At 35.8% G+C, this 70,968-nt stretch overlaps 1 protein-coding gene across 3 annotated transcripts; it reads left to right on the top strand.

Moving 5' to 3' along the window:
• Positions 1 to 19,803: 19,803 nt before the first annotated feature.
• On the top strand, positions 19,804 to 66,686 carry LOC143227044 (acidic amino acid decarboxylase GADL1-like). Of its 3 annotated transcripts, none has more exons than XM_076458591.1 (6): positions 19,804 to 19,956; positions 37,583 to 37,737; positions 45,908 to 46,001; positions 61,464 to 61,554; positions 63,148 to 63,257; positions 66,397 to 66,686. In XM_076458591.1, the coding sequence occupies exons 2-6, from the start codon at positions 37,612 to 37,614 to the stop codon at positions 66,585 to 66,587; spliced, it is 612 nt and encodes a 203-aa protein (XP_076314706.1). In that variant the 5' UTR covers positions 19,804 to 19,956; positions 37,583 to 37,611; the 3' UTR covers positions 66,588 to 66,686. The 3 variants fall into 3 exon arrangements, with proteins under 3 accessions (XP_076314706.1, XP_076314705.1, XP_076314704.1); XM_076458590.1 differs by lacking the exon at positions 19,804 to 19,956 and adding an exon at positions 26,767 to 26,915; XM_076458589.1 differs by lacking the exon at positions 19,804 to 19,956 and having other exon boundaries at positions 37,388 to 37,737; positions 66,397 to 66,683.
• Positions 66,687 to 70,968: the final 4,282 nt, after the last annotated feature.

Below are 70,968 nucleotides of genomic sequence, written 5' to 3'. Positions count from 1 at the left end.
TGTTTTTTTTAAGTTGAAAAACACTGAACTAGTTTTGAATAAAATTCAATGGTTCTGAATTGATAGCAAAACAATCAAAAATAGATAATCATAAATCAAAGCTACCTTTAATTGAGGATATATCTTTCTAATCATTGGCAGGTTAAGAGCATTTAGTGCTTTTGGTCGATTTAAAGTGATGACTCCTTTGTTTCCAATCTTCTCCAAAATAACTCGTCTGTAACTGATGTACTGAGTTTTTCTACAGAGAAAAACTTATTACAAAACACGTATATTCAAATCCAAAATAAATTATACATATTAAGCCTTAAACCAAAAATAATAATAAGATCATCAAAATATCAAAGTTATAAGTGAGTAACAGTTACAGAAACTGTTACAGATTTTATAAGTAAAATATATAACTACATATTTTTATGTACCAAGTGGTACTTGATTTTATGTTCTATTTTAGTCAAACTACACATATCAAGATTGAACCTCAATGTTGATTTTTACAAATTTAAGAAGTCAAAAATACTACAACTACTTTTTGGATATAAGTTGGTTTCAGATTATATCAGCTGCAATACTGCTTGGTATTTTACAAATACTAAACTATTGGTAGCTGTATGCTGTGTTTGTCCATTATGTTAACAAAACAACAGATAATAACAGTCTTTCAGACATATACATAAAAATAATGAATGGAGTGAACAAAGAAAAAAAAACTTGTCGCTATTTTTCTTAAATGCTCTCTTTAACATAAAACTCAAAACTATTGATTGAAATATTCTAAGAAAATAAGATGGTACATCATAAATAACATTTGATGATTAAAAATAAATTTTCAGGTATGTAGTCTGCTAATACAGAGGTAAATTTACAGAAAATTGACATAATTTAAGTCTTCAAATACTTATAAAATGTATTAAAATCTCTTCCATAAGTATTTATAAATCACCAGATACCAGCAATATTAAGAGTAAAAATCAATAACGTAAAAATGGGTCAACTATTCCACTATTTTAATCAGTAATACACAATGTTTTTGTGCTATCCCATGTAAGGGTACTCATGTTACATGTAGACATTAGTGTCACTCATATTTGTTGTCAGCTTCATGTATTTTGGTAGCACTACCTCATTCAATTGATAACTTATCCATGGCATTAAGACAGCAAAACTAAAATGTAACCAAAACCGAACCACTCATCCAAGTGGATAAACTAGATGATTCATCAGAATTCCTCTGCTCAATCTCATCAAGAACGGTCGAAGTCATTTCCTGGAAACAACTTTGTAAAATTATTTCAATGTTTGTTAAATAAAAAAAAGCATGCTTTTATACAAAGAAATGTTCTTGTGAATTAAAAAGATAAACCAAATTAATCAACAACGCATTCATGATGTAACAGGCTGGTCTGCTTTTCACGCTTAAAATGCTGAAAAATAACAGCAGGTATTTATATATTAAATCCATATCATTCCAAGCACATTATATGTGTACACAACTTTAATATATTAAACATAGCTGAAACTGCATGAAACAAATAATAAATTAGAAAAAAACATAACACAACTATGGTATGGTATAAATGATGAACAAAGAAAAACTCAAAACATGTGAAAATATATTTATGTGTTTGTTTTTAAAAGGGGGAGGTGTAATTACCTTGCATATGAGTAAAAGCACTCACTTGCTTAATAATAAACTATTATCTTGTTCATATAACTACAGTATAATCTTCCAGGCTGAAAGCAAACAATAAATACAAGGGATCGACTGCTTTAACGTGTGTGTGTTATGACAGCATTGATTACCTCCATGAATTATGCAAGAAGTCTAAATAATTTCAATACCAGTTGTGCTATTAATTATCAGAAGTTGGAGAGGTTTCAACAGCAATAACTATTCAATAATATCAGTCTTATGCAGCAAAAAATAACTTTTCTTTGCCATTTAGTTTACAGTTTCATTTTCAAAGACAGGAATGAGAAAACACTACAGTTGTTACCAGTGGAAAAAAACAAAGTGTTTGTAATTAAAATATCCACTTCATAAATGAATTATAATGAAATTGTTAAAGGTAGCTAATAACTACAAAAAGGAAAATTATCAGCCTGATATAACAGGAACTGGTATGAAAAAATGCACATTATAATATCTGTTTTATTGACCTTATAGTGAAAAACAGTGAGAACACCAAACTTGTCAAATTAACTCAAATTTTATAACTGAAAAAAAAAATATCAGACTGAATTTTTTAGCCCCTGCACTAATTATAAAATTGTAAACATATTTAAAACTTTTGGTAAAAAACAAACAAATGGCAAGAGATGCTAGAGTAAAACCAATGAGTTACATGTAATTTAAGTGTTTCCAATGAAAATTAGAATTCTCAGTAAAAGTTAATCCATAACGATTTGCATGATTTGAAAGAGCAAAAAGAAACTAAAGAAAGAAACATATACAAAGTATTAGCAAAATAAGTAGAAGGAAATAAAAGCCATATACTATGGGAATGTTTCTCTCCTCTTTATCATGTGAAAATTAACTGTATTTGAGCAACACATTGAAAGTTTACAATGTTATTGACTGTGATCAACTAATCAAGAAGTGACAAGCAGAAACCCTATAAAAATACAGGAAGCAATACTATTCCCAACAGTAGCAGTGTGATCTCATCATACTCCCTGGGATAAAAATATCCTATGACGAGCAAGAAGAAATAAAAATTTTGGTTAGTCATGAACATTCCATGCAAAACATTTTGGGCAAGACTCCATAATTCAGTAGGATCTGTATACACAAGTTTGAAAGGGGATGTGGAAATGACACTGTTAATAAAAGAAGTGGTCAAAGAAGGAAACAAACTCTCCAGAACTGATGTGTAGTACCTCAGTGGCAAACAACAGACAAATACAGATCATGATAAAGACCATACTGTAATTACAGGTATGAATGTTACCTTGAGAACAAAACATACATTCAAAATATTCTTACTGAATATGTAACTATTGAAAAACCACAACTGAGAAGAAGTAACCAAATGGTTGAAATGGATATTGGATCAGAATTTCACAACAGATGGATAAGTAAAACTGGAGACATTTATTTTTTGCAGATGAATTAAAGTTCAAATTGATTATTTAATGGCAAAAGAAGACAGTATTAATGTACAACATTTAAAAAATGAAGTATGGTAGGAAATTCATACAAGTTTGAGACTTAATATCTGCCAGCACAGCGAAGTTTTACACAAAACTACCCATGGCCTGTCTCCTGATAAGTAAAGGCAGATTCTAATCCACCACATCTCTACCTTAGGAATACAATTTCTCAGGTAGAGATTTATCTTCAAGCAAATCAATGATCCTAATCACTTGGCACATGTGGACAAACAATATCGTGAAGGTAAAAAAAGTCAATGGGACACTCACAACCACAGCTTGACCTGCAAGAAATTCCAGTAAGAACATTCTTGAGACTATACATGTTTATATAAAAGCTGCAAATGTCAAAAGGTGACTTAACAGCATGGCTATCTTACATGTAGTGATATTTAAAATAGTATGTGATAATCATAAAAAATATTCGTATAATTTTCAACTTATTTCATTTGTATTTTCTGTTATAATGTTTAATACCATCAAGAAACTCCCAATCTATTTGCAATTAGTCATTGTTTGTCACATTCCACATATATTGCTTGTGTGCTTCTAGAATCATTTCTCTTACAGTATATATGTATGTTAATGCTGTAATGATTTCCAGATGTACCAACGCATTGGAGTATTTTACCCTATAGTACATACTTTTTTGATCATTGTATCATAAGAGTCAATGATGCACAGTTCAGTCAGTACCAACTGTCCATGGAGGATGAGTACCTGTCTATCAGCATACTTGCTAGATGTATATGGATAAACCTTAACCCATCAAAACAATGGCCAGTGATGCATAGCTTTGATTGGCATACCAGCTGTGTTCAGTTCTGCATTAAGCTGTCATTTCTCAAGTTGTTTCTTGGAAGTTAGCCCAATCAATATTCTGAATATGCTTATAATTTTAACATCAACTTTGTTGTACCCTAATCCACCCACCAACGATAACTGATTGCACTGTAGATTGCTTCCATACTCAAAATTCAACTGATATTACATCATACTCAAGTAGTAACTTAGGTAACGATACACACCATTAAAGCACTACTATATACATACACACATAAATTCATTATAATTTTAAGAGAAGGAAATTTCAAATACATTTGGAATTAAAAAGAAAAGACATCTCAAGTTCTGAAATGAAAAATATACTTGTAGCTTTTTAAAAAAAATTACTCCATTTTTTGAAATCAAACAGTAACTCTTCAGATAACAAATGGAAAAGAAATGAGCAATAACAAATACCAAGACAACAAGGCTTAAGACACTTAAAAAACAGCAACAACAAACAAAACAATTACTTTTTTTTTTACCTTCTACAAGTGACCATTATAAACAAACAATGTCTGATGGAAACATATCCTGGTAGGAAAAGGAAAAATATTAATTTGATTAAAAACCTTTATCTGACAAAAAACAACAAACAAATAAACAAACAAACTGGCATTATCATTAAATCCATGCTTGTTCAACAAAATAAAAAATAAAATATATGTCTACCTTTTGAGCACTTTTAGAATCATACTACTTTGCAAGGAAGCAACAGATGGTGAACTCTATGTCCTGTGATTCTTATTAGATACCACTCTCAAGAGAAAGACTGGCTGGAGTACTACGGAAGGGGTTTGCTCTATAGATAAGATACTAACAGTAATGTCAAAGTAAACAAATCTATCCTGTTCTCTTCACCAATCTTGAGTTCAATCCAAAAACTGTTAATACAAATTACACAATGAATCAAAACAATGAAAATGTGTAGCTGGTTAAAAAATTAAACTATGGAATATTGAACTAATTACTGTTTTACTTTATAATTATAAAACATCTTTAATTCACTTCACCCTTACTACTTTTAATATAATTTATGAACAGTGAAAGATGTACAAGAACTCTAATTCTAAACATATAAAATTAACAGATGTTACTGCACTTTATATTAGTTTAATGCTCCATTTTACAGTCCTAATTCTCAGTTTTGTTATTACGTTCTTATTATTAGTTATTATATTACTCGTCAGTATCAGTAACGTTACTTTTCCCTCTTATAAGTAGGGCTTCTCTTATTAATACCCTAATAGTATTATTCGTAGTTCTCGTATAGACTGTTAAGCCTGAACTAAGTTAATGTTTGTGAATTTCTCAGTTTCCAAATTTTCATTTGATATATTTAGTTTAAACAACTACGATAGCAAACATTACACTTGAATGTTGATTATGAAGACCACTCCAATTGGAAATACCAGTTGATACTGTAGTATAGGCCTAAAACTTAAGATTTTCCGAGTCTTGGCACATGCTTACTCAGTCGCATATTGAAAAGGATTACAAGCCTAATTTACTATAATTTTCAAATCGTTGTACCTGAAGTTTTCACAAAAGTACACGTTCAATTACAAAAATGGAATTTTTTGTTACTATACATGGTATTATAAACGTATTTATCTCAATTCAAACATACAAAACATAGTGTGGCAATAAGAAGTTAATTTTAAATAATAAATAGTAGCAGTTGTACTAAATTAGTGATACCATTTTGGATCTGAAGCATCACTAGTACACCCGTTCCAGACACAATATAACAATCCTGTCTACCATTATAGACAATTAATAATATATATCTATATATATACATATAAACCAACACACATCCAAATATCTGTCTGTGAGTATATAATACGCTTTACGTCAGCGTATCACAAACTTTCTCGTTTCACGGCGTCCCTAGGCAAAAAGAAAAACCCAACAGTTCCGTTTATTATGTAGTTAGGTCCAAAAGCTTAATACTTAATAAGTATTTATGTCCTAACACCTTAGTAGCCGTTTGAAAGAACACACGTAAATTGAAAGTAAAAACAATATTTTTATTTCATTTTTAAATGATCACAATTACTAATTAGATATGTGCACCTGTTGGGCACTGTACAGCTTCTCACACCTTGGAATCAGATTGGACACCGCCACCATCATTTCCTGTTTCACACTGAGTTTCGCGCGGTACTTGCTTTTTATCACAGCAACCTCCGAAAACCCAGCTTCGTAGAGATATTACGTCACAAATGGAATTAGGATTTGCTGAGCTTTAGCACTTAGCAGCGGATATTCATCTTTTACTGATATCCAAAACTCAGTTTGTTCCTTGCTACTAAACTTTGTTTTTAAAGTCTTGTGACAAGACAGCTCAATAAGATTTTCTTCTTCTGCAGAGGTAAATTTAGATGGGACCTTAGCTCTGAATGTGTCTTGAATCCATGCAAACTTCTCCATATCTTCTGGAAAGTAATTTTCAAACCAGTCACTGAACTATGTCAGGTGCTCCTCAGAAACCGATTTTAGTTCGTGAGTCAAATAAACTTCATCGGATGTAACAAACTGATGCAACAGGGTGAAACAGTCTTTGTCACCACCTTCATTCATTTTTCTTCTCCATAATAGTAAGTTTTTATGAAGGCTGAAACCTTCTCTGCAAATTTCAGAATGTGCATGTTGCTTCCTTGCAGAGAGAGATCCATGGACTTCAGTTTAACGAAGAGAGTGCACAGATATGCTAACTTTGACAAAAAAAAAAAAAAAGCAGTATCCAAGAAGCTTTTAGCACATTCATATTCTTCTTTTTCGAGATAAGAGTATAATTCCTGTCGTAATTGGAACATACGGAGCAATATATTCCCACGGGAGAGCCATCGCGAGCTACAGTAGTACAACAAAAATGTGTGCTCAGACCCCATATCCTCACACAGTTAAAAAACAAACAAACTCGCCTTCTGTGGCCGCGTTTTTATAAAGTTTATTACGTTTAACGCACTTTCCAGGATTAGGTTCAATGGAGGACTCAGGTGCTTTAATGCAATGGCTTCTCTGTGGATTATGCAGTGGGTTCACAGTGCATCAAGAGCTTTGCTTCGTATGAGTGTCTGCAATCCTCCATAACAGCCGAACATGAAGCGACCACCACCGGTACAAACACCAATGCACTTTGTCCAGTCTAAGTTGTTTTCACACATAAAAGTATTAAGGATTTCAAATAAGTATCGAGCCTTTGTACTTGCAGTGATAATTTTAGAAAAGATAAGGTTTTCCACAATTTTGTCACCATCCACCGTGTGTAGCAAATCAAATGAGCATCCTTGTTACTACCTGTTGCCTCATCCAGCTGTAACCTAACTTCCTCCCTTTCATTTTTTCAATTAGCTGATCGTTGAGATCTTCGACCATGTGTTGGATTCTATAACTGATAGTATTGTTGGATAAAGGCACCTTTGAAAACAGTCTTCCCGCAGATTCACCAGCCATAAAATTCACCATGTCCATTGCAGTTCTTCTGCAATGGTGTGAGGCTTTTCACATTTCGCGACTCTACATGTCACCTTGTAGGATGCTAGCAAAGCATTGCTTTGTATTGATATTTGTTTCAAAAAATGTACCTTTCTGTTATTTCAATTTTTTAAAAAACTTTTTGGTAAAATAATCACAGGATTTGCTACTCTTGTTAGGATGACTGGTCTCTAAGTAGCGTTTTAGTTTAGTTGGAAGCATGTACTCTGGACCTAAAACTTTTAGACATAATGCACAGTGTGGACACTCTTCATGATTGACATCTATCAAAGTAAAACCAAAATCTAGATAACTATCATCATATTTCCGATATTTACGTTTCTTCACAACTTTTCCACTGGTCTGTGCTTCGCCATCATTTTCTTCACTCCCACACGTCTTATTAATGTTAAAAAAATTTCACTTTTATGCACAAGGAATAAAAATCAACAAAATAATTAAATAAACTTCGCTCGACCTCGCAGATACTTGATCACAACACCCTTCAGTTATTTCGATTACTGACGGACCCGGAGAGTTGACAGGTATTTATATATAAAATCTAAGAAACGAAAAAAGTTCGAGAAGTTAATGGCGTAGCCGAAAGTACAAGTAAACAAAAACATATCAAACATTCGCGAACAACATCAAAAGGAATGCAGCGCTATCTAATATTGATATTCGCTTCGCTTCTTCTTTGTGGGTATTTAGTTAGTTAGTTAGTTATCACCTTTAGATTCCATCTAGGAACATAGGGCCGCAATCGCTTGCGGATTCTTCAACAAGTATTTAAGTGAGTAGGTTGTTAGCTTGTGGGTATTTGGGTATGTTTAATTTTTAAATACCCAAGAGGGTCAGGTGCACAAGACCTCTTCCTCCATCCCGAGCTTTCAAAATATTGATATCGCTGTGTTTCCCTCGAAATTTTGAAATATCTCGCGGCACCCTGGGACGCAGCGGTGCACAGTTTGAGAACCATTGGTTTTAAGCTGTTTTAGTGAAAAGCTAGGCAAGTACCACAGGAAATCGAAACCCGGATTTTGGCATTGTAACCTGTAAATTTGCGGCTGAATTACCGGTTGACATACCATATGCGAGATATAAAGTTTCTATAAAGGTTTATTTTATTTTAGTAACATCAAGTCTCTGCTATGGCAGATTTCATAAAGCTTTGTTTGCCTGTTTTTGAATTTGGCGCAAAGCTACACAAGGGCTATCTGCGCTAGCCGTCCCTAATTTAGCGGTGTAAAACTAGAGGGAAGGCAGCTAGTCATCACCACCCACTGTCAACTCTTGGGCTGCTGTTTTACCAACGAACAGTGGGATTGAAAGTAACATTATAAAGCCCTCATGGCTGAAAGGGCGAGATGTTTGGTTTGACGGGGATTCGAACTTACGACCCTCAGATTACAACTCGAGCACCTTAACAGCCTGGCTATGCCAGGCCGTCCTTTCTCTAACGCCGTCATTGTGTAAAAATAATAATTTTGAGTATTGTTTAGTACAATTTTACAAATTTTACAGATAAACAAATTCATCAATAACTCTTCATCTATTCTAGTAACTGATATTTTTCTTACTAATTATCTTTAATGGCGTAGTGTCCCTTCTTCCAAATTTTTTTTATTTCAATAATTCTAAATCTTTGAATAAACATTTCATTAAACATATTCAAAATATCTTTGTATTTATTGGAAACCAGTACAATAATCAAAAGTAAGCGCGAAAATTTTAGTCAAATAAAAATTAAAAGGGTTTTCATTTACCACTGTTTGTTTATTTTAGTGCAAAGTCAACTTGGTCTATGTACGACGTCCATCGCGCAGAATCGAACCCAAGAAAAGGAAATCAAGTAATTAAACTAACAACTAAGTAGCCTAATAATTAGTGTGAAAAATCTAAGATAGCTAATTTTATGTTATAACTACGATCATTTTCGGAGAATTATACCACTGTTAGATTTCAAGAAAATAACGTTTTAGAAGGTTGAATCAGACATTCCTCCTCGTTTCGTCATCAGTACTTTTGTCCAACTGCAAAAGACAAACAAACAACACAACAAGAACTTCTCAGCTGCAGCACTCGACGAACAGTTGTATTTAATGAAAGGAAAACTGACTTTAAGACTGTGCCTGAAAATGTGATATTAAGGGCAGACTCGACAAGAGTTTTATATAGAAAAACACCAACTATATGAGCACTTTTGTGTCCAGTACTTTTTGCTCCCTTTGTTTGGAGGCATATGAAATAATCGTCTTCATCTTTTGTTTCTGTCACGCTGTATTCATAAGGCGAATTTGTACCATATTGCGCTGTGTGTTCTTTCATCTTTTGGCCCGGCATGGCCAGGTAGGTTAAGGCATTCGACTCGTAACCTGAGGGTTGCGGGTTCGAATTCCCGTCGCACCAAACATGCTCGCCCTTTCAACCGTAGGGGCGTTATAATGTGACGGCCAATCCCACTATTCGTTGGTAAAAGAGTAGCCCCAGAGTTGGCGATGGGTGGTGATGACTAACTGCCTTCCCTCTAGTCTCACACTGCTAAATGAGGGATGGCTAGCGCAGATAGTTCTCGGGTAGCTTTGCGCGAAATTCAGAAAAAAAACCAAACAAATATTTTTCATCTTTTTTATCATTTTTCGTCGAACGCTTTTCTTCCGATTTTTTGGAAGCCGGGGAAGTTTGAAATTAGGACGAAAACTCACCAAAAGAAACGAAACTTCATCATTAAAAACGTTGTCAAATCTAGTTTCTATGTTTTGAATTTATATGTCAACCAGAGCTTTACAAGCATGAAATAATTTATTGTTCAAAACACCTAAGGTAGGAGCCAATAATGTCACAAATACTCTGTTCTCCCACTGCAAGATATCAAGTACTTTAATAATGGATCACCATCCCGAGAAGCAGTAGGTAATTTACATAATCAGTTGTTTTATAGACAGTAAAACTTGTTCTTTCTTCAGTTCACCTGTGTCCCTGATTAGTGATGAGTAGTGGAAGTTTCCAAAACTAGTTTAATCCTTTATTTCCTTTCCATATTTATTCTTCGTAAATAAAAGTGTTTCTGTATTCCATCAGCAGATATTATTCAAGATGGTAAGTCCTCATAATGCTTGAGGTGCCAAGCTTTTATATTCTTCGTTTCTTGTAAAGTAACTTCAAAGTCCTTAAATAACTTCCCCTTGGTGAACTCAGCAGATAGCTGGCTTTGCTATAAGAAAACACACACAAACACACGCCTATTTAACTTGCGCATACAGCTGCCACACAGATATTCCTGTACTGATCCGAAAACAGATTTACGTGAAGTCTATATTATATGTATTCGAGGATATAAAACAGGAAAATACAGGTGCACAGACTTATAGTATAGTGGTGGAATAAACAAAGACAATACTCTAGTTAAAGTTTTACAAAAATAAAGGAAAACAGAATTAGAGACAATTGAACTGATTGAAAACTACTACATTGATTACTGTGTAAGTACAGTAAGGTGGGAATGAACTACACTTGTAACTAAACATAAGATTCTGACTACTTACTTGAAGCAAGATAACACACACCATCAGCAGCAAATGTAAACAAGACTTTCACAACGAGTCTTGATTCTTTCAGACCAGACTCGATGCTGTCTGAAAATACTAAACTGCACCAAGAATTCACTTTCTTCCTGTAGTTGTGCGGTAGGAATTTACCCTCTCTCTGTTTGTAGTGGTTCAGTCAGATTCACTCAGAAAATTGTACCAAAATATTCTGAGAGTACCTATGCTCGTAGTTTAGTATTCTCTGCACTTGGTGAATTAAAAACCACAAACCAACATCCCAAGAAACAGTAGGTAATGTACATAATCAGTTGTTTCTACAGAGAGTGAAGCCTAATCCCCCTTTGGGTAGGTTGTGCCCGTGATTATTAATGAGGAATGTAATTTTCTGAAATTAGTATAACCCAATAACACATGTTGATCAAAGTGTAGATTGAACTGGACCTATCTTGAACTTAGAAATTAAACAATTTTCGGAATACTAAGTTTATTAGTAACATCTAAGACTGAATTTAGCAATTGTCCTCGATCTGAGATGAGATGTTTCAAATTAGGGCTTATTAGGAATTATTCCCCATGATAAAGTGAGGTACGTGGCATTTGAATACTACATACCTCTATGCATAGTAAATGTGCCTTCTCAGTTTCTACATCTTTAATGGTTTTATAACACCCATGTGTAATTCAAAGTTGTTGACTTTTAATTAGTACCTTTTCCCTTTATCACTCTGTTCATTTCATTCCTCATACACACCAGAAAGTATAATATATCTTTAGTCTTAACGTTATTCCATCTTCTATGTTTATCAGCAATAGTATAACACTTCTTTAGAATGATATAATAGAAGATTTAGACTGTGTATCTGTGATGTTGAGGAAATGTCTTTAAGACAACAACAACCTGTTGTAACAAGAGTATATATATATCCCTGTTAATTTCGTTTCCTCTCTTTAGAACTAAAGATGCAAAACGGAAATTGGTGTTATATCATTACGTTTATTTGTTTTTAGTGTTGGTTTATTTTGAGCTGAACCTTGTTTCACCATAGCCTAAAACCTCTTAACAACAGAGAAATGTTTTATGGATACTTTTTGTTTGTTTGTTTTTTTAAAAATTGCTTACAGATATACTGCTCCCGTCGAACATTCTCTTTAAAGGCAAATAAAGCAAGCATTCGTGTCTTAAGTTGCCACGAATATTTCTCTCAGTAAATTTAAAGGATTTAACGAGATTTGCTCACAGATTACATGGGGTTTCACTCGAACTGCTGTCACTTTCGTATAAGAAAGTGCTGAACACAATTTTCGACTTTGATAACTTTCAGACAGTTGACAAAAAACACACATCAAAAGGATTAGTGTGATAGCCCTTATTACAAGTCTACAAATTCACAATTTGTCCTGTAACAGATTTACTGTTGTACATTTATTTTAGTGTCTATGCTTATTTCTGTATAGTTTTATTTTTTGCCTGTGACATATATTCTTTATTGTGTATTGCGCAAGTCCAACCTCGGATTACGAGTCGCACGCCTTACGCGCTTGGCCATGCCAGGCCTAGAATGTTAACAAACAACACTGGGTAAAATGGAGGTTAGTGTAATGATCGAGTTGGTGTTAGTTTAGCTGCTGAAATATTTAGGTAAGTTAATTATAAAATCAGAGAAATTATGAAAAAATTAAGCACATTTCTTACGTAAATGCTTGGGTAAGAAACCACGTATCAAAAATTATGCAAGTTTTAAAAAAATACAAGTGACCAGTGTCGAATTTAATGATTAATTGAGCTTTAAATTCATAAGATAAAATGAAAACGCGAGCGCGTCTGCACGCGCAATAATTCTTTTTGTATAAACTCGCTGTTACATGTTTTGGTGGACAACATGATCCCTCATCTTAAAGATACAAAAAACACGAACGGTCTATGTTTCCACTCGAGTACTGCCTTTTAAAAAGTAATCGTAAGAGGGGTTTAGTGTTTGAAGAAAAGCTGCTTTCTGAACCAGGTAGTTCAGGGGTATATTTGTATCTTTTTTTGCCCACGGCCCGGCATGGCCAAGCGTGTTAAGGCGTGCGATTGAGGGTCTGAGGGTCGCGGGTTCGCATCCCTATCGCGCCAAGCATGCTCGCCCTTTCAGTCGTGGGGGCGTTATAATGTGACGGTATAATGTAATAATTCAGTATGTTTGAAATTGTTTGAAAGTGTAAGACTAGAGGGAAGGCAGCTAGTCATCACCACCCACTCTTAGGCTGCTATTTTACCAACGAAAAGTTGGATTGACCGTCAAATTATAACGCCCCCACGGCTGAGAGGACGAGCATGTTTGGCGCGACGCGGGCGCGAGCCCGCGACCATCGAATTGCGAGTCTCACGCCTTACGCGCTAGGCCATGCCAGGCCTTAATGAAATGGTAATACATATCAAATTTATGATATTTGCCAACAAGATTGATATACACAATTTTCTTTCTTAATACAAATATATTTTAATACACAAAGAGCAACGCAATAACGGTTTTTACAAATATCGTTTCATATAAAAGAGTTTTACAAACTTACAAACTATACTGAGCCTTATATCTGGTCTAGAACTGAATATTTTATCGACTGTCCAGTTTCTTGAAGAGTAAATTAGTTCTGAGTTGATATTGCTACACCTCACTAAAGGAAGCTCGCTGTCTTTTCTTGGCTAGCCTCACACCTTTTTACAAGCTGACTTCTTGCCGACGAAGATGTTTAATGTTCTTGTAGAAATAATACGTCTGAAGTTAATTCACTGAAGTTTTTAATGTTCGAAATCTATAAAGGTTCCTGGTCGAATATCTGTAGTTTTTTTATTAGTAAGCGTTTATCACAATTATAACTGTAGCGACCAGAAAATGTTCTGTTTTGTCTCTCGGCATGTAAGTTTATATACTTGAAGGTGAGCTTTTCGAATGTTCAACAATATTCGAAGACACGCTAGTGTTTTGTAAACCATATATTGATGATTCCTATTCTCGAAAAATTTCTAAAAAATTTAAAGAAGAGTCAAGACTTGCGCAATACACATCCAACAATATATGCCACATGCATCAAAACGAAACAAAGGTAGGTATTACAATAAATGTATAACAGTAAATCCGCTACACCTCCTACCGTTGGTGCCATTATTTTAACTGATATTGAAAGTTCCATTTTTAACATTTTAAACAACTTGTCTCCTCAATAGTTCAGAAGACTGAATGTATAACACTGATGCTATTTATTAGATATATATAGATAAGAGAGTTAATCACATTATATTAAAGCGATTTGTCGTAAGGCCATCATTTTCATAAACATCCCTTTTCCCTCCAGTTCTCCATAATCTATGTGGTGTACGAGGGCAATGGATTTAAACAGTCCAATCATATAGAAATCCCTGGGCATTGTCTAACGACTTGACTGGTATGCCCTCACATGGAGTGGTATGAATATCTACTCTAGCTGCTTGAAGTGTATGGCATTTGAGCTATTATATTATGGAAGCAACTTAAGTATATGAAGTTTCTCTTTTATTTTATTGTATACCGTCGCCTGAGGCAAGTAGATGACTTTTAACACTAACCTTTGCGTTCGTGATTTCTCACTTCTTACAAGACGCTGCACGATGATTTCCACAACTGGGATACGACTTGTTACATGTTTTTATCTTGATGGTTCTGGAACACCAAATTAACGAGTTTTTTGTTGTTGTTTTTTTTTGCTTTACAGCGCTATTAAAGACACCAGTTATTGAAAATTGTAAATTTCGAATATACACACATTTCTATGACCTGAGTGGATGAATATTTTCTGTGGAAAAGTGCTATTACATACCCTTCCCCAAAGCGACCAATTTTCATTGGCATCACACTACCTACGAAACGCCAAACAATGTCAAAATATAATTATTATATATATATCGCTCCATCACTAGTTTATATCGACTAAGATTTCCTCGTGATATACTGATTTTCATATTCAAAATCATTTTAATATAACGTAATAAAGCCAGTATATGTTCAAGGTGATGAGTAAAAGAAAACTTTAAAACTCTGTATATGACATATATTCCTCGTCAATAAATGTTCTTTACATTTGTCCTTGTTCTTTTAATTTACTAAAGCATCTTCAAAACCATACAAGGCTATCTGCTAAGTACACAGCAAAGAATTGAAGCCTGGATTTTAACGTTGTAAGTCCGTAAACTTACCGCTACCCTACCGGAGGACAATATCTGTTTGTTTGTAAACTTACTGCTGAGCTAATGAAGGAGAGGGACCAAACTAATAGAACAAAAATAACCATAATATTGTTATAAATAACGTAGTTTTGTTTTTCGATACACTTTTGTCCAGAGGTAAAGTAAGTACGAAGGGGTGGGGTGGAATTCCCTGAAACCGGTAACAATTGATAGATCAAATGATAGGTTGGGCTTTAAATATGCTTTAAATCTCAAAAATGCCTATCAGGAAAACCTCAAATAGTAGCCCAAAGTCAAAAAAAAAACAGAAAAACCAACAAAACTATGGAACTCCATAATTGGTCATTAAAAGGACAAAAAACAAAAGGTTCAGCCTCTAGTGGCACAGTGATTTGTTGGCAGATTTACAACGTTAAAAACCCACTTTCGATACCCGTTGCAGGCAGAACACAAATGGTCCATTGTGTAGCTTTGTCTTTACTTCGAACAATTAGCAAGACCATCAAGGAGTAAATAATATTTCGAAGAAAATAAAAATTGTAGGGCTTAAGAAACATTTTAAATATCCAGAGTATATGGATTTAGCCATAACACACAAAAAGTATGATAATTTAAAATAATTCAGATGATTTTGTTTGCTTCTTTTGAATAAACGCGCAAAGCGATACAAGGTTTTTTATGTGATAGCCGCCCCTAATTTTGAACTGATATGCTAGAAAGGAACGCAGTTAAAAATGTTACTTTAACGATTATTTACAAGTATAGATATTAGTGTAGTGTACATATGTAATGTGATATATGAGTAAAGCAATAACAAGAAAAAAGAACAGATAACTTTCAGATAAAGTTGATTATAAGTACATTTTCAAATGTAATTTGTGTAACAGTGTCAGTGATTTTAAAATTAATTAATTATTTACTTTTTGTGTAAAGTGATATGGTACAATGATAAAATAAAGAACGAACAGACGAAACTCTTATAAACCAATCTGAGTAACCGTCAGTTTAGCATGAGTCCTGGAAGATTGGCGTTAGAAGCGTGCATATACCAAACGAGAATTGAAGACAACGTTTGACGTGTAAGTAATATTACAGGATTGTGTTAAGCAGAACCATTCCTTTTAGTATAGAAATACCTTACTCTAAATATGTTAATGTAAGAAAAAAAAAACTTAAATAACTGAAAAAACAATATATAGATTAAAAATCCTTACGTAACTTTAAGTATTGTTCAAATGCACAAACAATTAAAATATACTAATTATTTTGATAGAGCGTAGATGCAACTCACTAGTATGAAACCTAGTATTACTGTAACAACTTACTTTTCAGGCTTTTATTATAAATACTGGTATTAAGTAATTTATTTGAACTATCGCCACGTTGTTTTTTAAATCTTGTTTTAATGCACAAGCTTTCAGCTCAATTACCTAGGCCTTCTACTTATTAGGCTTATTGTTATACAAAATCTCCCCAGTGTCTGTTTGTTTGTTTGTTTTGGAATTTCACACAAAGCTACTCGAGGGCTATCTGTGCTAGCCGTCCCTAATTTAGCAGTGTAAGACTAGAGGAAAAGCAGCTAGTCATCACCACCCACCGCCAACTCTTGGGCTACTCTTTTACCAACGAAAAGTGGGATGACCGTCACATTATAACGCCCCCACGGCTGGGAGGGCGAGCATGTTTAGCGCGACGCGGGCGCGAACCCGCGACCCTCGGATTACGAGTCGCGCGCCTTACGCGCTTGGCCATTCCGGGCCAATCCCCAGTGTCACAGCGGTCTATCTGCGGACTTACAACGCTAAAAACCGGGTTTCAATACTCGTAGTGGGCAGAGCACAGAAAACAGATTGTGTAGCTTTGTGCTTAATTACGAACAAAACAACAAACAACGTCGTAAAGAAACAACTTGAGCGTGTTCTGGTTTTTCATTGTTGCCATGCAACTTGTGATTCAGGTGTGTTTTTGCTTATATTGTATGTTTGTTTGTATTAACTACTACAAATGAAAAAAGCCAACACCATTTCACAAACACTTTATTCCTACCTACGTAAAACCGACTCACGCACACCGCAAATATACGGCATCCCCAAACCTCATAAACCAGATTGTCCATTACGACCAATAATGTCCACATATGAATCGTTTAATTACAACCTTGGTAAATTACCACATCAAACAATAGCACTAAAAATTAATTATGAACGATACTCCAAACAGCAATACTAGTTCATACTATAGTATAGGCCTAACACGCTAGATTTTCCTAGTCTCGGCACACTCTCTCTCAGTCGCATATTGAAACGGAACACAAGCCTAATTTAATATAATTTTTTAATTTTCATTTCATTTATAAAAATAGTTCTTCTGTTCCAATACGTGGCATTATAAATATATTTATCTCAGTTCAAACAAACAAAACACAGTGCAGCAATAAGAAGTTAATTTTAATTACTAAATAGTAGCAGTTGTATTGAATAGTAATAGACTGCATTTTCCAGATTTATGCTTTTAACTAAAACGTGATCATTTTTCGATCTGAAGCATCACTAGTACACCCTTTGGGCGCCAGACATATTATAATTATCCTTTATAGTCAATTAATTAGATGTTCAAACAGTAACACTCGTATTTCCTACCCTGTAGTTTTCAGACAAATTCAGAAAATGAGTATATAAAAAAATACACAAATCCAAATATCTATCTATGTGTATATAAAATGTATGATGTTGCTTCAGCGCAAAGCTACGCAATGAGCATTCTGTGCTCTGTCCATCATGGGGAATCGAAACCCGGATTTTGGCATTGTAACCTCTAAATTTACGGCGAAAGTACCGGTTAACATGTTATATGCGAGGTATAAAGTTTCTATAAGGGTCATTCTTTCTTTTAATAACCACAAATTTTTGGTGTGCCGGCACCTGTAAAGCGGTCATTGTTTTGAAAATAATAATTTTTAGTATTGTTCAGAAAAATCTCAACAAGTTATATAAATAAATACAGTCACTAATAATTCTTCATTTGTCCGTGTGGTTTGGTTTGTTTTGAATAAGACTAGAGGGAAGGCAGCTAGTCATCACCACCCCCCGCCAACTCTTGGGCTACTCTTGTACCAACGACTAGTGGGATTGACCGTAACTTATAACGCCCCCACGGCTGAAAGGGCGAAGCATGTTTAGTGCGACGGGGATTCTTACCCCCACCCTCAAATTACCTTAACCCCCCTGGCCATACTGGGCCCTGTCCCTATGATTGCTATCTTACTTAATAATATCAGCCTCGGTTGCCTCGTGCCACTTCTCTCAGTGTTTTCCAAATCCTTGCATAAACGTGTGGTTAAGTTTGTTTTGAATTTCGCCAAAGCTATACAAAGGCGATGTGCGCTTGTCGTTTTTAATTTAGCAGTAAAAGACTAGAGGGAAAGCAGTTAGTTGTCATCACCAACCGCCAATTTTCAAAAACACGTTTCATCAAGAATACATGTACTATACTTTATATATCTGGTGCTGTTCCAGTATTACTTTTCAAATGAAAAGTATCTTGTTTATTATATTTTTGGTTTTCAAATGAGACCTGTGATAACTTTTGTGTGATCTTGTGTGGTAATGTTTTAATCAAATGCCATACATAGGATTACCTTTATTAGTTCACTAATTATTGTTGTAACCAAAGAGTTTTTATCTTAACTATTAATTATTGTCAGTTATTTTATATTTATATATATATATAAGTAGGCTATAATATTAGTGACTTTAAAAGTAACAAATAATGCGTTGTTTTGGCTAAAAATGTAAGAACGTTACCTTGGACATCAATAATTTTGAAAATTAATATCTGTACTGAAAATGACGCTATTAGGCAACAGTGGTTATTGCAGACAAACATTGAAAATCACCAATGTTTGACAAAGTTTCCTTAAATAATGCTGGAACATATGTAAAAATAAGATGGAATAACGTTAAGACTAAAGATAGATTATACTTTCTGGTGTGTATGAGGAATGAAATGAACAGAGTGATAAAGGGAAAAGGTACTAATTAAAAGTCAACAACTTTGAATTACACATGGGTGTGATAAAACCATTAAAGATGTAGAAACTGAGAAGGCACATTTACTATGCATAGAGGTATGTAGTATTCAAATACCACGTACCTCACTTTCTCATGGTGAATAATTCCTAATAAGCCCTAATTTGGAACATCTCATCTCAGATCGAGGACAATTGCTAAATTCAGTCTTAGATGTTACTAATAAACTTAGTATTCCGAAAATTGTTTAATTTCTAAGTTCAAGATAGGTCCAGTTTAATCTACACTTGGATCAACATGTGTTATTGGGTTATACTAATTTCAGAAAATTACATTCCTCATTAATAATCACGGGCACAACTTACCCAAAGGGGGATTAGGCTTCAGTATTTGTAGAAACAACTAATTATGTACATTGCCTGCTGTTTCTTGGGATGTTGGTTTGTGGTTTTTAATTCACCAAGTGCAGAGAATACTAAACTACGAGCATAGGTACTTTCAGAATATTTTGGTGCAATTTTCTGAGTGAATCTGACTGAACCACTACAAACAGAGAGAGAGGGTAAATTCCTACCGCACAACTACAGGAAGAAAGTGAATTCTTGGTGCAGTTTAGTATTTTGAGACAGCATCGAGTCTGGTCTGAAAGAATCAAGACTCGTTGTGAAAGTCTTGTTTACATTTGCTGCTGATGGTGTGTGTTATCTTGCTTCAAGTAAGTAGTCAGAATCTTATGTTTAGTTATAAGTGTAGTTCATTCCCACCTTACTGTACCTACACAGTAATCAATGTAGTAGTTTTCAATCAGTTCAATTGTCTTTAATTCTGTTTTCCTTTATTTTTGTAAAGCTTTAACTAGAGTATTGTCTTTGTTTATTCCACCACTATACTACAAGTGTAGTTCATTCCCACCTTTCTGTACCTACCCAGTAATCAATGTAGTTGTTTTCAATCAGTCCAATTGTCTCTAATTCTGTTTTCCTTTATTTTTGTAAAGCTTTAACTAGAGTATTGTCTTTGTTTATTCCACCACTATACCACAAGTGTAGTTCATTCCCACCTTTCTGTACCTACCCAGTAATCAATGTAGTTGTTTTCAATCAGTCCACTTGTCTTTAATTCTGTTTTCCTTTATTTTTGTAAAGCTTTAACTAGAGTATTGTCTTTGTTTATTCCACCACTATACTATAAGTCTGTGCACCTGTATTTTCTTATTTTATGTCCTCGAATACGTAGGCGTTGTAGACTTGAGGTATCTTTGTATTCAGATCAGCACAGAAATACCTGTGTGGCAGCTGTGTGGCAAGTTAGTTAGGAACTTTGTAGCTATTTTACAATAAAGGAATATAAAAGGCCTGGCATCTCCAAGCATTTTAAGGGTTTATCATATGAAACAATATCTGCTGATGGAATATAGAAAAACTTTTATTTACGAAGAATAAAGAGGGAAAGGAAATAAAGGTAAGAAAAATAAAGAACATCAGAAAGGAGAATGTTAAAAAACAATACTTGTAATGATTGAGTTGGTGTAGTTTTAGCTGTTGAAATATTTAGGTAAGTTAAAATATAAAAGTAGAGAAGATGTGAAAAAGTAAGAATATTTCAACTTAGATCAATAAAAGTGAATAAAATATACGAGAATCATTAACAATTGTTAAAAAATTGATTAATTTGGATAAAGATTCTGGTCCACGTGCCATGGTAGTGAATGTCTGGAATTATATTTGGACGTGGTGTCACTGTACAACCTGCTAATTGTACACGTACATTTATCGAGTACGTAAACAAATCGTATGCGTTATTCGTTCTTGGTTTCCCAAATATGATGAAACTTAGTATTACTGTAACATAGGTACTTTTCAGGCTTTTAACGTGAGTTCTCGTATTTGTATTAGGTAATTTATTTGAACTATTATTACGTTTTTATTTATTTTTAATGCAAAGCTTTCGGCTCAGTTACTTAAGCCTTATTATGTTTTAAGTTTATTGTTTGTTTAATATAAATTTCGCGCAAAACCGCACGAGGGCTATCTACGCTAATCGTTTCACATTTAGCAGTGAAAGACTAGAGGGAAAGCTAGCTGTCATCACCAACTGCCAATTCTTCGGCTACTCTTTTGCCAACGAATAGTGGGATTGAGAATATTGCAACACCTCCATGTCTGAAGAGGCGAACATGTTTCGAGGACCGTGGATTCGAACACTCGATTCTCATATTACGAGTCAAGCGCCCTAACCATCTGGCCATGCCGGGCCTTTCATTAGAGTGTTATAGGATTTGAATCATGAGGATCTCTTGCTGGAACGTTCTTGATGAACTATGATGGACTGTACAGAAAACCGACAACAAACGAAAACAACAGGCATCGTTATGCATTAGTACTAAGTCTTGTTTCATTGAAATGAAGAACTTCACGTTGTTGAGTCCAATATCACGTCTTAATATACTGTTATTTTTATCTCATGACTAATCGCCACTAAAACTGTGGCATTAGTCTCGAGACTAGAGCTATATAACCACTAGTATACGAATTTGTGGTCCGGAGATGGCAAGTCGATTGCCCTAACCACCCAATTATTCCTGGCCAAGACCTCAAGAACCAACAGCCTTGCGTTGTAGAAGATGACATTGATATCATACAACAAAACTTTCCAATTATTCTCCTTAATTTCTGATTAACGTAGTGCTGAAACGATATAATCAAACGGCTGACCATAACAACTATAAACTAACATCTTCTTCGTCCTGTTAACAAGTCAACTAGTTGAACCCTTAGTAGAAAGGTTTCGTCATCCACCTGTTGCATGACTTCACTTTTCCAAGAGTAATTCCTAAACGTTTGATTAAGTTCAATCACGGGCGTCATGAGGTACTGGTCCACAGGGCCCGAGACCCGGATGTATTTCACAGTACCCTAGTGCACATTACGTAAACTATACATATTATATTGCACTTAGGTTGCAGTTGTTTTGAGTATTGACTGCTTCTCAGGGGTGTAAGCTCAAGATCTTTCCGATTGCCAGCGAAGCCTCTGAATCTAAATACGTTTCTTAGAAGTAGAGCCTCACGGTAAATGTGGCTTATGAGTCTTCAAACGATGTCACTTAACGAGGAAGAACATCTAGTGAATAATTTAATGCTATTTAGTAATTGTTGTTTACACCTCATAACGTAGGTAAACAGATATGTTGAATTATACACGAACCTTTCTTTACCTTAAAATGTTTTTATTTGCGAGCTATTGCTATCTAAGCACAAGAAGTGGACCACCGGTATGCCAACAACGGCTAACAGCTACTTGGAACTGCATGAAAACCATTAATAAAAACAAAAACATATTATTTCCCGTGGTTCTAAGATTAATACAAAATATAAAATTTGATATCTATCCGTTTATAATCATATCGCTGAAAGTATATGCAGAGCTCATGACCGTCTGTAGGATTGGTCAATGGGCCCATTTCACTCATGAAATAAAAACAGTAATATTCTGTTCTCACTTCATAATTGGTTTATTACCATCACCATCATTGCCTGATTAATTTCCAAATGCTACTAAGATCCACAACGCCACAGAATAGGTATCCGATTTTCGAACTTTTCTAGAGAAATTTCCCCCTGCCCTTGAAACAACGATGCTTCCTATGCTCACTGATAATGGGCACTTGTGCCCACCTGGAATAAATTCTGTAGACGTCACTTGTAGAACTCGCGGTTAAGTTATTATTATTCAAACATGTCTTTGTATTCTGACTTAATTTCGGAAGGTTAAAAAAACGAAACAAAGAGACAACGTTTCTTTATTACATGGCCCGGCATGGCCAAGCGTGTTAAGGCGTGAGACTCGTAATCTGAGGGTCGTGGGTTCGCATCCCCGTCGCGCCAAACATGCTCACCCTTTCAGCCGTGGGGGCGTTATAATGTTACGGTCAATCCCACTATTTGTTGGTAAAAAGAGTAGCCCAAGAGTTGGCGGTGGGTGGTGATGACTAGCTGCCGTCCCTCTGGTCTTATACTACTAAATTGGGGACGGCTAGCACAGATGGCCCTCGAGTAGCTTTATGCGAAATTCAAAAAACAAACAAACAAACAAATTCTTTATTACGTAAGCAGTGAGTGACAAACCTATTTTCACCGATACTGGGAAATAGATGAAAGTGAAACATATAACTGACGGTTATACCTTCATTATCAATCTAATTAACTTACAGTTTGTTTGTTTGGCTATATAGTAAAGCTACTAAGGCTGTAATTCCTAATTTTAAACTGCTAACCTCTGGAAAGACAACCTTCCAGGAGTATCGACTGTCAAATCTTGGATTACTCTTTACAAGAAAATTTACGGTTACAACTGAAGCAGTGAGCATGTTTAGCGACAGGTTTCGACTCTGCGACCCCCAGATTGCGAATCGCGCACCTTAGCTTCCATAAATTCAAACTTTCAACTTCCAAAGTAGATACGATAAGATCATATAATTTAGTAACTCAAAAATGAAGTTTTTTAGATTATACATTTATACATGATTTGCTTGTGTATGTTTGTTTTTCAAGACACGTGAGGAATAATAATCACCAAGTCTGGGCATCCTGGAGAAAGTCCTCAACATTCAGAAATAAGGTAATTAATAAATATGAACAGAAAGTTCCCTGTTCTGGGACAAAGCGAAATGGGTTATGTTATCTTCTTGTTATAACAGGTTGCGAACAGTAGCATTCTGCTCAGATGAAAAGAGAAAAAGTGAGCTTTGCTCAATTTTACTCCATATCTCAAGATTTAAGATAAAAATTCCTGTTTTCATTTTTTACAGTCGAGTTTTCAGTTCTTCCTGTTCCAGTTGTTTGTTTTGGATCTCACGCAAAGCTACACGAAAGCTATCTGCGCTAGCAGTCCTTAATTTAGTAGTATAAGACTAGAGGGACGGCAGCTAGTCATCACCACCCACCGCCAACTCTTGGGCTACTCTTTTACGAATGAATAGTGGAATTGACCGTCATATTATAACGTCTCCACGGCTGAAAGGGTGAGCATGGTTGGTGCGACGAAGATTCGAACCTGCGACTCTCAGATTACGAATCGAGAGCCCTAACCATCTGGCCATGGTGGCCCTTTTTTATTTCTTTTAAGTTGCTTGCAGATTTATTGTTCACATTGAATCTCTTTTTTAAGAGGAAATAAAGCAAGCGCTCTTGTCACAAGTTGTCTCCAATGTTTCTTCCAATAAACTTTTAACGAGATTTGCTCCCGGATTACATGAGGTTTTACTCGAAATTATACCAATTTCGTATGACATAGTGCTGGACACAATTTTCCACTCTGATAACTTACAGACGATTGACAGAAAATGCACACCAAAAGCGTCCTTGTTTAGTGTGACAACCCTCACTACAGGAGTACAAATTTATAATTTGTTTAAAACGTGCTTCAACAGGATAAAACACGTTTCATCAAGAATACATGTACTATACTTTATATATCTGGTGATGTTCCAGTATTACTTTTCAAATAAAAAGTATCTTGTTTATTATATTTTTGGTTTTCAAATGAGACCTGTGATAACTTTTGTGTGATCTTGTGTGGTAATGTTTCAATCAAATACCATACATATGATTACCTTTACTAGTTCACTAATTATTGTTGTAACCAGAGAGTTTTTATCTTAACTATTAATTATTGTCAGTTATTTTATATTTATATATATATAAGTAGGCTATAACATTAGTGACTTTAAAAGTAACAAATAATACGTTGTTTTGGCTAAAAATGTAAGGACGTTACCTTGGACATCAATAATTTTGTAAATTAATATCTGTACTGAAAATGACGCTATTAGGCAACAGTGGTTTGCAGACAAACATTGAAAATCACCAATGTTTGACAAAGTTTCCTTATTGGTAGCAACAACCTGTGCTAGCAGTTGTTGATTCATTACGTTGCTGTGGATAGTTTCGTTTCGCACTTTTAGTTCTGAAGAGAGAAAACGAAAGTAAAGAGGGTCATATACTATTGCTACACCAGGTTGTTACGATCATAAAGAAATTTCCTTAACATCACAGACACACGGTCTAAATCTTTTTTAAACAAAAATTATGGATGTTGGGCTTAGAAGCTCAGAAACATGAAAACAAAACTCTGTATATAACGCCAAAATGACTTAGAATCTTTCTGTAGAAGTGTTATAGCGCTGCTGAAAGCTATAGATTAACTAAAGCCAGAAAAATAACGATAAACATAGCTAACTGACGGCACGGCAAATAATGCTGGAACATATGTAAAAATAAGATGGAATAACGTTAAGACTAAAGATAGATTATACTTTCTGGTGTGTATGAGGAATGAAATGAACAGAGTGATAAAGGGAAAAGGTATTAATTAAAAGTCAACAACTTTGAATTACACATGGGTGTCATAAAACCATTAAATATGTAGAAACTGAGAAGGCACATTTACTATGCATAGAGGTATGTAGTATTCAAATACCACGTACCTCACTTTCTCATGGTGAATAATTCCTAATAAGCCCTAATTTGGAACATCTCATCTCAGATCGAGGACAATTGCTAAATTCAGTCTTAGATGTTACAAATAAACTTAGTATTCCGAAAATTGTTTAATTTCTAAGTTCAAGATAGGTCCAGTTCAATCTACACTTTGATCAACATGAGTTATTGGGTTATACTGATTTCAGAAAATTCCATTCCTCATTAATAATCACGGGCACAACTTACCCAGAGGGAGATTAGGCTTCACTATCTGTAGAAACAACTAATTATGTACATTGCCTGCTGTTTCTTGGGATGTTGGTTTGTGGTTTTTAATTCACCAAGTGCAGAGAATACTAAACTACGAGCATAGGTACTTTCAGAATGTTTTGGTGCAATTTTCTGAGTGAATCTGACTGAACCACTACAAACAGAGAGAGAGGGTAAATTCCTACCGCACAATTACAGGAAGAAAGTGAATTTTTGGTGCAGTTTAGTATTTTGAGACAGCATCGAGTTTGGTCTGAAAGAATCAAGACTCGTTGTGAAAGTCTTGTTTACATTTGCTGCTGATGGTGTGTGTTATCTTACTTCAAGTAAGTAGTCAGAATCTTATGTTTAGTTATAAGTGTAGTTCATTCCCACCTTACTGTACCTACACAGTAATCAATGTAGTTGTTTTCAATCAGTCCAATTGTCTTTAATTCTGTTTTCCTTTATTTTTGTAAAGCTTTAACTAGAGTATTGTCTTTCTTTATTCCACCACTATACTACAAGTGTAGTTCATTCCCACCTTTCTGTACCTACCCAGTAATCAATGTAGTTGTTTTCAATCAGTCCAATTGTCTTTAATTCTGTTTTCCTTTATTTTTGTAAAGCTTTAACTAGAGTATTGTCTTTGTTTATTCCACCACTATACTATAAGTCTGTGCACCTGTATTTTCTTATTTTATGTCCTCGAATACGTAGGCGTTGTAGACTTCACGTATCTTTGTATTCAGATCAGCACAGAAATACCTGTGTGGCAGCTGTGTGGCAAGTTAGTTAGGAACTTTGTAGCTATTTTACAATAAAGGAATATAAAAGGCCTGGCATCTCCAAGCATTTTAAGGGTTTATCATATGAAACAATATCTGCTGATGGAATATAGAAAACTTTTATTTACGAAGAATAAAGAGGGAAAGGAAATAAAGGTAAGAAAAATAAAGAACATCAGAAAGGAGAATGTTAACAAACAATACTTGTAATGATTGAGTTGGTGTAGTTTTAGCTGCTGAAATATTTAGGTAAGTTAAAATATAAAAGTAGAGAAGATGTGAAAAAGTAAGAATATTTCAACTTAGATCAATAAAAATGAATGAAATATACGAGAATCATTAACAATTGTTAAAAAATTGATTAATTTGGATAAAGATTCTGGTCCACGTGCCATGGTAGTGAATGTCTGGAATTATATTTGGACGTGGTGTCACTGTACAACCTGCTAATTGTACACGTACATTTATCGAGTACGTAAACAAATCGTATGCGTTATTCGTTCTTGGTTTCCCAAATATGATGAAACTTAGTATTACTGTAACATAGGTACTTTTCAGGCTTTTAACGTGAGTTCTCGTATTTGTATTAGGTAATTTATTTGAACTATTATCACGTTTTTATTTATTTTTAATGCAAAGCTTTCGGCTCAGTTACTTAAGCCTTATTATGTTTTAAGTTTATTGTTTGTTTAATATAAATTTCGCGCTAAACCGCACGAGGGCTATCTACGCTAATCGTTTCACATTTAGCAGTGAAAGACTAGAGGGAAAGCTAGCTGTCATCACCAACTGCCAATTCTTCGGCTACTCTTTTGCCAACGAATAGTGGGATTGAGAATATTGCAACACCTCCATGTCTGAAGAGGCGAACATGTTTCGAGGACCGTAGATTCGAACACTCGATTCTCATATTACGAGTCAAGCGCCCTAACCATCTGGCCATGCCGGGCCTTTCATTAGAGTGTTATAGGATTTGAATCATGAGGATCTCTTGCTGGAACGTTCTTGATGAACTATGATGGACTGTACAGAAAAACCGACAACAAACGAAAACAACAGGCATCGTTATGCATTAGTACTAAGTCTTGTTTCATTGAAATGAAGAACTTCACGTTGTTGAGTCCAATATCACGTCTTAATATACTGTTATTTTTATTTCATGAGTAATCGCCACTAAAACTGTGACATTAGTCTCGAGACTAGAGCTATATAACCACTAGTATACGAATTTGTGATCCGGAGATGGCAAGTCGATTGCCCTAACCACCCAATTATTCCTGGCCAAGACCTCAAGAACCAACAGCCTTGCGTTGTAGAAGATGGCATTGATATCATACAACAAAACTTTCCAATTATTCTCCTTAATTTCTGATTAACGTAGTGCTGAAACGATATAATCAAACGGCTGACCATAACAACTATAAACTAACATCTTCTTCGTCCTGTTAACAAGTCAACTAGTTGAACCCTTAGTAGAAAGGTTTTGTCATCCACCTGTTGCATGACTTCACTTTCCCAAGAGTAATTCCTAAACGTTTGACTAAGTTCAATCACGGGCGTCATTAGGTACTGGTCCACAGGGCCCGAGACCCGGATGTATTTCACAGTACCCTAATGCACATTACGTAAACTATACATATTATATTGCACTTAGGTTGCAGTTGTTTTGAGTATTGGCTGCTTCTCAGGGGTGTAAGCTCCAGATCTTTCCGATTGCCAGCGAAGCCTCTGAATCTAAATACGTTTCTTAGAAGTAGAGCCTCATGGTAAATGTGGCTTATGAGTCTTCAAACGATGTCACTTAACGAGGAAGAACATCTAGTGAATAATTTAATGCTATTTAGTAATTGTTGTTTACACCTCATAACGTAGGTAAACAGATATGTTGAATTATACACGAACCTTTCTTTACCTTAAAATGTTTTTATTTACGAGCTGATGCCATCTAAGCACAAGAAGTGGACCACCAGTTTAGTGTGAAGGGGATTCGAATCCGTGACCCTCAGACTGGAAGTCTAACACCTAATCACATGGCCATGACAGGCCATTTTGTTTCCATTGTATTGTCTTTCCACAATAGTGTTCTCAGTTCTTGTAATATCAGGATTGTGACACAGAGTCGCAAGCGGAGTTACACAATGCTTCTGGGAATCGAAACAGATTATTTTAAGTGAAACATATTGTTCAACATATCCTCTGCGATCTTAATTAAATATAGGTTTTATGTATTTTGTTTATTATTAAGAGCAAAATTGCACAAAATGGGAGGCCTATGCTTTGCCCACATATGAAAATAAGATTTTTTTTGCGTTATTATAAGCCCTCGATTTACAGCTGGAATGTCAGGAAATGGTGTTTATCTATCAGTTGGAAATGATTGACCTTAATAAAGCAGCTGAGATCTATGAAAGTTAGGGAAAACCGAAACCCGGAAGTTTTAGTTTTGAAACAGTTGCAGTAGACTTTGTCTTGAGATGGTGAATGTGTTTCACATTCCTCTACATGTGTGCACGTGTTCCATTTGTTTTTTTTTTCTTTTAATTCATTGAACTTAATTTCCGTCTTTTTAAAAATAATTATTCTCAATACCAGAGACCAAAATGACGCGTTGTTGTTATGGGTATCGATGTTAATTTAAAGACATTTTAATTAGGTTTTAATCTGAATTGCTTGTTTGTTTTGAATTTCGCGCAAAAGCTACACGAGGGCTATTTGCGCTAGCTGTCCCTAATGTAGCAGTGTAAGACTAGAGGGAAGGCAGCTAGTCATCACCATCCACCGCTAACTCTTGGGCTACTTTTTTACCAACGAATAGTGGGCTTGACCGTAACATTATAATGCTCCCACGGCTGAAAGGGCGGGCATGTTTGGTGTGACGGGGATTCCAACCCGGATCTTCAAATTACGAGTTGAACGCTATAACCCACCTGGCCGTGCCCGGCCGAGGGCTATCTGCGCTAGCTGTTTTTAATTCAGCAGTGTAAGACTAGAGGGAAGATAGCTAGTAATCGACACCCACCGTCATCTCTTGGGCTACTCTTTTACTAAAGATTAGTGATATTTAATTATTTGTTTGTTTGAATGTTAACATCACGTGTTCTCCGAATGTTGAAAAGGCAGTGTTTAGGCATTGTCCTGTGGGGACAGATATTGGAAAGAATTGAACAGTTATTGTTGTTAGCCGTGATTTGTAATAGTGAATTAGATAGTCACCAAAATAGAATGATATGTGATAGTGAATTACATAGTTACTAAAATAGAATATAGTTACACAATGCTTGATGTCAAGTGAAGTGTCTTTACCCAAAATATAAGCTCTCATAAGTATAACTGTGCTTATGCCATACTGGTTTGGATTTACATATTGTTATGACAACTTACATATCTTATCAGGTATAACTGTTACAAGAAATAATATCATGGCTTGTCACCCGAAGAACAAATTCAAAACGCTTTACTGAGTTAATTGTGAGATTTGTTAATTGTTGGTTTTTAGTGACGAGGTCCTTTTTTTGTGTTACATTTTGAACGTTAATGACATCCAGAGAAACAGAAAGGTTTTTAAATATTATATATTACTTTTAAATCTATTTTGTAATTTAAAACACATAACAGTTAAAAGATAGGGCTACGTGAAATATAATTATCTGGTTCTTAAGTTTGTAATCTACATGAGGAAACAGTTTTTAATATTATTTGTGTTCTAATTAATGTTAAAATCAGTTTGATGTTGTTAAGTGCAAAGCTACAACACAAGTAGTGGCACAGCTGTATATCTGTGGACTACATTTCGCTCTCAGTCAAAAATCGATCTATATCAGAACGTTAAGAAGTCTCGTGATGTGTGTCTTTGAGAGAATGAACACGCCAGTTTCTGTGCAGCTGATAAGATTAGGTTTGCTGAATAGGTTTCTCCGCTACACTATTATTGCTTGTACCCACTCCAAACAGATCGAAAATATATGTAACAACACCAAAGGACTTTCGAGTATGCGTCCCACTCATAATAACTTTCACCGTTATAATTATCCGTTAGTTTTATTTAAATTTTTATTGCGTTAAACAATTAAAGTTCCGTAAAAATAAGGCACGTATAAACACAATGCTGTAATTCGTCTTAAGCCTTCAATAGAATATCCATGCTTTATACAGAGATAAATATCCTTATAGCTCTTCCAACAAGTACATTAAAAGTGAGAAAATGTATAATCAATTTCAGTTTAGGTAAATAAGAACAAAGTTATAGATTTATAGAAATAAGGTGTTAAATAAATTTACAAATACGTTTGGTACTTCAAGTGTGTGTTTGTTTAATTAAAACGGAAAGGACTGATCTCGAAGAAGGCTTAGTGTCTTCATATAGTCCCCTGGTGGCACAGCATTACGTATGCGAACTTAAAACGCTAGAAACCTGGTTTCGATACCCATGGTAGGCAGAGCACGTATAGCCCATCGTGTAGCTTTGTGCTTGTCTCCAAACAAATAATTATGATGATCAAACTACGTGGCAGTGATTAACTCTTCGGCAATTTGCACAAGAGCACATTCCAGACATCAACTTTCAGAGCAAAAAACAACTTCTAGTATTTTCTCTGGACTTGTACTGCCCAGCTCCAACTCACTGGTTGGCTTAAAACGCTACAATTTGAGTTGTGCAACTTTGTGCTTAATTACAGAAAAAAAAAATATTTTCATACAAATGAGTTTGTGCAAAATATCGATTTAGTGATACACTTTTGTTGAAAACTAGTAACAGCTAGAAAATAAAAAAATTAAATATTTGTGTGCGTGTTTTCTTATACCAAAGCCACATGGGATTGAACCCCTTATTTTAGCGTTGTAAATCCGTAGACTTACCGCTCTACGAGCAGGAGACTTTAAGTATTGGATTTAGTGTTTTTGGTAATAAATAACTTACAAAATATGCACATCTTTGTGTACAATTAAATTAACTTTTACCTTGTACTTGTTAGTTGTTATAAGTTACAATGAAATGGAACAAAAACTTTAATATTTGTTAGAAACTAAGTTATTTGCACACGTGTTTAGCTTTGGTAAAAATGTACAATCCAATTTATTTTCACGGCACGGCGTGGTCGGGTTAAGGCGTTCGACTCGTAATCTGAGGGCCGCGGTTTCGAATCCCCATCACTCCAAACATGCTCGCCCTTTTAGCTATGGGGGCGTTATAACGTGACGGTCAATCCCATTTTTTCGTTGGTTAAAGAGTAGCCCAAGAGTTGACGGTTGGTGGTGATGACTTCTCTCTACTCTTACACTGTCAACTTATGGACGGCTAGCACAGATAGCCCTCGAGTAGGTTTGCACGAACAAACATTTTGTTTTTAACGCACTTCAACAGGCGGGTCAAATTATTATTGTGTGAAACAACCAAAAGTTTGTTTAAACGTTTGAAAAAAAAAAGCTAATTTGAATATTTTCGCACCTTGATTATCATAAGTGCTGGTAATAATTGGTGAACTTAAAATATTGAAAATATTTTGTGTATATTATTATACGTGAGACTAATTTGATTAGGGACCTTGTGAACTAACAGTCATGAACCAAAACGCAACTTGGTTTACAACGCATGGGCTTGATAATTAGAATGTTCTGGCTGTGAATTTGAAGGTTCGGTGTTCGCAAGAAAAACAAAGTGAACAAAAACCTGCGGTCCGTGGAAGCGAGGGAAGCAGTGTTTTTCCAGTATATGTTAAAAAAATAATTTTTAAGTATCAGCTAAATATGAATTTATGAACTTGCAAATGATCCATACGGAAGCACTGCTATATTGTAGATAATCAATAATAACCTTATACTGTTGGGAAAAATCTGGACTACAACTCGCATAATGCTTCCTTTTTAAAGTTGATTTTAGTTTTTTTTGCAACTAGAAAAGGCTTTATTTCTATCTAAAACATTTTCGTTACATAATATATTCTTTAAACAATAAAATACTTCTTACGTGAGTAATATTCTGAATAAAAAATTTCAAATTAATATTTGAATTTAAAAAAGAAAACATATATTGAATGTTATATTGGCTTCTTCTGTGTCATAAAGGAAGCAATTACCAGTTCATATTATTTCAAAATACACTAAAACGTGGAACTATTGACAATTTATAGTTTATATATTAAATTGTTAAAAAGTAAGCGAAATAAATAATTTATAAATTAAAATTTACGATAAGCAAATCAAATATAATAATAAAAAAAATAATTTATAGTTAATTAACGAACAGCCAAGAGCGCGAGGTGCAGGTGCTTTGGGTCTTGTATTAAATGATACTGTTGTTTTTTGTATGCATAATTGTTTTTTGTAAAGTGTCACTCTTTAGATTTAAAAATAGATTATTGAAACCTTATTTGTTAGTAAGTTTGGTATAAAAAGGTGTAGTGATAAAGAAAGCATCATCACAAAGGGTAGACTGATTCTAGCTCTAAGCCTGTCTGGAAGAACAAAGCAGTGCATTCTACAATTCATTGTAGACCAATACGATAGGACATCTTGGTTAACTACTTGTCCTAACATGCAGAAGCTTTTCTACTGGCCGTGTTTATTATTTAACAGTAAATTTGGGACATAGAGCTCAGGCGAATTTGATGACTCAAATAATATGCATAAGGCAATTAAAAGACATGAAAATTCCTGCGGTCATATATTTTCAACTCTAAACCTAAGTAGGTAGGTTAATATCACGGATTTAATTCCAACTAAACAGGCAACATAAGATAAATATGCACAATGAAAAGGTGAAGAGTTTTTAAAATATTAATCAACATACTATGATATCTGTGAGAACAACAATTACCATTTAGAGATCATGATGAATCATTAGAATCTGCTAACCGAGGCAACTGTGTGGAATTGGTACATTTCTGCAAGAAATATGATCCATTATTGAAATCCCATTTAGAGAAATCGAGTGTTTTTCTGGCTTGTCAAATAGAATCCAGAATTACCACATTAATTGTGTAGGTCAGGGGTGGGCAATTTATTTTTTATAATGGTACAAATGTGTCTAATAAAAACAACGTTGGCCACACTGTTAAAAAAAAGAAAGATGTTAGTTTAATTAAAATAATTGCATTTTAATTGACCTCCAATGTGAAAATTGATGGGGGATTTCATCAACAAGTTTCGTGAAATTTGGCTTAATATCTATGCTCAATGAGCATCTTAACTCTGCCTCTTCATTTATGTCAGTCAGCCGAGATCTGTATTTACACTTAAGAAAAATCTAGCGTAGAAAATGTTGGCTCACAAACCCATGTGGATCCAAATATGGAAAACAATTTTGAAATTACTATCTTTAAATTTAGAAGACTCTCATTTATCAGAATCGTGAGCCACGTCTCTCTGATAGAATATTTTTCTTTACCTTATGTGTTCTACAGTTTGCAGGGTAAGCATCTCGTCTTCAAATCCACATTTATCCGAAGACAAAAAAGATGTAATTTCCTTACTTAAATTTCCTAAATCAAATTGAAATGGGTCATGCAAAAATTCAAATATCAATGTCAAATTTGTAATTCGGAGAAACATGATTCAAATTTTTGAGATAGATTTTGATCCAGTTTACATAAAGATCATCTTTAACATCAGAGAAATCATAGTCATTATTATTTTCTAGAAAACTATTCAACTTTAAAAAATGTGCCAAATCACTCTTTCGTAATTGTTCCGTAAGGAGGTTTAGCTTTAATTGAAATTCATGAATAGGCTGTGATTGCTCGCTTATTATTTTACCTCTTACCTGAAGATTCGTATTCAAATTATTCAAGTTAGTCATCATGTCGCACAGAAAGTGCAAATCACACTGCCATGACAAAGTTTCAATTTCAGGGAAATTTTCAATCTTACCTTTTTCAACAAGATAATCTTTTAATTGAGGAAATAAGGAAGTAACTCGTTCCAAGAACGTTTTGCATTTGCAAAATCAGTAAGATCATCAAAAGTACAGTCACTGCATTTCTTCAAAGACTCAAGAAACTCTTGATGGATGAGAGAGCTTCCACTTCTAATATAATTCACAATTTTCACAACATTGTCCATCAAATTTTTCAATTCATCACTTTTAGACATCTGAGCACATAAATTTTCCTGATGCAAAATGCAATGGAAAGATGGCAGCGTGGACTTCACATTACTTCCAATTAAATGCTGCTTTAAAAGTGAAACAAATCCTAATTTTGTCCCAGTCATGGCGGGAACACCATCTGTTGTGACAGAAACTGGTTTCTTAAAATACAGATTGAATTTTTTTGACATTTTAAGAAATTTTTCAAAGATGTTTTTACCACATGTTCGATTTCGTAATCCACAAAGGCCAAAAATTTCTTCCCTTACTTGATATCTAAAGTTAGATATTGAACCCAAATTATCAGCTGTGGAGTGTCACTAACATCTGTTGACTCATCTAGTGCTAAAGAAAAATACAAACAGTCTTTTAGTTGTTCAATCAACTGATTTTCTATGTCTTTCACTAACTCTAGCATTCTGCGAACAATTGTTCTTCGACTTAATTGCAAATTATTTACCTTTGTAAGAATATTATCTTTTATTTCTGAATCATAGTTTTTCAAGAGAGTTTCAATGACCACAATCAATATTTCTTTCACTAGTTCAGCATCAGAAAATTTTTTTTGAGCTAGAATCCAAACTACTTTATAGCTAGCTAACGTAACTAGTTCTGTCGATGACAATATAAATCTTTTTAGGCCTCCCTTTTGTTCATGAAGTTGTGCTTTCAGATGGCTAATTTCATTCATACGGTTTTTGTTATTAAATGGAAATTAACATCAAATTTGTTGGTGAAAATTGTTAAAGTGTTGCTTAAGGTGGTATACTTCATTATTCCTAAAAACTTTGTTACACAAAAGACACATTCTGATTCTTCGCAAATCTTGAATCATTCTTTTTGTTTTTCTATGAAACCAACAAAGCATGTGCACCTCTTAGATACTGAACTAAGGAAAGGATTCCCGAAAGTAGACCCATCTAGTTGGAATTATAATCACTGCCTTGTTGAAACTGTCTTGGAATACAAGGAAGAACTCGTTCACTTATTTCAAAATACTGTTGATAATTTTGACAACTGGGATAGTTTACCTGCGCCCAGTCACTTTCATCGAACCTCAGAGATTTTGAATTCAATTTCTTGTTGAATATACTTGCCAGTATTTTTTTCATATACAAATGTTATATTTGATGTTCTACAGAATAGGATATTTGACATATCCAATTGTATGAATAAAGTAAATGAAATGATGACTATTTTGCAAAAAAAGAAAGACGATTTTGGTGAATTTTAGGCACCAGTCGATGGATTATATCCCCCCCTACTAAGCGAATAAGAAATGATCCCAGAGAAAGCATTAAAATAACATAAAGCAAGTTATTTTATTAAATTTTGGATGTAAGTTGAGGGCAAATTGAAACGAGGTTTCAAAGTTTGATAAACATTCTTTACTTTTTTGACACTAAAAAACAGGAAGAGAATAAAAATATTTCCTGAATCACCACTAAAATCATTGCAAGATAATTATAGAGAATACTTGAAAAGTGAATTTGTGGTTTTATACGCTGACGCTGATTTGAAAGGAAAACCAGTGAATGAATTACTTTATTGTTTACGAAATGCCAAGTTAGATGCAGCCCTGTAATAACGTACAAAGTTGTGAGTTAACCTTGACTCTTCCAGCCAACAGGGCCCGGCATAACCAGGTGGTTAAGGCACTCGACTCGTAATCTGGGAGTCACGGGCCTCGAATCCCCGACACACTAAACACACGCCCTTTCAGCCGTGGGGGCGTTATAATGTGACGGTAAATCCCACTATTCGTTGATAAAAGAGTAGCCTAAGAGTTGGTGGTGGGTGGTGATGACTAGCTGCTTTCCCACTAGTTTTACACTCCTAAATTAGGGTTGGCTAGCGCGGATAGCCCTAGAGTAGCTTTGCGTGAAATTGAAAACAAACCAAACCAGCCACCAGTGCCTCAGTTGAGCGTTCTTTCTCTCATTTAAAAAGAAAACAGCTACATCAAAAATGTACAACGACAAGAGAGACTTGCAAGTTTAGTTTAATCGTGCTTGAGAAAAACCTCCTTTAAGAAATAAAGGCTGATAGTTTCTATAAAGATGTAATGAATTTATTCAATCAGAAGGAAAGGAGGATGGAATTAAAAAGCTCATTTAAGAAATAAAGGATGATAGGTTCTATAAAGATGTAATGAATTTATTCAATCAAAAGGAAGGAGGATGGAATTAAAAGCTCCTTTAAGAAATAAAGGCTGATAGTTCCTATAAAGATGTAATAAATTTATTCAATCAAAAGGAAAGGAGGATAGAATTAAAAAGCTCCTTTAAGAAATAAAGGCTGATAGTTTCTATAAAGATGTAATTAATTTATTCAATCAAAAGGAAATGAGGATGGAATTAACAACATAGAAATGAAGTAAGTAGACGTATATGTCTTGTTTATATTTTTAATTGGAAGTAATTAATCTTATATATGATTAATGACTACAAGTAATTAATTTTATCTTTATTGCCCGTCCTGAACGTAATTTTTTACTTTATAATCCACCGTTTTTTCTTTTGCTACCTCTTCAGGACAGATCACATCACGCCCCTTGATGTAACGTTCATTATTTGATCAGAGAAGCGTAGTTCGCGGACGGTGTTGGATGCTTTTACTACCTTTCTCTTCTTTCTCTCTATGTACATACTAAGTACAACATTCTGGTCGGATTGTGCAGCTTTGTGTGAAATCTTAAACAAAAATTATTTCTCGTGTATTTAGTTATTTCTTTTCACAGGAAGAAATTCCCAAGGCCTGCTCAATTAAATGGAAGACATAGACTTTTTAAAGAAAGTTGTGAAAAGAGTAATACATTCTGGCATTCTGGGAAATTCTAAAGAATTTCGTGATAATTCTAAAGTGATTGAATTTGTGAAACCTGAAGAGTTAAAGGTGAGATTGATTTTTCTTTTACTTAAAAATTGTAAAATGTAAGTTTGAGGTACGTATAGAACCTAAAAATATTAAAAGCTAAAAGTATTGTAATGTTCTATGTAGAAAGTACTGTTATATCAGTATCTAAACTTAACAAATAAATTAATGACAAACAAGCAAACATGATATTTAAAATATGATTTAAATAAACAGTCAAATCCATGTTGAATTGTGAATTTGTTTTTGAATTTCGCACAAAGCTACTCGAGGGCTATTTGTGCTAGCCGTCCCTAATTTAGCAGTGTAAGACTAGAGGGGAGGCAGCTAGTCATCACCACCCACCGCCAACTCTTGGGAATTGTGAAATATATAATTATTTTATATTAGGACTGGGGGGGGGGATGGAAACCTACAAAAAACAATGTTTTATGTACATCTTAAATTTAGTGTTACAATCGAGCCGTGCTAAATTTCATAGAATCATGCTGGTAATAAATTATGCTACTTTTAGAGGCCCGACATGACCAGGCGGTTAGGGGCACTCAACTCGTAATCCGAGGGTCGCGGGTTCGAATCTCCGTCACACCAAACATGCTCGCTCTTTCAGCCATAAGGGTGTTAATGTTACGGTCAATCCCACTATTCGTTGGTAAAAGAGTAGCCCAAGAGTTGGCGGTTGGTGGTGATGACTAGCTGTTACACCGAGAATTTTCTAGGACTACAGAGAATAGGCGGAACTTTCGCAGTACACATTTAACAATAAAGTATTTCTGAATATATTTATTTAACTAAAACAAACATCGATATTAAAATAAATATATGTTAGTAAATCTGTTACAACTGGAAAATATCGATTTCAGGGAATAGAGATGATTTTTCAGTGACTAGATTTCATGTAACCTAGTTGAACCGTCAACGTAAGATTTGCCCAAAGGAAATAGCGCTGTCCGAAATTCGGTTAACAAATTTACGTAAAGAAGGATGAGTTATGTTTTATATAGTCACTTATATTAACTCATTTTTTGTAGTGGAGGTGTTGAAAACCTTTGTTTTTTATCGGCTGTGGTGGTTTGTTATTAAGTACAAAATTACACAAAAGGCGACGTGTACTCTGCTCACCACAGGTATCGAAGTCTGGTTTCTAACAGTATAAGTCCGCAGACACACTTCGGATGAGATGATTTCCTGAAAGAGGATGTTAGAGAGATCTACTATTCGACAAAAGGCAGGATAAGGTAAACTGCGAAGTGATGGTAAATCATATTAAAACTATTCACGGTAGGAATTGGGTTGCTAGTGTCCAAGATTTTAATCTTTTTCAGTAAAAAATACATGAAAATTGGGAAAACTGCTCTCAGAAAAAGAAGGAGAATTATTAGAATTTAATCCAGAATCTATTTGTTTCCAGAAACACATTTTCTCAAATAAACCTTGGCCACCGAATCAGGAGCACAGTACCCCTAGTTCTCTCTGCTTTAGCTATAGCCATATTTTTTTATAAACACTATTTTTATTTAATACTTTGTTCCCCCACACTACAGGCTTACGATGCTAAAAATAAGGTTTTGATGATTGAGGTGGGCAGAACACAGACAGCCCATTTTTTTACAATTACAGTCACTTTGTAACGTAGAAATGGATGGGCTAATTTCGTGTCCATCGCTGGTACAGTAGTAAGTCTTCGGATTTAGAACGCTAAAAACAGGGGTTCGATTCCCCTCGGTGGATTCAGCACGTAGCCCAACGTGGCTTTGCTGTAAGAAAAAAAAACACACATATGCTACTTTCGCAGTTTCACTTTTACTTTATCTGCCTCTAATTTAATAATTACATTCAGAGAATGAATTTAATACAGATAATAAAAACTTTGTGTTACTTTCTGTTGAGTAAGAGCCACATGTTTACTGATATTATGACGTTAATACCTAAGTGATAAAATGAACAGCTTAAAGTCCACGCGTGGTATTTGTACAGCATGCATTCATTTTATAGTAGTATCAAGAAGTTTCTATTTTTTAAAGGTCACTAATGAACAGTGTTTCAAGCTAAGAAATAAGGTTCCAAGGCTACTGAGTACAGACGTTTTTAATCTTTGAAGAAACGATTAGATTAAACAACTGTAGTAGTTAAGAATGTTTGTTATCAGTAATAAATCCTACCCCTGACGTATACGTGTAGATATGGGATATAAAATTTATCTGTTGTTGTACCACATAAAGCTGGCCCTGCATGGCCAGGTGGTTAAGACTCTTTGAATGGTAATCCAAGGGTCGCAAGTTCGAATCCTCGTCGCACAAAACATGCTCGTCCTTTCAGCCGTGAGGGTGTTATAATGTGACGGTTAATCCCAATATTCATTGGAAAAAGTATTCCAAGAGTTGGCTATGGGTGGTGATGACTAGCTGCCTTCCTCTAGTCTTACACTGCTAAATTAGGGACAGCTACCGCAGACAGTCCTTGAGCAGCTTTGCGTGAAATTCAAAACGAACCAAACCACACAAACTACAAAATGGGCTGTCTTTGCTTTGCTGCTTTGCCTACCACGAGCATTAAAATCCAATATGTAACTTACTCTCAGACTTGTCGCTGCACTACTGGGAGTGGTTGTAAATATAAATTAACAGAAGACAGAGAGACAAGCAGGTAACATACAGCAAATTTTGAAGTTCGTAATTCACAATGTATATTGTAAATCTTTCAAAGTTTTCTATTAAATAAGTAACCAGCCAACAGATCATTTCAGCTGTTTATTATTACCAGACACTTAACAGTTAAGTTTAAATAACTAATTGGCATACATAAAGCATAATAACACAGTTAATAGTCTATCTGTAATTTATACAACAGTTTCAACATACAAGCTTAAATTTATAAAATGCTGTATTTGTAGTTTCAGCTTTTGTTTTACAGTCACTTGTATCAATTGCAAAAAACAAATGTCTTTAGTGCTCAACGGCAGTTCTGGAAGCTTATAATGCTAAAAATTGAGTTTCGATGCCAAAGGTGCACAACGGTATAGATAGCCAATTGTGTATCTTTGTGTATAACAACAAACAAAAGGTCCAGGAGTGATATTTCGGTTCCGCTACTTCACTGCACATATGTTACCGTAAATAACCGTGCAAAAAATCTACTTAACCTGACTACAATAGTTAGAGCCTTAACTACAATAGTTAGAGTCTTAAATGAGTTGCATTCACAAAGATGATTTTCACACACATGTATATTTGTCATAGTTTGTTTGGTGCAAATGCAAAGCTATCCCAATGAACTACAGTTACGACAGAAAGTGTTCGTTTAGGCTAATAGAAGTATGGTATATTATAAATATTATACTAACACACATCTACATAATTTTTATATAAATTAAATGACAAAGAAACTGTTTATAAACAAATAACCAAAAATAGGAGAAGCAGAAAGTGTTCGTACATTTCAGAACGTGTGAAAAAACTGATATTCCCGTAAAAAATTTGTTTAGTTTGGCGAATAAACTACATTATACCATTCCAGAACTAGACACCAGGTTCATAATTATTGTAATTTAGCCAGCAAAAAATGTACTTCTGGCAATTTAGCGCCGTCTCCGTCATTATGTGCTTGGTCATCATGGCAAACAGAAAACAACTGTCCAATGATTTAAGAAACCGAATTATTGTAAAATACAAGTCTCGTGTGTCTCTTTCCGGTATTGCTACACAACCTAATGTGCCAAAATCTACTGTTCAAAGCATAATTGCGAAGTTTAAGCTTACAGGATCAACTGCTAACCTCCCTCGTTCCGGACGCCTCACCAAAATTCCAGAGAGAACCAAGAGGAAGTTTCTTAGAGAAGTTAGTAGGAACCCTCGTTTAACACGTAATGACATACAGAAACTGGGGTTGAAGTAAGCGCCTCTACAGTTACGAACATGTTACCCTCTTCTGGGTTCAAAGCATGCCGTCCTCGTAGAACTCCATATTTAAAGCCTGTTCATTTAGAAGCACGATTGAGGTATGCAAGAAAGCATGTAGATAAACTCTTTACCTATTGGAAGAGTATTCTTTGGTCAGACGAGACTAAAGTCGAGCTTTTTAGCCACAATGATATTTGCTATATTTTCCGTAAGAAGGGGGAACGAAATCTTCCAAAGAACGCCGTCCCTACAATTAAACATGGAGGTGGCTCGATCATGCTATGGGGTTCCTTCACCTCTTCTGGTGTAGGCAGCCTTCACCGCGTTAACGGAATCATGAAAAAAGAAGAGTACGTTGATATATTAGGCACTTATATCAAGAATTATGCTCGGAACTTGCGGCTTGGGCGTCGTTGGGTCTTCCAGCACGACAATGACCCTAAGCACTTATAGAAATATGTGCAATCTTGGTTGCAGAGGAACTATATAAGCGTTCTGGAGTGGCCATCGCAGTCACCCGATCTCAACCTAATTGAAAACGTTTGGCATGAGTTGAAGACCAGGGTTCATCAGCGTCATCCGAAAAACTTGCAAGAGTTGGAGGCCTTCTGTAAAGAAGAATGGAAGAAAATACCAGTCGAGTACTGTCAGACGATCATGGAGGGCTATGAGGAGAGATTGCACCAAGTAATTTACCTGAAAGGCTACACAACTGACCATTAAAGTAGACGCACGAACACTTTTTGCATCTCCTATGTTTGGTTATTTGTTTATAAACAGTTTAATTGTCGTTAAATTTACATAAAACTTTATGTTGATGTGTGTTTGTATAATATGAAAAATATACTATACTTTCATTATCCTAATCGTGATACTTTTTAAGTTATAAGGAAAAAACTACTCACGACACAGGGGTACGAACACTTTCTTTCGTAACTGTACCTGCGCTGTCCCCACTGCAGGAATCTAACTTCGGGTTTCAGCGTTATAAGCTCTCATGCTTACCGCCGAGCTACCGGGAGGATTATTTGCCCTAGAAAAGTCACATTTCAAAACTGCTGTCAGATTCAGTTGTAATGGTGGTTTCAACGTATAGGCCTAACTTAGATCTTATTTACTAATAGAAACATTTTTTAAATTTGGAAAGAGATCTCACAATTATCATGTAACCAGGTAATAAATGTGTAATTGTACTGTTTTGACCTTTGGACGGTTATAATTTAAGTTGGCAAACACTCAAGCCATTTCTACATGCTCCATGTTCAGATTCATTTTCCTGTATAAATACAGTGGTACCTCAGTTCTCGAACGACTCCCTTGTCGAACAATTCGGTTTTCAAACATATTGTTTGTGAAAAAAATGTCTCAATTGTCGAATAAACTCGATTCCCGAACCAAGCTGTCGTGGCCCGAACCCCCGAAATAACCCGACTGATGACCCGAACGACTCTTCGACCATTTTCGGCCCACGCCAAGCTTGCCCAAAACATTTTACCCGCACCTGTCGCTTAGTCCACACCCCCGCTAAAATCTGCAGTGAACGTTCTTGTTTTTCTTTTGTTGTTTTTCTAAATATTCTGATTAAATAAGCCACCATGAGGTCAAAGAAGGATAACGAAAGCAGCAAACCAAAAACAAAAGTTGTTAGAGCCACAATAGAGGTGGAAAAAGATCTGATAGCGAAGTATGAGAGTGATGCCCCCATGTCTGACCTTGCTACACAGTTTGGTATGGCGAAGTCTACAGTCTACAACATACTGAAAAATAAAGAGGTCATCAAAGAAGCTGATGTTGCAAAAGGAGTGACAGTGTTTACGAAACAAAGATCACAAACAATGGAAGAGGTAGAAAAACTGTTGTTGATTTGGGTAAACGAAAAACAATTAGCTGGTGATAGCATTTCTGAGACCATCATTTGTGAGAAAGCAAAGCAGTTGCATGCTGACCTCCTAAAAAACACCCCTGGAACGAGTGCTGATAGAAGTGATGTCTTTAAGGCTAGTAGGAGGTGGTTTGAAAAATTTAGGAAGAGAAGTGGCATACATAGTGTGGTGAGACATGGGGAGGTGCCAGTTCCAACAAAGACGCTGCTGATAAATTTGTTAGGGAGTTTAAGAACTATGTAGAAACTGGGGGTTTTATTCCCCAACAAGTGTTTAACTGTGATGATACAGGCCTCTTTTGGAAGAAAATGCCAAAGAGGACCTACATCACCAAGTCACTGCTAGGACACAAGCCAATGAAGGACAGGCTAACTCTATTGTTATGTTGTAATGCAAGTGAGGACTTAAAACTTAAGCCTTTGCTTGTGTACCATTCTGAGAACCCGAGGGTTTTTAAGAAAAATAATGTCCTGAAAAGTAAACTAAGTGTCATGTGAAGAGCTAATAGTAAAGCATGGGTAACCAGGCAATTTTTTGTGGAGTGGGTCCATGAAGTGTTTGCCCCAAGTGTAAAGAAGTACCTCACGAAAAAACAGTTATCACTCAAGGCCCTTCTTGTGATGGAAAATGCACCTGCTCACTTACCAGGCTTAAAGGACGGGTTGGTGGAGGAGTACAGTTTCATTACGGTGAAGCTCTTGCCCCCTAACATGACTCCTCTCATTCAGCCCATGGACCAGCAGGTCATATCGAACTTTAAGAAACTCTACACCAAAGCATTGTTTCAGAGGTGCTTTGAAGTGACTTCTGACACAGAGTTAACCCTCAGAGAGCTCTGGAAAATCACTTTAATATCCTCCATTGCTTGAGGATCATAGACAAAGCCTGGAGGGAAGTGTCTTTGAGAACCATGAACTCAACCTGGAAGAAATTGTAGCCAGACTCAGTAGCAGATATTTGAAGGCTTTGAGGCTGAGCCTGTTGTCGAGGATATTGTCTCACTAGGCAAGTGTATGGGCTTGAATATGAGTGGTGATGATATGGAGGAGTTGGTGGAAGACCACAACACTGAGCTCACCTTGGAAGAACTCCAAGACCTTCAGAAGGAGCAGCAATAGAAGGTAACTGAGCAAGTGTCTTCAGATGAGGAGGAAGGAAGGGAGGATGTTTCTAGTTCACTAATCAAGGAAATGTGTAGAAAATGGGGAGAGTTAGAAAGTTTTGTGGAAACATTTCACCCTGACAAAGCTGTAGCAAACTGCAGCATTAACCTTTACAATGACAATGCCATATCTTACTTCAGAAACATTTTAAAATGCAGGCAGAAACAAACCTCATTAGAAAAGTTTTTGTGAGAAATAGGTCTAGTGAGTCTCAAGCAGGTTGTAGCAGTGTAAATAGACAGAAAAGAGAAAGAACACCAGAAGGAGAGTCACCTGACGTTTTTATGGAAGGTGACTCCCCTTCTAAACAATAATAACCCTCCTACTCTCCACGTTCCTCACCACCTTTCACTTACACCATCAGCTCTCCTCAGCACAGGGAAAGTGCAGTTAAATTTTCATTTATTATTTTTATTGTGTTTATAGTTTTTGTGGTTGACATGTAAGTATTATTATACAGGTATAAATAAGCAATATTTTTACTTAAAATGATTCATAATGCATAATAGTTGGAGGTCTGTAACGGATTAATTTAATTTACAGTATTTCGTATGGGAAAATTGATTCGGTTTTCGAACAGCCTTCTGGAATGGATTAAGTTCGAGAACCGAGGTACCACTGTACTGTATTTATATTTAGATAAACATACTGGAAGAATATGTTTATTTTTAGGACAAAGCTACACAGTGAGCTATCAGTACAAGAATTGAGTTGCGATTTTAGTTTCATAAGCCTTCAAACTTACCAGTGAGGGGTTTGTTAAGTTTTGAATTTGTTGTATAATCCTTACGGAATACTTACGTTGTTCAGAAGCAGTGTCAATGAAACATGAGGTGGAACTTAAGGGAAAATGTCTGTATCTGAGTTAAAACTGAGTTAATTTCGTTCAAGGTTCATTTTTGTAACTCATAATACAAACGAATTTTAACATTAACTTTCAATGTGGCTGGATGATAAAATGTCAGATCCATTTGGGCTTAACCTAGAATCACAAAATCACAGTTATGTAATTGAAAAACAAACAAGGAACTTTGAGAATCCATTAAGTTCAGTAGTATTATTTTGTCATTGTAAATATATATAAACCTTAATTTGAAGCATGTTATTATACCAAGTGTTCGTAATTCCTGTTTGTTTAGAAAATTAAGGTCTGTACATAGAATTGCAAAGTTAAATTGGGTCACTTATGTTGAAAGTTATGAGGAACAACAAGTTAATTTACTGAGAACTATTAAAATTGTTTCAGAGAAATCTCGGCTTGAAAATTCTTGACGAACCTGCAAGCAACGAAGAGCTGCTTGAATTTTGTGAGGACGTGATGAGATACAGCGTGAAGACTGGTAGGTTTTCAAGAAATGTATAGCTGGCTGAAATGATTGTATATTTAGGTTCTGTTGGTATGTACTGTTACTAAACCTACAATCGGTAAACACTGTGTTATACGATAGTTTCTAAATTGGTTTGAAAGTCTCAGGTTTTACGTATCCACAACAACTTCAGTGCTTACTAAACCATTTTTAAACTCAGGTTTACGAACGTCTAAGGTGTTTAAACACTCATTGTTGTACAAAACATATTTGGAAATGATCGTGTAGGAACTTTTAAAATGTTTCACTATTTTTTATATTATAATAACATAAAGGAATGTTTTATAGACGTTTTTTTTTTCTGTCCTCCGCTAGTACAGCAGTAAGTTTACGGATTTACAGTGCTAAAATCAGAGGTTCGATTCCCTTCAGTAGGCTCAACAGATAGCCCGATGTGGCTTTGTTATAAGAAAACACACAAACCTATTGTTTTTAATCAAGTTTCTCCATTTAAAATAAAAGATTATCAAATTACAAATACATTAATTTTCGATGAAGTGCGATTAAACGTTTCTAATTCTCACAAACATTACTTTGCCTCTAAAAAAGTCAAGTTTAAATATTATAATCAACGTATTTAGTGTTTCCTTCCTCAGTTGGGTTTGGTTTGAATTTCGCGCAAAGCTACACAAGGGATATCTGCGGTAGCCATTCTTAATTTAGCAGTGTAAGACTAGAGGGAAGGCAGCTGGTCATCACTTCTCACCGCTAACTCTTGGGATACTCGTTTTACCAACGAATAGTGGAATTGATCATCACATTATGACGCTCCAACGGCTGAACGGACGAGAATGTTTGGTGTGAATGGGATTCGACCCCGCAACCCTCGGATTACGAGTCAAGTGCATTAGCTACCTGGCCATGCCAGGCACCCTGTTGTGACAGAATTAAATTTTATGAAATACAACGCTAAAATCAGGGGTTTGGTTTCCCGCATTGGATATAGTACACAGACAAATGTGACTTTGTTTTAAAGCAAAGATAATTTTTTTTTGGCGCGGAGCTTTCTAATACAGTTTAAATTAAAATTTCGAAGTACTTTATGTTTCTGGAATTCTAAAAAGGTTTTAAAGCATACTTTTAGTGGAGTTGTTGTTATTATTATTATTACTTTTTTAATCAAATTCCTCAAAGGGAGAAAGGTCTTCCATTTTTTGAGTTAATTTTTTCTATTATAAGCCAGGCCTAAAATACTGAATAAAAATATTGAAAAAAGTGTGCAAACAACAACGAAACTTAAGGCTCGGCATAGCGAGGTGATTAAGGCACTAGACTCCTCATCTGAGAGTCGCGGGTTCGAATCCCCACACCAACCAGCTAGCCCTTTCAGCCCTGGGGCGTTATAATGTTACGGTCAATCCCACTATTGGTTAGTAAAAGAGTAGCCTCACAGTTAGCGGTACGTGTTGATGACTAGCTGCTTTCGAATCCTCAGCCCGAAACGTGCTCACCAGTCCTGGATTAACCATTAAGCAAAATAAGCGCGTGCTTCGGGCACCAACGGATGGGGTACCACAGAGTTTTTCCACTAGTGATCATGCCTTTAACTCTTTCGCTGCCACGCTCAATTTTAGTCTTTTTTTTGTAATTGTTTGACTTTACCCTGCTTTATTGAAAATATTTTCTTTGGCTCAGTGAGTGACTTAAGTTTTTCGAGAACTTACTAAATTATGTATCTGAAGTAAGAAGTAATTGATATGCGAAAGATTACTGTAAAAGCAGTACAAAATGTTGATAAAACTTCAGGTAAAAGATGACTGTATGGCCTTGAAGATTAAATACTTTTCTCAATCATTCTTTCTATTGGTTATTTGTAAGAAATCATAGGCAGTGGAACTTTTTGTTTTTCCTTTTACTGCTTTATTCAGTCACATCTACAGAAAATAAAAGTATAACACAGAAACATAAGTCAAACGTAATGGTGACAGATGTGAACAGAGACGTGGCTACTTTTATGTTTTTTCAGCTTCTGTTTTCGAACGTTATATTTCGGTTATTATCTCGTTTGTTTTATTTGCGTTAGTACTGCATTATTCATGTGTGTTTTGTAATATTTTTTCTCACTGCAGCTTTTTTGAGCTGTAATTTTTGGCTTTAAACAACTTGCTATAAAAAACATCATTTGTGTGTAAGTACATGTTTTGAAATTTATCATACCAAGAAAACATTTAGAAAGGAATATTACTGTAGCAATGTCACAGTTCTTAGATTACGTGTAACCTATACGAGTATTTGGGTATGTATGTAATCCCTTGTGATTATGTAATAATATAAACAGATCTGAAGTTGAGATTTATTTACGGAATAAATAGCCAACAAAATTTTGTCAGATATGCCATTTTCAGACCCAAAAATTGAAATCACAATTATATTTTCCTTACTTCTTTCTTGATCCTATCCTGACGTCATAATGCCTTGATCCGGCCCTCTGGTGACATTTTTTAAGAGACGAACGTACAATTTGAGACAGAAACATATAGACAACAACAACAAACTGTTAAGTGTAATTCAACTATTTTGCGACTATAAATTCAGATCAGTATGTGTTCTATAACATTTCTTAAAAGCTGGGAAAACACTCAACTAATCGGAGCAGTCTAAAGGCTATAATTCGACCTTTTAGGTGAAATTGCGTAGGACTTCGGCATGTACGACAATATAATTCTTAACGTTGTTATGCATACATTATAATACTGTTATTAGTACAGTGCTGTGGCACCGTGGTCATACAAAGATACTGTAAAGAACCGACAAATCAACAAAATCAATTTAGGATTGTCTGAAAAAGTCCGTAAATTGAACAAGTTCCTGTGAGCAAGGTTAGTACTGAGTACTAGGCCTGACGTTAGTGTTGTTAGCTGAGAACCGAGTGACAATAACGTAAGGCCTAAATACCGTAACTAGTTTAGTGTAAGTACACTGGAAACGCTACTGTAGCCTGGAATAATGAAGTGGACTATTCCTAGTTGAAGGCCGTTGTTTTGAATTTACCTTCGCATGCAGGTAAAGTTTCAGATACATGCCTATTTTGTTGATGTACGGTTTGTTGGCTCATTGAAAGTACGCAGGTCAAAACAGAGCTCAAAGTTGAGGTTACAACTCATTCTTTAGATATTTGATTAGGATTAAGGTACTCTAGCCTAGGCCTAACCTAGTATTTGGTTGTTCAACGTGGAGTACAGTTTACAATTTGATTGCATGTTATGTATGTGTAGGCTTACCAAAATTTCCAAGCCTCAAACCGGAACAGTTTTCAATTTTTATTATTGGTACCGGCACTGATATAACAAAGAAGTGCTTTCATAACCTAACTCTCCTAAAGCATTAATGCTGCCACGAAAAAAGAAAAGAAAAAAGGAATACTGATAGTTTATATCTTTAACATTTATTTAAATTCAGCAAGGCAAGGAACATCAAAATTTAATTAATTTTTTACTGAACACTTTTTTGTGACCATTCATATTTTTTCACTTGAATGAACTTTCTTCAAAATATCTTTAGTTTTATTTTTTTAAAGAACTCACTGCAACTCAAGTCAATACTGAGCTTACAATGCAACAGCCTTTTTACTGTTGATTCATTCATTCGACCTCTTCCTTGAGACCAAATGCTATTTATCACTGAAAACACTCTTTCAGTCGGGACATAAGTGCCTGGTAAACAAAAATGTACTCCATAACTTGCCTGAGATTAGGCACAGAAATATTTTGATCTTTGAAGTGGTCGCCTGGCATGGCCAAGCGCGTAAGGCGTGCGACTCGTAATCCGAGAGTCGCGCCCGCGTCGCGCTAAACATGCTCGCCCTCCCAGCCGTGGGGGCGTATAATGTTACGGTCAATTCCACTATTCGTTGGTAAAAGAGTAGCCCAAGAGTTGGCGGTGGGTGGTGATGACTAGCTGCCTTCCCTCTAGTCTTACACTGCTAAATTAGGGACGGCTAGCGCAGATAGCCCTCGAGTAGCTTTGTGCGAAATTCCAAAAAACAAAAAAAAACAAATTGAAGTGGTTAAAAAGTCCCACCCATATTTCTTAACAACCTATTTCTTTTGCTTTCCGCTCGTCACATTTTGAAGACCAGAAGGATTTAGCAAGAACAACATCATCAACATTAATTGCAGAATTTTGAAGCGTTTCATTAATTTTTTCAGCAACTGCTTCTAGGTCAGGCCACAAGAAGACACTATTTTATCCAAACAAAGTATTCCCCGCCACCAAAACTGTTTACCCAGAGCTTAATATAAAACAGACAGCAATAATAAAAACTGGTAAATTCCTTCCTAACCAAGTCTACCTGGCATCCTCTCTCTTCCTCTAGCGCATTGAGTTTTGTTTTTTTTTGCACCAAGACAAATAAAGTTATTATCTCGTCTTTCTTTCAGGTTGGTTTTCAACTTATTGAGTTCTACAACAATATCACTTGAGTTACTTTTGTTTTCTCCATGGATAAAATCACTTTATTGAACAAGCCTAGTTGTCCAAACAAACCATAGATACATTTCTCCACATTTACTCTCAAAAAATCTTTTTATTAACAATGGACACTATTCTTGTGAATAAAAATATGACTTCCATCCTTCATAAATCTAGAGAATTCTCTGAACAGCTGGTAATAAAGACAGAAATCGCGTATTTCCATATTGGAGAACCTTCTTGTACTCAATTTCTACAAACTAACAGAATTATTTTAGGTGTGTAACATGCACAGTGTAAATATAGAAATACTTGTAAATTTTGACCACCAAGCTTTCCACTTCAGTAGGAAGGACGTTAACTGCAGTTTGGAGACAGTTATGTATAATATGAGCACCACAACCAACACTCACAATATTTCTGCCAAGTTCCTTCTTCAGTCGACTATATACATTGTTTTTTCCCTTTCTCTTTATACATCTAAAATCTGTATTGTAGTTTTCACCACAGTAAGAAACAGTTTTTTTGATAAATCATGTTTTTTTTAAAAGTGGACACCAAGAAATTTCTGATGTCACTCCAGGAATGAACTTTCTCTCCTTCCTCTGGCAAAAATATCGCACCATGACAGGTATAATTTTGGCATCTTTTCGGTTTGAAGCATCTGCTGTAAGCGAAACAAATTGGACCTCTATTAAGTCTCTCTTCAATCCCTCTGTTGCTAAAGGAACAAATGCATTCAAAATAATAGCCTCAATAGCCTGGTAGAACTGAACTTTGGTTTAAGTAACTTTGCTATCAGTTTGGAAGAGTAATCAGCTGTTTTAAAGCTTATGTTATGGACAGCACTGTGATAGGAAAAGGTTGCTTCCTTGGCAGCTATTAACAAGTCACTCTCTTCAGGCACAAGTTTTTTGAAGAACACATAAACCCTTGAACTTTAATGAGCTATTGAAAGATTAGCTGCATGTTTAGCAGTTTTTAAATGGTCTTTTATGTCTGAACAGCCACCATTTGAAAGAGAGAACTCAGATGAACACTGCAAACATTTGACTCTGTCTTCCTTGCCACAAATGTTTTTCAAGAATGGATATTCATTTTGCAATTCATTGTTGAGTGTGCACTTTCTTTTACCAGTTTTGGACATTATGACTTGGATTAATTTCTAAAATAAAAGAACGAAAATAATTTAGCATGTACCATATGACTAATGTAATAAATAAAGCAATCGCAAAGCACAAAGCTTTGCATATGTTGCTGTTCGCCGCTTTTGCAGCTGCCCTTACGCGCGAACCCCCAATAGCAGCCCACTGATGAATCATTATACTTGTACAGGTACCGTATCAGCTGTCTGAATTTCATCTGATACAATACCTTTGAAAATTCGCATGCTACAGCACAATGGCTCCCTCTACCAATCAACTAATAAAATGAAAACTTAAAAATTATTTTTTGTCAACACCAAGTCAGGACTCTTTTCAGATTTTAACATTTTTCGTTTATCCTTTTTGAAGTTTATGCCTTTTCATCAAAAACCAGAACATTCCGAGACAATTCAGTGTCAACCGGGACGTATGGTAAACCTATGTATATATACTAGTATAGAATGATCACTGTGTATATAGGCTACTACAGTACGTGTTGCTGATCACAAATTATTTTGGAATACTTTTTGGTTCACAATGGATTTGCATATTACCATTTACATTGCTTCTTGCATACAGCTACCATAGCAACAACCTTAATGAAACATTTGCAATGACTGAAAACTAATTATCCTAAAATTGATTGAAGCCAGTGTCGAATCGATTCGAGACTGCTCAATTAAGTGGTGCATACAAGAGAAAACTGGCAAAAAAGAACCAACAAAAGGTTTTGGATTTAGTGACCGAGACTGGAAAGCTGACTAATCTTTTCACTCAACTTACACAACATGATCTTCTAAGTTAAAACCCTCTATGCTATCAGAAGTCACTTGTACTGTATCTGACTCTGACAAGATTAAAGTTGAACCAAGCTCCACACCTATGAGTACCATTTTGTCCACTTCAAGTTGATGATGACGTTGAGGTGTTAGAGGCTGACTCAACTGGCATAAGTCTCACAACTGATCTCACTTTGTCTGTAAATTCTCCTGATATCTCTAGTGTTAGTGTTGATGCAAGTTGCTCAACAAGACAGTCTGAAGTTGAAATAATTACTGAAAATGAAAATCTACTGGAGTATAGTAAAATGCTTCAGTCTACAAAAGATGAAACTAAAGCAAATGATCCAGGGTTATGACTTGATTTCTCTGCTGATGATGTGGTTTATTAGATTGCTTGTGGACCCACTGACTGTCAACACCATAATGAGCCATTTGGTAAATCTTGCCGGACTTTCATTAGTGGCAAACCAAAGAGATGCTGTTCGCAAAACTTTTCTTTCTGGTAAAAGCCAATGGTCAATAATACAAGAGAGAGTGGTTATTGTATTCAACATCAACACGGGATCATTTTACTGCTTTGTTGGTAAATTTTTTTGCTTCTAAGTTTTCCTCGCGTTTTGTTGAAAGAGAAGGGTTCAGTGACCGGCGAAATACTATTGTAATTGATCATTATGACAGAAGCACTACTCACCGAGACTCTATGTTAACGTATTTAACTTACAGACAAGGTTTAGGCTTGCGACGAGAGCTGGAAAAATAAAGTAAAGAAGAGTGCAATCACTAGGAACATGTCTTGGAGCGTGTAATAGCTGTTATTCGTACGTTAGCTGAACATGGCCTGGCTTTTCGAGGAACAGATGAAACATTTGGTTCACTGCAGAATGGGAATTTTTAGGGCTGCTTTAGCTCATGAGTCAGTTTAATCCATTTTTAGCGGGGCACATTTCTAAATATGGAAATTCTGGAAAAAGAAATCCTTCTTGTCCAAAACCACCTGTGAAGAACTCGTTGAACCAATGGCTCAGAAGGTCCACGCGTTCATTGTTGAAGAAGTAAATTATTCTGGTTATTTTAGTTTGTCAGCCGATTCGGCGCCAGATCTATCACATATAGATCGGTTAAGTATTCTACTTCGATGCGTAAAAGATGGGCAGCATATTGAACGCTTTTTAACCTTTCTAGAACGGAAAAGCCATACCGGTGAGGAAATGGCAAACCAGGTATTGTAATACTTACGTGAAGTTTGCAAAATTAATTTTTCAAAATGTAGGGGTCAGTCTTACGACAATACTGCTAACATGTCTGGGCGTTATAAGGGGATGCAGCAAAAGATTTTAGAAGAAGAAAAGGTTGCCGTGTATGTGCCCTGTGCAGCCTATTCACTAAATCTGGTAGGCCGAAGTACTGTTGACTGCTGTCAAGTGACAGTTAATTTTCTCTCTACAATACATTTGCTCTATACATTTTTTTTTAAGTTTCAACCAGCCGATGGAAAATTCTTAAAGCTTGTCTTGGAAATGAAAGTGTGTTAAAATTCCTCTCTGATACCATATAGGAAGCACATGCTATAGCAACAACAGCAATTTTGAAATCTTTCTTTAAGGTTTTGGGAGCTTTAGAATGTCTAACTGAAAACCAGTCACAAAAGGGAGACACTAAAAGAGAAACACAATACTGCAAATAAGATGCAAGAGTTAGAATCTGTTTCTATGTTGATCATGTGGGATGAGATTTTGCAAAGGTTTCATAAAGCAAGTCAAGTTCTGCAAAATGAAGATGTGAACTTAAAAAACGTGCAGATCTATACGGGTCGTTAGCTGACCAATTACGCACTTTAAGGGATGACTTTGAAAGATTTGAAGCAGTTGCAAAGGAAATACTATCAGATGTTGATTACAATGCAGCTTAAACTTGCAAACGTGTCAGTAAGAAGGTACTCAATGATGGAAATGCACAAGAAGTAGATCTGAATATAAGAGATAAATTTCGTATCACCACCTTCTACAGAATTGTTGAGAAACTAGAAACCCAGATAAGAAGAAGGGGAGAGGTGTAAAAAGAAATAGCAAACAGATTTTTTTCCCTAAGTGATGTGTCAAATGATGTCACTTCATCTCCTGAAACTGAAAGGTACTCTCAGTCTTCTCAAAAGCTAATTAATGATTACCCAGAGGATTTGGACACTAATTTATCTGCCGAGCTTCAGCAGTTTCACTCATATGCGCGTCATATGTTCAGTGCAACAAACACTGTAAAAACCAGATTCAGTCATGCTGAACTTTATAAAATAATTTCAAAAGACAAAATTGAGTGTGCATTTCCAAACGTATACATTACATTGTATATATTTTTAACATTAATGGTCACAAATTGCACAGCTGAGCGTTCATTTTCTCCACTCGAGCATATTAAAAATCCCAACAGAACAACTATGCGACAAGACAAGCTGGATGCCTTGTCTCTGTTAAGTATCGAAGCATATTTGTTACGCCAAATTCGTTTTGAGGACTTGATAAAAGTCTTTGCAATTAAAACAATCTATAATAAAACTTTTAAACATTTAAATAAATATTAAGGTAAATAATTTGCTTACAGGGTTTTAAGTTCAAAGTGAAAAATTGTTAATTAACATCAAAGTGAGAAATTGTTAACTCAGTGAAAATAAATATACAGTAAAAATAATTCTTTTTAATTACCATTAATCAAAGAAGCGAGTTCCCTCAGCATTTCTAAATAAAGGCCTCAGTCATTGCTTGATTTTGATTCTGAAAGGGCAGTTTACCCAGTCAAGGGTATCTAATCAATTACAGTAAATTTTAAAAACCAATTCGCCAGCCGCCAGGGTTCTCCATCCTCGAGCCAAGGTCTGGCTCACTTCACTTTCGCTGCTTTCGTCCAGTTCTCCCGTCCTTCCTCTCACTCACAAATATTTTTGAAATGTTAAAAATAAAGTAAAAATTCCATGGATATTTTAAATCATTTCTCACGTAAGGGGACGAAGAGGAACTACAAAGTTCCTGAACACCCCAGTTGGAGAGAGAACTCTTCTGATTTCTCTCTCTCTAAACTGAACCCCTGCCACGTTAGTTTAGTTTAGTTAGTTTGATTTTGATCCATGTCCAACCTGTTAAATAAATAAAATAAGTTTTTATTTAATATAATTGTGGGGTCTGACGTGGAAGAAAACTGAAGAAGGGTTATAAATTTTCAAACTTTTATTTCACTTTCAGCACTTATTGAGTCTTAATGTCCTGTCAGTTAAGCAATGGAGGGGCTGAGAGGGACACCATTGTTGGGCTGTGCTTAAGGCATCAGTTGCCCTTAATCCGGCCCTGGTGCTCACCTTTTCAGCTGTGAGGGCGTAATAATGTGACGGTTCTTCATACTATTCGTTAGCAAAAGAGTAACCCAAGAGCTGGCTTTGAGTGGTATTTACTAGCTGTTTTTCCTCTAATCCGTCACTGTTAAATTAGGGACGGCTAGCACAGATAGCCTTTTTGTGGTTTTGCGCGAAATATGACGAATTTTTCTTCGTTTACGTAAGGCAGGAAACAATTTTATCGGTTGTGCGTCGTAAAACTTTATTTTATTCGCAACACATCACCAGGGTTACCTGGCATCATCAGATGGCGTACAAGAACTCTGTTCAACCGATAATAACTTGTGTGAATTTTAAAACACATCTCTTTCTTATATTTGATTGTCCACAGCAACAAAACAATCCAATACTTTGGATAAAGATGATGAACTATTAAGAGTGGCACCAGGGGTGGTTTTATGTCTTTTTTTTTTAATTTTAACGAATCTTATTTTGTGAAACAAATAAACATTAATCCCATGATTTGCCAGATCACAGCAAAAACGTTATGCTTAACCCTGACATTGGAAGAAAGATGTCATCGACACTGGTTTTTGCAGAACGATGCGTGGTTAATGTTCTACAACATACTAGCTGAGGCCAATAAAAAAACTGTGTTCCAATAAATATCTTTTTTTTTTTCGCGAAAGTACTTGTTTTGTTTCTTATTTACAGGATTTCTAGAGTAATACAAAATAATTCTGATCGCAGACGCTGAGATCCCGAGCTTCACTTGCCTTAGGCCTAACATTAGTTACACCTTATAACAGTGGTTCCCAAACTGGGGGTTTATCGGGGGTAATGGAGGGGTGACAGAAAAAAAGTTAAAATTCTGAAAATCAAGAAAACATTGAGGTAGCTGGTATTAGGATTAATGTTAACTTAGTCTTAGTATGTTAAGTTGTAAATTAAACCTATTTTAAGTATGTAATAAAGTTAAACCAAATAATAATAAACATCAAAAACTAATATACAGTAGTAGAAAAGAAAAAAAATATGTATCTAAGTGTGTGGTAACCTAAAAGTATTTTGACAAGTATGCTTCAGAACACAAGTCACTCAGTAACCCTGATGACTCATCGACGTGTCCAGTACGCGTCACTCACTGCCTGAGGTTGCCTCTATTTCATACTGTCAGTTTCTATGTGAGCATCAGCCGAGGTAGACAAAACCTGGTATGTATGTGTACTGCCCTGTGCAGTATAGTTAGTATTTACCTACTATTACATCATTCCTATGCTGAATAAGCTCTTGTAATGCTATCTAGAATGTCATGAAAAAATAAATAATAAGTTCACATTGTTAACACTTTTTTATGCAGTTTTTCTTTTTCTGCAGATTAAACAATAAAATGTCTAAAAAGCGCTCCTACTCTGACGCCTTTCTTCGCTATGGCTTTGTGAATTTACCTTCTGGTGGAGAGGATCGGCCACAATGTAGTATGTCACAAAGTGTTGACAAATGAAAGCCTCAAGCCATCAAAACTCTCAGCTCACCTCCAGAAGTGCCATCCAAATCTTCAAAATGAGGATCAGGCTTATTTTCAGCGCCGGGCTGTAGCACTGAAGAATATCCAGTTCGGTTCATCTGGAATTCAAGCCCAAAAGCTTCAAGCTGCGGTCGAAGCATCTCACTTTGTTGCATATAAAGTTGCCGAACAACAAAAATGCCACACCATTGCAGAGAATCTGATTATGCCTTGTGCATAATCTCTATCAAACAACACAATCCGCCGACGAGTCGATGACATGGCATTAGATATTCTGTCCCAAGTTACAACAGAGATCAAGGAAAGCTCATATAGCAAATTCTCCTTGCAATTTGATGAATCGTGTGACGTATCCAGTTGTGCTGTTCTCCTTGGTTCGTTCGTTACGTCCACCAGGACAAGATCAAAGAAGAGTTCCTATTATGCGAAGGTCTGCTGACAACCACGAAGGGAGAAGATATCTTCAATATCATCAACAGTTTCTTTACCACGAATAGATTGGATTGGAACAGCGTTCAACAGGTAGGGAGAGATGTTTATATAAAGTCTAGATTAGTATAAATAAAATGAATTACATGGCATATAGTCATATAGTTTTATTTATTGTACAAGTAGCTGTAGTGTAGCTAATATTTTATACATAATTCACAAAAACGTATCGTGCCTGTCGTACTGAAATACTAAAGTACCAAAATAAATTAAATTAAATTAAAACCATATAATTTTAACGCAAAAGATAAGTAAGAATGACTAACTGACGCAATCTATAATAGTTTTTCTTTTTTAATCTAGGTCTCCGTCGATGGAACACCGTCGATGATGGGTCGTAATCGTGGATTACGGGGCCTTATACAAGCTGTGAATCCAGAAATTTCTGTATATCATTGCATCATTCATCGGTACTCTCTTGGATCAAAAAGCCTGCCTGGTAATCTGAAATTAATGTTTGAAGATGTGTTGAAAATCGTCAATTTCATCAAGTCCAGAGATGTGAATTCGCGCATATTCAGGGAGCTGTGCAAGGAAATGGGAGAGCAGTATCAAGTTCTGCTCTACCACACCGATGTTCGCTGGTTGTCACAAGGCAAGGTTGTACGTCGAGTCATTGAGCTTCGAACGGCTCTTCAGGAATTTCTGAAACAAGAAGAATCTCCTTTTGCTACCAAGTTCACTGATAAGGAGTGGCTTGCTCGACTTTGTTACTTGGGTGACATATTTGCGGAGCTGAACAGTGATAATCTGCAACTCTAGGGCCAAAACACGACTGTCATTGATGCCCATCACACTGTGACTGCATTTCTGGGAAAACTGAGACTCTGGATTCGACGCTTGTAGAAAGGAGTGATCGCTCAGTTTCCCACCCTAGACCAGTTTGTTGAGGAGAATAGTTATGATACTGGATCACTTTTACAGACCATCAACAAAGAGATGAGCGACCATTTGAAGGGGCTTGAAACAAGCATGCAGCACTACTTTCCAGAGAGTGACCTAAAAACAGCCAGTCTTCAGTGGATCATTCATCCCTTTTCTGTACCTGATGAGGCCATTCATGATGATGATTTCCCTGCAAAGGAGGAGTGGATCACAATGCAAGCAAATGAAGCCTTGAAAGTCAAATTCCAAAACCAAAATGCAGATTCCTTTTGGATTTCACAACTAGCTGACTCGCCAACTCTGTCCAAGAGAGCCTTGAAGTTGTTGGTATCATTCTCAACAACGTATCTGTGCGAGAAGGGGTTCTCAACCGTGCTGGGGATGAAAACAAAAAGAAGACTCGCTTGAATGTTGCAAACGATGCCAGGCTGGCACTTTCAGCCACAAAGCCAAGAATTCTAAACTAGCTTCAAGTATGCAACTCCATCCATCCCACTGATGTTCTTGACATCTTTGGCAATATTCATTAGAAATGCACAATGATCAAATACAATAATTAAAAGTGTAATTCAGTGTAAATAAATTATATAAATAAATTGTAAATAAATAGTGTAATAAATAAAGTGCAATACATCTCTAGTTTAATTTAGCCATATATATCAATGTTGAAATCATTTTGTGAAAGGGGTAACATACTTAATGTGTCATGTTAAATTGGGTAACAAGCTGAAAAAGTTTGGGAACCACTGCCTTATAAAGTATGATAAAGAAATAAGTTAACACTGGAACTTCAAAAAAATTTGTAAATGTTTTTTGCCTTAGCTTAGTTAGGGCTAAACTTTATTACACTTAGTACTATCAGTAAATAAACTTGTAATATTATTCTCTGACCTTACCACAGGTCCTTTTTAAAAATTCTATAAGCTTTTAATACGTCATTGTACAGAACGTCTTGTTAAGTATGTTTACATCCGTTGAAACGAAAGTGCGCGCGTGCGCATTTAAATAGTAAGGTGTACGCGCATTTTCAGGACAGACAAAAACTGAATATTAGTATGATAAATTATTCTATACTTTCACTCATAAGTCTTTAGAACAACTATTGTTTATTTGTTATTAAGCGTAAAGCCACATAATGGGCTATCTGTGCTTTGCCCATCACGGGTATAGTTGGCAGATTTTTAGCATTATACGTTCTCAGACTTAACCACTGAGCTATCGGGAAGCAAATATCTAGTATAATCGTATCATATTCAAACTAAACCTACGGAACGGACAGCGGTCATGTTTTTGAATACACTGTGGATGGTCATTCTAAAATAATTTTAGACCAGGATAAATCCTATATGGCCTAATGGTTATGGCCCTCTACTCGTAATCTGAGGGTCTCGGATTCGAATCCCGTCTCATCAAACATACTCAACCTTTCAGCCGTGGGGCATTATAATGTTACGGCCAGTCTCACTACTCGATGATAAAAGAGTAACCCAGTAGTTGGCGGTGGGTGGTGATGACTAGCTGCCTTTCCTCTAGTTGTTCACTGATAATGTTGGGATGGCTAGCACAGATAGCTCTAATGTAGCTTTGCGCGAATTTCAAACCAAACCAATCATATCTACGTAACCTTAGTTTGCTACAGTACGACTGACTGTTTTAACAAAAAGATTCAAATGACATTATGTCCACTTTACATAATAAAATGCGCCTGGCATGGCCGAGCGCGTAAGGCGTGCGACTCGTAATCCGAGGGTCGCGGGTTCGCGCCCGCGTCGCGCTAAACATGCTCGCCCTCCCAGCCGTGGGGTGTATAATGTGACGGTCAATCCCACTATTCGTTGGTAAAAAGAGTAGCCCAAGAGTTGGCGGTGGGTGGTGATGACTAGCTGCCTTCCCTCTAGTCTTACACTGCTAAATTAGGGACGGCTAGCACAGATAGCCCTCGAGTAGCTTTGTGCGAAATTCCAAAACAAACAAACAAACATAATAAAATGTAAAGCATTCATTTAAACGAGATAAATATACGTACAAATGTGATGTACATATGAATTTCAATTAAGTAATGAGTAGCTGGTATTTAGTTAATTTTTAAAACTACCGCCTGTAGATGTTTCAACATTGTTTATCAGCATCGAGTTTCCACTAGAACACGTATGTGTATGTATAATGTAAACATAAAATTATACAAACAGTTGAGTTTATATTCACATCAAGAAAAGGCCTTTGTAGCAAACAGTAAGACCACATCTGCGATAAAATAAAACATTTATACAGTGAGCCTACCAAAACTGCTGTACAACAAAAAGAAATTCCCCAGGGCATTGGCTATAATGTGGGGTATAAAACATGCCCTGGTTTTTGAAGGTTACTGGGATAGTACACCACCTATCAGTCTTAACCTCCATACGCAAAGCCTCACATGTAAGTTACAATTAGATAGTAAAATAAGAAAGAAAAAACGATAAGAGAGCAAGAGATGGATTCCAGGATCCACAACGTTCCACGTCAATATCATCCTTCACTGCCCGCTGGCAGTCATGGGTAGGTGACTGTTCTCAGAAGGAAAGAAGTGAAAAACAAACAATAAACAAGGGGAAAGAAAAAATCGAGGTTGAAAGGAAACATATGGTGATGAATATATGAATTATTAATAACATGTGACTTAAAGCAACCTACCTACATAGATCAGAACTAATCAAATGGAATTTACTGAAAATTTGTCGCTTTACGAATAGCGTATCTGGTTTGAATTTGCATTGTAGTTATTAATTATATATAGTTTTCGATAAATATTGTTCCACAGTGTCTTCAAAATGCACCCAAAGGGATACTCCATCATTCTATATATACGTTAATTATTCTCACCATTCAATCTTACAGGTCACCCAATGTTTTTAAATCAGTTGTATCACGGGATGGACGGCTATGGTGTTGCTGGTGCATGGTTGACCGATGTCCTAAACACTAGTCAGTAAGTTTTTGTAGCAAAAACCATTTAATAAATATGCTGTGAAATTCAGATTGACTTTAGTCATTATTATACGACTATGGTATTCTAACGTACAATACTGGATATAATTATGGAAAAGTAGAGCTGATAGACATATAGGGCTCATAAACAATAAGTAATTACAACTAAATTGTAAACTTCTCATTAGTGTATTACATTAACATTGAAAAAAGTACAAAAACGAATAAATTGCGCAGTGCGCTAGTATTTTGTATTTTTTTTGAAGAGTAGAACACAACTTGGTTTTAACTTTACCAATGTATGCTTGTTAAATATTGTTTCCAACTGCTCCTAAACATTCAGTAGAATTGTTTGATTGTCCTCTTACCTTCTCAGGATGTGGAATTTATGAAGACCAAGCCACGGTTACCAGCATTCCATATGCCTCATTTACACCAAACGATCGTTTTTCATCACATGTAATACGTCCTTGTTATCAGTGTTTTCCTGGAAGACGAATCCTTGTCCAACAGGTGTTGTTTCTCGGGAAACAGTATGATGGATAAGAGTGTTGTTGTACCAGTCAGCAGAGAGGGTGCCATCAATTTTGAGAAGATGTACAACACCATTTAGATGAGATGTAACTCACACTTTTATTGTTGTGCGTTCACTGCGTTGGTACCCTTCTTTCTGCCAAAACAAACTATTATTAATCATTTCTAAAACAATTTAAATTTGTATTTAACCGAAAAACAAAAACCTTCGCACTTTTCTTCGTCCAGGAATTTGAAATATGACGCTCATTTTAGTTTTGGTTAGCTCTCCTAAGGAGTGGGTTTTTGAGCATGTAAATTTATTTTGTCATGCTAATTCGTATTTTACTATTCAGGAGTTAATAATTACACCTATACTTACAGCCAAAAGATTGAAAAATTAGTGCATCACGTAAAGAGTTACTTAACGTCACTTTTAAAGAGACGGAAGATGCTACCTCTTCAGCGATACTTTTCTTAGAATTTCCATACAGCTATAGCTAGTTGGAGGAAATAACCAAAACTTGGACTTCTACACCTCATTTTTATTCAGCACGTCTCTACTGGAAGATAAGAATGTATTACCAAACGACTGCTGGGAATAGTATAACAGCGTGTACCTTCAATTGGCGTTATGTTAATGTGGTACTCTTTGATTGGTTGGATGAAGCTAGTCATGGTGTAAACTATCAATAATTGGTGGAATTTATTTTCTTAAAAAAAAAAAAAGAGGAGGAGAAAACTTGTAACGTTTTAATTTTAAGTTCATTTTATTCACTGTTTCCACAATCACTTTACTTAATACTGTAGTTTGGTTACTTTAATATTTTGAAAACTGCCATTACTCCTACATTTCATTAGTGAATTGTTTTTTATTAGCAATTTAATCAAGCTGTAAATTAATTCGCATTTTGACGGGTAAGATTATATATTGAGAGTAAATGGAGACAATGTAAGTTAATCACAACTGTATATATATAGTTTTGTTAATGTGAGATTTGTAATTTTTCATAATGGTTTTGCGAAAATACACTGCAAGACTACATTTCCGTTTCATATAATGTTTTATTTTAACTGATAGATCTACTTATGAAATATCGCCGGTATTCACCGTAATGGAAACGACTTTGATTCGTCATATTATTAATAATTTTATTGGCTGGGATGACGGAGAAGGAATATTTTCTCCAGGTATGTGTCACTGTTTATTTACTATGAACGTTTTCACACTGATAAAAAGATACATTTCTGAATAATTAGCTACTTGTAGTTATTGTATAGTGATACTTATATTTTATTGTTTCTGGTTTTGTAGTTTGTTTTAGTTTTTTTTTAATACATCTACGCTTTTCTACTTTATCTATAGAGCATATACAATAATATTTGACTACAGAGATTATAAACAGTTCATAAGTTGTTTTATAATGGTTTTGTCACTAGGTGGAGCGGAAAAGCTAGATGTCTTAGACGTCATTATGCAGTTGGTATCTTTATAAATATAATAGCACTGTCTGTCGTATCTTCATGTAATTATTTCGTAGGGTGTGGATGACTCTTCATAAAATTAGTGTGGTGGTTCATTAGGCCCATGGCGGGATACATTCAAATATTCAGTTTTGCATTTTACGTTTTTATCGACGTTTTTTGCCACTACGTCAACCCCTGTGAATGGATCTTCACCATATTTGTAATGGGGTTCATTGGATCTATGGAGAGATACATTAAAATTTTCAGTTTTGTGTTTTTCTGGACATACTAGCGTTTCTTACAGCTACATATAAGGGAAGCAACTTTTCATTTCCTAAAGTAACCTTTCATCAATCATGAATTTACATAACTTTCGTCCAGGAGATCGGTACTCCAGCTAGTTTACATAACTTTCGTCCAGGAGATCGGTACTCCAGCTAGTTTACATAACTTTCGTCCAGAAGATCGGTATTCCAGCTAGTTTATATAACTTTCGTCCAGGAGATCGGTACTCCAACTAGTTTACATAACTTTCGTCCAGGAGATCGGTACTTTAGCTAGTTTACATAACTTTCGTCCAGGAGATCGGTACTCCAGCTAGTTTACATAACTTTCGTCCAGGAGATCGGTACCCAACTAGTTTATATAACTTTCGTCCAGAAGATCGGTACTCTAGCTAGTTTATATAACTTTCGTCCAGGGATCGGTACCCAACTAGTTTACATAACTTTCGTCCAGGAGATCGGTACTCTAGTTTACATAACTTTCGTTTACCCAGCTAACTTTCGTCCAGGAGATCGGCACTTTTAGCTAGTTTACATAACTTTTACATAACTTTCGTCCAGGAGATCGGTAGATCGGTACTCCAGCTAGTTTACATAGTTTACATAACTTTCGTTCGCCAGGAGATCGGTACTCCAGCTTGTTTACATAACGTTCGCCCAGGAGATCGGTACTCCAGCTTGTTTACATAACGTTCGCCCAGGAGATCGGTACTCCAGATAGTTTCTAATATGTTATTCTTTCATTATTTTGGCCCTATTCTCGTTGGCCTGGTGGTTAAGGCGCTCGACTTCTAATCTGAGGGTCACGGGCTCAAATCCCCGTCTACTAAACATCTTTGCCGTTTCGGCCCTATGAGCAGTTTAGTATTACGGTCAATTCCATTATTCGTTGGTAAAGGAGTAGACCAAGAGTTGGCAGTGGGTGGTGATGACTAGCTGCCTTTCCTCTGGTCTTACACCACTAAATTAAAGACGACTAGTGCTGATAGCTCTCGTGTAGCTTTGCGCAAATTCAAAAACAAACAAACAAATCGTTAGCCTGGCATGGTCTGGTGATTAAAGTACTCGACTCGCAATTTTAGGATCGCGGGTTTGAATTCGTGTCATCGAACGTGTTTGTCTTTTCAACCATGGGGGTGTTATAACCTGACGGTCATTCCCACTATTCTTCGGAAGAAGAGTGCCTTCCCTATAGTGAATAACTTCTAAATTAAAGATGGCCACCGCAGATAACCCTAATGCAGCTTTGCGTAAAACAAGCTATTTTCATTTTCGGCCCTTTGGTTAGCAAGCCCAGGTTGTGAATCCGAGGATTTACGGTTCGTATTTTATTGCTGCAAAAATATTATTAGGAGTAAAAAGACCAGAGGGAAGACAGCTAGTCATCACCACCAACTCCTGGGTTACTCTTTTACTAACGAATAATGGGATTGACCCTCACTTATCACCCCCACAACTGAAAGGCCGAGTATGTTTCGTGTGTCGGGGATTCGAACTTGCGACCCTAAGATTGCAGAGTCAAGAGTCTTGTGAACAAGGCTCTTGTGAACGCGGACTGTTTTAAGGACTTTGTAAATACGTATGTAAATATATCAACAGGTCTTTTAATTTTTACAGAATACTGACTATAATTATAAGATGAAAAGAAAACCAGCTTACACCAGGAAAGCAATGTCTGTACATTGACAAGTTGGAGACTATATTTTTAGTCGAAGATTTGAAAGCTATATATTAGAATTAGGACAAAATCTCAGTACATTATGACAGTAAAACATAACTTGATAAGGACATGTTAGCCTCATTGATTAATTAAAATATCTCGTTGGAAATGTTAAAATAGTCCAAACACCACAATTTTCGTTTACGTTTTCACATAAAGATTTAGATGATATAGTCTAAACCCTGGCCAGTGTAAGCTTCATCAGCCCAAACAACACCATGAAATTAAGCCAATTATATGTTATTGGTTTTATTGAACAACGTGAAAGCTACACAGAATTACTTGCGCTAATCATATTTAAATTTAAAATGATAAATTAGTAAATCCCACCCACCGCCAACTTTTGGGCTACTCTTGTCATACTGAATAGTGATATTTGGCTGATGTTTTGGGGCCATACACAGCAAGATATTTGTGGGTGGTAGCTGGAACCAATTCGTCAATTTTAAGATCTACAGTCCAGTACGCTAACATAACAACTGCTTGACTCAAATGCGATCCTGTTGAAACGAAAATATTAATTAGTCAAGCATGGTAATAATATATGACTCTGACAGTTTAATTTTATATTTTTGTCTCAGGACTCGATCACTCGCATCTTCCTCTCCTAATTTCTAATTTTCTAATGTGAGACTAGCGAATGGGAAATAAAGAATGGTGTATGGCGTATCCCCACCGCAATGTGGGTCTTAACTCCACGGTTATCTCCAAAACCTAGGATACATTTTATAATCCCACGGTGTAGCTTGTACTCAGGATCTTTTTTTTAAAGAAAAAAGCAGTGTATTTTGTTAATTTTAATGTGTTTTGTGTATGGCTTAAAAATTTAGTTATACAAGAATGTGAATTTTGCAAATAGGAGGTTCTGTGGCCAACATGTACGCCATGTTCGTAGCTCAGCGTAAAGCTTTACCGGACCTGAAGGCGAAAGGACTTCTGGGATTTCCTCAGCTGGTGGCGTTTGTTTCGGAAGACGTAAATATGAATTTTAACATCTTTTATTGGTCGTTGGCTAATACAATAGTAATAGGTAACATAACTGCTAATTAGAGTTGCAAAATGATCATACAGTCGTTACGCACAGAGTAGGTGACTATTATAATGGTTTACCTTTCTTTAACATCATATGAATTCTGGTATCCATTACCAACTTACCTGTATTTTAGTCACACACACAAAATTACGGTTATTTTCCTTAGTTGGGCCCGGTATGGCCAAGTGTGTTAAGGCGTTCGACTCGTAATCCGAGGGTCGCGGGTTCGAATCCCGGTCGCATCAAATATGCTCGCCCTTCCAGCCGTGGGGGCGTTATAATGTTACGGTCAACCCCACTATTCGTTGGTAAAGAGTAACAAGTGTTGGCGGTGGGTGGTGATGACTAGCTGCCTTCCCTCTAGTCTTGCACTACTAAATTAGGGACGGCTAGCACAGATAGCCCTCGAGTAGCTTTGTGCAAATTCAAAACAAAAACAAAACAAAATTTTCCTTAGTTCAACTATGTTGTGAACAAATAACTGCCTGATTTCTAATTATTTCTATTTTATTAATTTAAAACGTAGCCCATTACGTAGAACTATCTGTTTACAGAAAAAATAATACAGGAATAGATGAAATAGATAGAAAAAAGATCAGATGACGTAATAATCGTTGTAATCATGTTCGAAAGGTTTACAACGATTAATTAGTTTAGTTATCATGTGTGATTTTTAAAATTATTTTTAATAACCCTCCACACTCTGTGGCGCTGGTAACGTCACTGATTATACATTGTCCACCACGGCTATCGAAACCCAGTTTCTAGTGGCACACGTCCAAAGACATACCGCTGTGTCACTGGCGACTCTTATTAGTTTTCATGAATTATTGAATGCCGTTCATAAGTTACATTTGTTTATAGAATAACAGATGGAAATTTAACGTTTTTGTATACCACAATACATGTTAAGGAAAGTTATCACAGTAAACCATCTACTAATTACTTTTGTTTGACTTTCCACCCATAAAAACATGTGTAGTTATTAGCTCTCTCTCTGGGGTTAATATTTGTTGGTTTGTTTGAATTTCGCGCAAAGCTACTACATAGCTATCTGCACTAGCCGTCCCTAATTTAGCAGTGTAAGACTAGAAGAAAGGCAGCTAGTCATCACCACCCACCGCCAACTCTCGGGCTACTCTTTTAGCAACGAATAGTGGGATTGACCGTAACATTATAACGCCCCCACGGCTGGGAGGGCGAGTATGTTTGGTGCGACCGGGATTCGACCCCGCGACTTTCGGATAACGAGTCGAACGCCTTAACACGCTTGACCATGCCGGGCCTCTATGGGGTTAATAACAAAGTTTGAAATAGAAGACGTATGGAAGGAGGCTAGGGGAAATCTAATGACTACTTTAAGAAAAATATGCTTTTTCAAGGGAATCAAAACAATACGTGGTAAGAACTTTGATAGACAAAAAACAAACATAGATACAAATAAAATATATTTAAAACTCGGGTTACTTGTGGTAATATCACTGAAGAAAATAATTAGAATATCACACTTATCTATTAAGACAGAACAAAAACCTTAAATCTTAATCACAAGTTTAGCATACAAGAAAGAAACAAGATATGTAACGTCACGTAATGTGGACCACGTGATCGGTATTAGAGTGAGAACATTGTTAATGGAGTAACTTGTGGCAGGCGCTCGGTACATTGTTTACATAAAACGATGAACCGAGAGGTGTCATTTTATCTAAATAAATAAAACTGCCGTGTTTTTCATCCTTGTAGCAATAGAGGAGGGTCGTGACGTCCAAAGCTTGGACGCGGGGGTCGTCTGGCAAATCCGGCTGAGAAGCACTACTGTAAGACGTATATAAAAGATATTTTAAAACCTGTATAAGATAGAATATTTGAACACGTGCCTGACATTCAAAACCTCAAGACTTAAAAATACTATTTTTAAACATTATAGCGAATAATGTGGACTGCTACAAGTAAATAATATCTAACAGAGATATTAAATAATCCATTTTAATCAATAAAATGAAACCTAAAATGAACAAACATAAGGGTTGACCTTTAGGGTAGAGACATTAAGAGCATTCTCAAAAGTTTAATATTTTGAACTTTGAACTCGAAATGGTATATATTTTTCGGATACTGTTTATGTATTGATACAATAAGATAAACTTATAGATACAAGTATGAAGAGGTGTTTCGTACACCTAATGTGTCTTGTTTTAAATTCTTGAACAAGTGTTGTTCGGCAAGGTGTGAGAAGAACAAAGTTAATAATGGATAATAAAGATTAAACTGACACGACTGAATGAAAACCTTTTCTAGTTTATTTTCTACAGTTTTTGAGCAGACAATGTGAGATCGTGTTACAATGGAATTAGGCTCAGAAATACTCAATAAAAAGTAATACAAATATTCTAATTATACACGTTCTATTCTTTGATAGATTGTTTAGGCAGAGTATTCATGATGAAACTTTGTAGAATGGATGGCACCTGCTTGTTGTGGAGACACAAGTGTAGAGGACGACGTTTCGAAAGTATTCCGCCTTTTGTCTTCAAGTCAATGTGTGTGTAGGTGTTGTCGATCTTTTATAGTGTCCTGGTGGATTGTGGAAAGCGTGTTATGATTGGATTATCGCTGTCTCTCATTGGAGAAGAGAGTTCCTGTAGATTCAACCAATGGCAGACACAGGTTACTCACCTCTAATCTGGAATCTTTGTTTAGTGAAGTTTTAATGGTGTTAATGTAAAATGATTCTTTGATTTTTCTTGTCTTCCAGAATTTGTCTGTGTTGATGATTCTAGTTTTCTCCCAGTTTATTCTGTGTCCAGTACACGTGGCGTGCTCTGCAATGGCCGAATTTTGTGTTTTCGTGAGTCTTGTACTATCTTTATGTTCTTTTGTTCTTGTCCTGAGTTGTCCTCCTGTTTCTCCAATGTATGTATCGTTACAGGAACACGGAATTTCATAGATGACGTTTCTGAGATTCTCTTTGGTAGATCGCTGTTTGTTTTTTACCAGAATGGACCTTAAGGTATTGTAGGATTTCCACCAGGCTTCTATGTTGAATTTTCTGGCTATGTGTTTGAGTTTTTCACTGAAATGTTGTGGGTATGGCAGGTAAATGTTGTATGTATTGTAGGTATGGTAGGTAAATGTTGTATGTATTGTAGGTATGGTAGGTAAATGTTGTATGTATGGTAGGTAAATGTTGTAGGTATGGTAGGTAAATGTTGTAGGTATGGTAGGTAAATGTTGTATGTATTGTAGGTATGGTAGGTAAATGGTGGTGACTTTCTGATCTTTTCTTTCTGTCGTGGTCTTCAAGGAGTTTTTGATGAAGGAGCAGGTGTAACCATTCTGTTTAAAACTACCTATGATCTATTAGCATTGTGCTTCGATGGATGTCTTATCACAAATGTTTTCTGCTCTGTTGTTTAGGTATTGGATTATACCACACTTTATCGAGGTTGAATGATAGGACTGGAAATGTAGGTATCTGTTCGTGTGGGTAGGTTAAGTGTATACAGTTGTGGTTATTTGTCTTGATTGTTTGCTGATGAGTATGTCAAGAAACGATAGACTGTTTTGTTCCTCTATTTCTATAGTGAAGTGAATTCTTTGTCTACAGAATTGAGATGTTCTAAGAAGGCTGGTAAGTTCTCATGAGCGTGGGACCAAATAACAAAGGTGTCGTCGACATAACGTCTGTAGAAACTTGGTGTGGGTGAAAATGCTCTCTTCAAAGTCTTCCATGAAGATGTCTCTGCTAGGATTGGAGAGAGTGGTAATCCCATCGCTAGACCATCTGTTTGTTTGTAGAACTCATCATTGTATTGGAAACAGGTTGATTGTAGGCAAATGGTTTTAGTTCCGTTATAGCGTTTATTTTCATATCTGTTCTGTGTGGTAGAGAGTTCTCATTCAGCAGTCGTTTTCTGGTGATGTGAAGGGTTTCTGAGGTTGGAACATTGGTAAATAGATCTGTGATGTGAAGGGTTTCTGAGGTTGGAACATTGAAATAGATCTGTGATGTCAAAACATTGCCGCTATCCTGGGATTTGATGTGTAGCTTTCTGAGTTGTCCCATAAAATCTGTCGAGTTTCAATACGTGATTTGTTCAGTGTTTCCTTATAGTGGAAGTGAGATAGGTATTGGGAAAGTAACCAGATGATAGCAAGGTGAGTTTTCGAGCACTGACGATAGGTTCTACTTGGAACAGTGAATAAAAAAATGTCTCGTAAATATCAATAAAGTTATTGAGATATGAAAAAGAAATAATTTTAATAACTTTCCAATAACTCGTGCCAATGTTTGTTTACTGATGGCGCTCTTCTAATTTGGAATTCAGCATGTAGAATAGCGATATTTCTTGACGAAACTATGAAATGGCAAAACTGGCAAAATACGTTCTGCAGATA

This window comes from Tachypleus tridentatus, chromosome 9 (genome assembly GCF_004210375.1).
Source record: "Tachypleus tridentatus isolate NWPU-2018 chromosome 9, ASM421037v1, whole genome shotgun sequence".
NCBI lineage: Eukaryota > Metazoa > Arthropoda > Merostomata > Xiphosura > Limulidae > Tachypleus > Tachypleus tridentatus.
This window is presented reverse-complemented; position numbering and strand designations above follow the sequence as displayed.

Bases quoted from the DNA above. Each gene is read 5' to 3' on its own strand.
- LOC143227044 (XM_076458591.1), top strand. From the start codon at position 37,612: ATGGAAGACATAGACTTTTTAAAGAAAGTTGTGAAAAGAGTAATACAT. The intron at 37,738-45,907 runs GTGAGATTGATT...AAATTGTTTCAG, and splicing joins TGAAACCTGAAGAGTTAAAG to AGAAATCTCGGCTTGAAAAT. The intron at 63,258-66,396 runs GTATGTGTCACT...TTTTGCAAATAG, and splicing joins AGAAGGAATATTTTCTCCAG to GAGGTTCTGTGGCCAACATG.